Source organism: Accipiter gentilis, chromosome 13 (genome assembly GCF_929443795.1).
Source record: "Accipiter gentilis chromosome 13, bAccGen1.1, whole genome shotgun sequence".
In the NCBI taxonomy this organism is placed as follows: domain Eukaryota; kingdom Metazoa; phylum Chordata; class Aves; order Accipitriformes; family Accipitridae; genus Astur; species Astur gentilis.
In genome coordinates this window covers 33,578,569-33,650,657 of record NC_064892.1, presented here as the reverse complement: position 1 = coordinate 33,650,657, position 72,089 = coordinate 33,578,569, and the positions used below count along the sequence as shown (strand labels likewise).

Sequence of the window (72,089 nt, the reverse complement as noted above, 5' to 3'; positions counted from 1 at the left end):
TTCAGATGATACCCCCCAAATGCTTACCTAACTGACTATCACAGTCTCCTACAGTGCCAAATAAATGATGCCAAGTAAATGACATTGGAAGAGGTCCTCATATGAGCGTGCTGCCAACTGCAGTTTCTGCTGCTGATCTGGCTGAAGCGACAGGGAACCAAACAGAAGACAAAAACATGAAGATGTTTATGAAGTTGTAGAGCTGACTTCCCATAAGAAGCCCAGTTTTCAGAAAAGGATTTGGTTGAATAGGCGAGAGAGGTGAGATCAAATGGGAACTTCCAGAGTGAATAATGTGGAAGAATGTTATTTACAGGGCAGCTCTGCATGGGTCAGGTCATCAGCTGCGGTTTTGCCTCTCCTAAACTGACCAGGTGGATCCATGTTGAAAGCCACGTTGCCAAACTAGCTTGGTACCGAGCCACAACTTTTATGTGCCGCTTGTCATCGCCCAGATACCCTCCCTTCAGCCTGAGGATCAGGTCAGAAAACCAACTGGACCCAAGTGAGCAACATTTGACCGACCTCAGGGGTTGCTGGAACAGGGTCATCTGCAACGTGTCCCGCTGCGGCTTTCGCATGTGCCTCCCTGTGCTCGCTGCAGTTCCGCGGTGAGCTGTTGTCCTACCCTCTCACCCCAGCTTGTGATGTGCCCCTGAGCTGGGCAGAGAAGCAAGGTTGTACGTATTTGCGCATGTTGCACGTATTTTCTCCCGCACCCTCTTTGGCGCACCAAAGCTAACCAAACCCTGCTGACCAGCCAGCCCCAATCCTCCTCCCTAGAGGAGTCTCCTCCCTGCCATTCAACGCTCCTTCACCGGAGTGCCCCACGCATTAACAGCGGTGGGAAAGTTCAGCTGTAGCTCACGGGTGTCCCCGGATGATGTCGGGCATTTCTCCTGACAATGTTGGCCGTCTCTTTCCTAAGCAGATTTCTGCATTTGTGCCATCGCGACACTGGCACAGCAGCGACGAAGAGCAGCGGTGCGGGGTGGGGGGTCCCAGCTCTGGAGGGCCCGAGCCGGCTCCACCAGAGCTGACGGCACAGCCACGGTGTGTTCCGCTGGCAGCGGCGAGGGTTCCTTCCACTACCGGCCAGCGTGGCGTGGAAAAATGGTCCTGCCCCACCATGACAGGCAGAGGAGAAAGGGCGGGTGGGGTGCTTCCCTCTCCCTCTGCTAGCAGGGCAAAACAAAACCTTTATTCTTCAGGAGCTGATCTGCTCTTGCGGCTTACTCCCCGCTTCAGGTCATAATCCCTTTCGGTGACATCACAGGTACTGCTGCGGCCGCTGAGGTGATGTCACGATGAGAAGCTTATGACTGTAAATGGGGAATAAGTCACAAGAACAGATGACCTCAAAAGGAGCCAATATCCTGTTATTATATAAATGTCCCTAATACTTATATAAATGTGCCAGTAAGAAAAAATAAGAAACAAAAAAGGCCTGATGGTCTCTCAGCGTATGCGAAGATGTGTGTAAATTTGACATTTTGTCACAGAGCTGTAGACCCTTTATTAGTCTGTCTTGCCTCTAAAAATCTTTCTGCTATTATCTCCATTTATATAGCTGCTCAGCGTTTTTAACCAACCTCAAGGTCCTTCCTCATTTAAAAATACTATTACATTTAAAATTAAGAGGAAAGCACAGAAGTTCTCCATATTTTGACATGTCCAACAACCACTTACATGCTTAGGAATAGCTAAGCATCTCAGCAAGATATAATCTACATTTTGGTGTCAGGAATGCGGTAAGTAATTTCAACATATAAGAGCAAGGAAATGTGTCTTTTCTGTGAAGCCCCCTGGGCTCCATGGGGAGTGCCACAGACTGACTGGGTGTATATATGAAGCTATCTAATTATTAGCTGTTGTATTTTTAAGATAAATAGGAACTAATAAAATGGAAAACTAGGTACAATTGTGTCCCAGAAAAAGCTTTACTGCAGCTATAAAAATTACACTTCATATGCTGGACTAAATTCTTAGAAGTTGGAAATGATGTTCAGAATCTCTAAGGCCTTTTTTTTGTAGATGTCTTGTCTCCATTGTGCTGCTGGTTTATTATTTTCCATGGCCGAATATTTGTTACATTTCCTCCTGGAAATTTTTTAATGGATTTTCTTGCTTTGATAGGATAAGATCATGTTTAAATGCCTCTAGGGGTAAATAATTTCACATCCACACTTTCAAGCACAAAGGCTGGATCTTCAGTAGGTTTTTACATTATGCAAGTAGACGTTTAAGGTACTTAATACTTTCCAACCTCTAGTGCCCTTTTTACACAGAGACAGGCAGTCAGCAGGGATTAATCTGATCCTAATTAACCACAAACTCTTCTGATATTTGGTCACTGCACAGTAGCGTGCTGCCAGGTACACAGAGGTAAACTGATCTGGATTATCTGCTGGTGCATGTGGTTCGCGGAGGGAGGTCTGGTGCTCCGTGCCGTGGGTGAGTTACAGGCAGATACGGCTTTAAGCCCGGAGCGGGGAGACCGCTGTACGAAGCTGGAGTTATAAGGAAAGGGGAAAGCACTAACTGGAAGACCTCTTCCTAACGGCTTTCTCTTGAGGTTTCCTTTTTACAGATAGCATTTGTCAGTGCTGCACTGCAACAGGGCAGAAAGCAAAAAAGCATGAAAAATCCAAAGAGCAGAACAGTTTCTTCTTCCTTTTCAGCCGTAAAGGAGCGTGACTTTGTGGATATGAGTCCTCTCTCTTTTTCTGGCCCGTGTAGAAGCACCATGTCTGATGGAGCCTTGGGAAGGCGCGAGCGAGCGTGCGTGTGTCTTCACTGGTGCGCAGCCCACCATGGCTCTCGTCTTTCTTCCCTTACTGAGCAGCTGAGCTCTGCCCTCCTCTCACAACACAGAAAGCAGAGTGCTGAAGGTCTTCCCCGGCCTCATGGCAGCCCATAAAGCAAACGACAAGCAGCAGCGGTGAGCAAGGTGGGTACGAGCAGAGCCTTAGGCTGGCGGTGGGGAGAAGCGGCTGTGAAAGCCTTGTGTGCTGTGGCATCGCAGGCAGTGAGAGCACCCAGGAGGAGAGGGACGTGTCTGCTGCAGGCACAGAGGAGACCTGGGTGAAGCACAGAGACCACAGCAAAGCTCTCAGGCTACCGCAGCCCAGGTGTCCTGGGTGCAACCCAAAAGCCCAAATCTGCCTCCCTGAGACCAGAATCCTGCTCTCCCCTCCCTCCTGATGTGGGATCAGTGGTAGCCCACAGTGTCCTGCATCAGGAAAGGTAAAGCCTTTGGCTTACTGTCTCCATAGAGGAACTGTGACGTCCAGTATTTCTGCCAAGAGGTCTGGGTGATGGGCTCAGTCTGTCCTTGTGAGTGACAGCTGAGCAGACTTGAAGGGACAGCCAGGCACAGGGATGAAGAACCATGCTGGAGGAAAACCAAGGTTAGTTTACAGCCGTAAGTATAAGACTGGGGGAAAGCAGAAGATCCAAAGGTGGATCAATAAATACTTTCACAATGGGATTGGGATCCTTTTTCAAGTGGAAATATCCCTCTGGTAACTGAAGTTAGTCAAAGTCAGTGCAAAAGAGAGTATTGAGGGGTTGATTTACAGCAGGGTGGACGGGTTGCACCTCCTCCTGGTGTCCAGTTTAATGTGGCCTGGCTGATGTAGCTGAGAAATGAACCATCACACTCCTTGTGAGTATGTGTTGTCGTCCCGTCCCCCCCGTCCCCCCCCCCCCCGCCCCGAGTAATACACCACTGGTTTCCTGCTGACAGTTTTCTACAAAAGATTTATGCATTTGTAGCAGTTCTTTTCTTCTTTTCCCAGCAAGGCAGCTGCCCTAGCACACATCCTTTACAGGCCTGAGCAGGTCTCTACCAACTCAAACCTGGACCTGGCATTCGGTTCCTGAACAAGGAGATGCAGCAGCTGAGGCTAGAGCATCCTTTCTCTCCCAATGGAGTATCTGAGGGTACCTGGAAAGAAGGGTCCCATCTCTTTCGACTATGCTTGAGAGAGAGCTAGCGACTAAGAATAAGCCAGGGGCTTTTCTCACTAGGAGGTAAAGCAGATTTCTCCCTCTGCTTTTCAGGGAAGAGCTCAGGAAATCATCCACCTGACTCCCCTGTGAGCAGCTGGCCCCATGCCACCAGTTTCCCCTCTCCTGCGACAGCCTGGCACTGTTTGGTGTCCGTTCCCCAGCCCCCTCCCTCCCACCCCCACCACAAACTGGGGCTTTGGGCAGCTCTCTTGGGGTCTGGCACATGGGTCTTACCCATGGCAGCTGCATTTCTCTCCTCCTATAGGTATGAAAGAGCGTCCAAGGATCGAGGAGCAATGCGGTGTTAGAGCTGAAGGTGATTCATGGATTTAATTTCCCCAGGAACAAGGGGTAATTTGCAGTTGCACCCTTCTACCCACTGGTGTCGGGAGGTGATGGTGCTCAGCTCTACCAGGGCTGGTCTACTATTTGCTAAGGCAACAGAGAAAACTTGGTACAGAAGGTGGCAAGAAAAGCTTGTTACAGAGCCAAAATACCCCTATCCAGTGTTAATGCTGGACATTAGCAGCTCTGGCTCTTGATCTTCATGACAGTGGCAATGGCCAGACCAGCACTTGAATAGGGAGCTAATATGTTGATATAAAACTTTTCTCAGAAGGGTGGGTTCTGGACAAAATGGAATCCTGTTGCCCTGCTCCCTCCAGGCTCTTCACAGACCCTCAGCCCTGCTGGACCGTTGCCTCCGTTATGTTGCCTCATTTGTGATGGTCGCTCAAGACTTCTGCATCATCTCAAGGCAGGCTGACAGGATCACCCTTATGTCTCAGGGAAACAACTTTAAAATTGATTTTTTTTTCTCTATATTGTTGCAGGTGTTCCTGCAGATGGAAAAAGGGAGGAAGCAGCAGAACAAAGGTCAAGAGAGACAAATCTCCCAGAAATGGGATCCTGAAAAGTAATTTGCCGCCCTGAAGTGGCTAACATTAGGCAAATTTGTCGGAGAGCTAGGTGGTAGTTCTTCAGATACCGTGGTGACCACGGCACCTCCGATCCCCTGAGAACAGCTTGATTCACTGCATGGGCTTTACCTTTCTTCAGAAGGCCCCAAACAGGAGAGGCAAAAAACACCTCAAGCCATAGAAGTAGGCGAACAGGTACTCGCATGAACAAGTGCTGGTTTCCAGCATGAAGTTTGTTTGCTTGCTATCCCCTTCCTTTTTTTGCCCCCTTAACTCTGAAGCATTGTCCCTGAGCCATAGTGGTTCTTGGAGATCAAGAGAGTAAAAATAATCTCCAGAGTAGCAGTGATTTTGGGAAGCTGCCCTCTCTTGTATCAGTGTGCAGCCTGCTTCATATCCAGCCATGAGCTTTTGCCGACACAGCTGGAGTCTGGTGGGAGCAGAGCACTGGCTGCAAGCTGAGCTTTCATGGCTCAAATGTGGGCTCAGCTCGTACAGAAAACATGCGCTGCCTTCCCCTCCTTTAAAGTGAAGTTGGCTGGAATATACATCTAACAGAATAATATCGTTTTGTTTAGGTTTCTCTCTAGTAAGCAGCTCTGTATTAGACCTAGTTTCGGTAACACAGTGTTACTCATTTTTTCTCTGGGGAGACCGAGGCAGCACATGGCTGAGGGTCTTGTGCGAAGCCAGGCAGAAGGCACGTGCCATTACCTACAGGATGGCTGCTGGTGGTTCATCTGGAGTTGTTCCCTGTGCACTTTTGTTCCGAGATGCCTTTCAAGCCGGGACCCTCAGCGCTGTTATATTCCTCACCCCTGAGGTTGTACAAACATGGCAAATCTGTGTTCTGCAAGAAGACAAAATTAAACTGTTAAACTATCTATCTTGTTTTATCAGAAACATTACTAGTAATAGAAAAGAAAGTGTTACAAAGCTAATTGCTCTTTCTGAAGGTGACTTTAGGGACACGATGATGTGCTGATTCTGCTTGAGATGTGGCATAGCACATATGCTCACTGCATGACTGTTGTAATTAAATATAAAACATTTATTTCTCAATGGATTTTTTTTCTCCTTGCTTAATGTGTCTCTCTTGCTGCTTTGTCTCATAACATCTCTATTAATTAAGAAAAAGCATCGAAGGACCAGCTGATGAATGAATGAATCATGAAATTAAGAAATTGCTGTTTTTCAATAATTTTTTTCTTTTACAGATAGAACAGCTACATCTGTCTCTAAATGTTCATATTAAATATGGGGGCATTTAATGTTGCAGTTCCTTGGAAAACAAGACCCTCCTTTTACTTCAGTGTTTCAAGAAGAGAAAAAATATCCATCGTTTGTTTAGGGGGAAAAAAAAAGAGCTAGCAGTTGTCACAGTGTCAAAATGAATTATCCTGGATTGATCCATATGCCTTGATCTTTATGACCCTCAAGAATTCCAAATACTTATCAGTCAATCATTTAAATTCCTCAGCTAACCCCCATACCTCATTAAATAAAGAAATAAGGAGGGACTTGATATGCTTTTCTTTAGGCCTGTCACTCCACAGTCTGAAAATACAGATCATGACATCTTAAACTATTCTCAGGAGTTTCCTTTTTAAATAGCGGAAGAGCCTTATGTTCCTCTATGCATTTCATCACATTCTCATCAGTGACAGTTTCTCACTGGTCCCTCTTAAGATTAACTTCAAACACCACATTCAGTGGTGGAAGGAGACCATGGGACATTAAATTTCCTGATGACTGTGCTCATGTCACCAAGCAACAAAAGATTGTTGGGTGTTGCAATGGCCTAATGAAAGGCAAGGGGAAAAAGAGAAAGGGTGTACTTAGGAGACACATCTGGAAAAATTTAAGATACATGTGAACCTTTCTGTGTGTGTACTGACTTCTTAAAGACATTGGGATCTAACAGGAATATTGCAGAATGGAGAGAGTGACCCAAAATATGAGACTACAGGACTGTGTATGTCCCAGACTCTGTGCTTTCTTCATTCTGGGTGCAAAGCAAAACAGAGGTAGGCAATTCTGGAGCATGTACCCTGCTGAGATACAAACCACACTGGAGAAAAGCAGAAAACGCCTTTAGGCATTATGGGTGAGGGGGAAATGGCCAAAAAAAGTAAAGATATTCCCTCTGAAACCTTGTTACCGGTGCTGTTTGTGGAACAGCCGGTCCCGGTGCCTTGGTGAGCCGCAGTAACACACAGTACAGGATCCACAGGTAACATCATCTTCCTCTTTTCAAACCACGGTAACTTCACAGCCAAAGTTCTGCTGATGTATCAGAGCCAATATCCAAATTATGCCAACAGCTCCACTCCACACACATCATACATTTCATTCCATCATACATCTCTATTGCTACGTGAAAGCCAGCTTTTGCCCTGATCTGTGTTTTCTCATGATAGATCATTCAGCTTACTTTTGTTCCTGCTTCTTTTAGGATGGCACAGCTGGTTTGTTTTCCACTTCCAGTTTTTCACCTTTCATCCACTTTTCCCATTCTCTCATGGTGTGATGAGCATTACAAACCAGTATCTGGACCTGGGCTGCTGCCAAAGGAGAAGCTTAAATCAGAGGCAAATCAGAGCCATTCATAAATCAAACCTGAATAGATTTTTGCTGCAGTTTGTGTCTCACAGTATTGTGCACTGTGATAACTTGAAGGGGAAAGGCATCAAACACCCAGGGTGTAGAGAGGCTCAGAGCGGCCCTTAGTGCCCCAGACAGAGTCCAGGGTTCTCCAAGTTTCTCTCCTCCTCGCAGGTATGACCTCACACAGCGTGGTGCAGCCGTGTCCCCACCTGATGAGTTATCCCTGCCAAAAACTCCCGTTTCCCCAAGACAGCAGAGCAGCAATTAACTCCTTTCCCAGTGTGTGGGTGACTTCGTATCACGCACCTTCCTCTCTCAGGCCCTGTGGCCCACCGAGATGTCCCCACCGTCGTATGGTGCATATGGAGATGTTCTACACCAGAGTTACAAAATTTGCAAATCTGCTTTCTTGTCCTCCTACTTGCCTCTCAGGGGCAATGCCGGCACCTCCCAAGCTCTGGGATAAGAAGTGATGATGTTCACTCTTTTGGTCAACATCAGGGGACAAAGCTGGCACTGTCACACTAGTTACTGAACTCAGTGGAAACAGCACGGTGCCCTTCAGGAGGACCTGCTCTATTATACCTCTAGTTTTTGCCCTGTGCAAAATCCAGATTGCATGTGGCATCTTCAGTGAAGCTTCCTAGGAAAACAATGATTATTTTCACAGAAAAGTTCTTGCTCAGTCCCTGAGACTGCAGTTCCCTAAAGAGGAGGTTCTAAGAACCAGCAATAAGAAACAGGGCTGACCTATTCCTATCATCACCTTTGGGAGAATTCTCCTATGTAACTTCATTTAATTGAAATGAATTTAATTTATATACTTTTTTCTATATAGCATTCTTTTCTTGTACCCAGAATCTTAACTCCTGTATCACAGATTGCAGTCCCCTCTCTGTACTTCTCATCCATCCACATCGCAAGTCTTTTATTTCATGCCAGTCTTTACAAGATTACATATCATTTTCAGAAGATTTCACACTTCTGAAAGTCCATATGGTTGTCAAATTCTTTTCTGATGCCACTTGTTTATGGCTTCAAAATAATCAACATGGATTCACACATCCTCCCCCCCCCCCACCACCACCTTTTGTACCCAACTCCAATAAGATTAATTCACTTCTTCTCCAAATGATGCTGCCAAACTTAACACATCAGCACAGAAGGCCTGAGGCAAAAATCTGTTCCACCTTGCTATGCTATTCATTTTTGTGGCAGGCTGCAAGCTAGCTGTCACTCCAGAGAGCAGCCAGGTTCTCTTTGGACCACCTACCGAAAACTGCAGCATCAGAAAAGGCACGTCCCGGTGAGCTGGTATGTCTGACAGACAAGGAGCCTCCCCGCACGGAGAAGAGCTGGATGGGAAGACAAAGAATAGAGAAGGGAAGATTAAGGGAAGGACAGGGAAGGACAGGGAAGAGGAGGGTCTGTGGGGACAGGCATCCGAGGGAACTCATCTGTGACGGAAGGTGTTGAAACAGCAATCCAGCCCCCCAGCTCAGAGCAAAGGTTGTCCTGGAAACCTGGAAAACACTCTCTGCGCTCGGGCTCTGTTGGCAATCTGACTGCTTCAGCACCCTTAGTCCCTGGGGCTGGCGGCTGCCCTCCACCACCCCCACATCTCCCCCCCCCGCCCCGACGCCTTGAAGAGGGGGGTCTCGCATGGCCCTGCATGCCTGGAGCTGGTGCTCTGTCTGGGGCTAGAGAACAGGAGGGAGGTCACGGCTGGATCCCATCGTTCTGCTTCTCTCCGGCCCTTCGGCTTGTCCCAGCTCCCCCCCGATCTCACGGCCAGCTCTCGCCTCCCCATTTCCCACCCAGGCGGGCGGCAGCGGTGGCCCCAGCAGCAGCTGTGCCTATTGCTGCCATAGGCAGCCCCAAAAACGCCTTTCTTCAAAGCTTCTGTGCAGTCTTCAGAAACGTGGCAGGGTGGGAACGAGCATCCTCACCCCTCCTGTGGGAAAAACCACAGAGCTACCAGCTCTTTAAAGAAAGCAAGGCAGCAGACTGCGGGGAGAGAAACTTCAGGGCAGAGGCTGCATTTCTGTGGGTTTACATGGCACAGCAAGGGAACGCTGGCAACTAGTCAAAAGCCATGAGCAGACCCACCAAGTAATTAATTAAAGCTTTGTTTTCTTGTGACTGAAAAAAAACCAACCCAGAGTAGGAAAAAGTGGGAGTCACAGCCACGTCATGGCAAACCACGTGAAAAACCCCACCTGCTCCTAATCACAATCCAGTTAAAAAAAAATAAAAAAATCTGTCCATGCAATAGCACGTGAACTACAAAAAGATGGCTGCTAATTCACTGAAGTAGGAGGAATTACAAAATTGCTACTATGTGCTGCATTCTTAAGCTGTATCAGTTTCGGGAGGCCCTGTCACCGAGTGCATTACACCTAAGGAGCCGGAGCGCTCCGGTGGCACCGCTAACCTAACAAGAAGCATTGTCTTGGCAGGACTTGGGTCATACTTAGCAGATTATCTCTGTACCAGGAGGGCTAAAATTTCCATCGAGGTAAATAGGGGACTTTGTGACAGCCAGCCGGCTTCCCACGTTGTGCTCAAGGGCTTGTTCGCAGCAGATGCTCAGCTCCATCCTGAGCGGTCGCCCCACGGGCTGCAGCCTCTTCCTCGCCTGCAGCAAAACGCGGCGTTGCGGCGTCATCAAGCCGTTGGGTTATTCTGCTGCCCAGCTTCAGGATGGAAGGGAGGGTGATAAAGCACAGCCGTGGGGCGCGGAGGGCAGAGGGTCAGGGCCCGCAGGGTCACCCACCGGGTGCTGTGGGGTTGTCACCCACCCGGGGCTGGCAGCTCCTTGCTCTGACACTCGTGTGCATGAAAACCACGAGATGGCACTAGCAACTCTTGCAGGCCAGTGGCTTCCCAGAGAGTACACACACACAAAAAAAAAAAAAAAAAAAAAAAAAAAAAAAAAAAAAAAAAAGCATACTGCATTGCTTTGCTCCCCGTCACGAAATACAGGTACTCTGCAGTCACTGAGATGTGAATGGGGTATTTCTCTTACTGACTGGTCAGCTTTGGCTAAATCCATTTCCATTGCCATTTAATTATGTACTAATGGTCAGCAGTTTTTATTTACGACGGGTGGATCGGACTAATGGCCTCCACCTACCAAGCTATTTTGCATTTTATGCCTTGTATATTTAGGAGAAAAGTGACTAAAAAGAACGACTGATTTCAAAGTGAACTATGCTTAATGCAAAAGCCTGAGTCAAAGCAGAGGCAGGGTATGCCTCTTCTGTTGTGAAGCTCTCTAGGACTCCAGAGATGCCCTTTCAGTGCCCAAACGGAAGCAACACCGTCTCTCTGCTAAATAAAAGCAGGCTGAATACTGATCTCCAGCTCCAAGGCCAGCCCAGCAGTGCCTGACTCGTGCCCACACCTTTCAGAGCTGTCCCATCGGTCACAGACGCACCACACGGGAGCTAGCCTGGGTCCCCTCCTGGACCGCGGCAGGATCCTTACGGCTCTAGGACACACCTCTCCCATTTTGCAGGGGAGGTTGTTATCCGAAATAAAGCGAGGACTGCATTGCAGCCCAGCTGAGAGGTGTTTTTACAGCATGTCCCTGAGGGGCTGAGTTTCCTGCCCTGTGGGATGCCCAAGGGCATGTGGGAGGACGGGGAGATGCAAAGTCTGGTGGGGAGATGCAAAGTGGGGGGCAGTGCTGGAGACAGAGGGGACCAGGCTGGGTGTAGCCTCTTCCACAGTGGGAACAGTCCTTGGGGTGAAGGGAACCAGGGAGTGTCTCGGAGAAAGCTGCTTGAAAAGTTCCAAAACAGAGCCAACAAGCAACCAAATGATCCAGCGTCTGAACCTTCTCCCTGCCCCTCTTCCATTCACCACCACAGACATTTCCCACGACAGGATTTACAATGCCTTGCAGGGCTTTCCACGTCCAGCAGTTGGATTTCTTCCCCACATGCAGGACATTTCCTCCCATTTATCTCACAACCTGTTTGTTTCTGGGCGCAGGGTGGCACGATCCTTCCCAGGTACTCAAGTGACATTGCCCAGCATGGACTTCTTCTGGAACAGGGAGCGCCCAGTGAATTATCCGGGTGAAGGCTGCAAATAAACGTGACTATTCTCATGCAAAGCATGAATTCAGTGCCGTTCACTGCCATGAACGGCTGCGGAAACCCGAGGAATGAAAAGAGATTCAATAGGAAATTTGACAAATTGAGGGGGGATAAATCCATTGGTAGCACAATGTAGCAGTTGGTCACACAGTGATCTGAACACAGGTTTTGGCTCAGGAAGTCTGTATTCTGTGTACATTTAGCGATTTACACTATGCTGAGTCCTGGAAGCTGGGAAAGGATGCCACAGGGAGGATTGCTCTGTTCTCAAATGACACTTAGGCTCAGATGAGAGACAATTCATTATCTGAACAGAAATAATTTTGAGTTAGTTTGGGGAAGAGTCAATATGGTTTTATAAAGGGAAAATCACACCTCATAAATCTATTAGAGGTTTCAGAAGGCATCAACAAATAGGTGTACAGCCAAGAACCGTTTTCCAAAGTCCTTCATCAAAGCCTCTTAAAGAAACCATGCTGTGATGGTTTAAGAGGTAAGGTTATGTGAATAAAGGACTGATTAAAAGGCAGGAAACAGAAGGTAGAAATAAATAGCCAGTTCTGACAGTGGAAGGAGGTTGGCAGTGGAGTCATGCAGGGATTTGTACTCAAGCTTATATTGTTCAGCATGACCTAAACCTGGAAAAAAGGGGGGGCTTCGTGAGATGGGAGTTTGTTGAGGTTATTAAGCATCCAAGATAGTAAAGATGATGGACAACTAGGGAAGTTGCAGAATCTCACAATACACAGCAACTGGGCAATAAAAAGGCAGATGAAATTCAATGTAGCTAATTCTAAAATTAATTACATAAAAAAAATAAATATCTAATTTTACATACATGATAGTAGGCTCCGAATTGACTTTTACTGCTTGGGAATTGGACCTTGGGGCTATATAAAGATCTGTGAAAAGGGTAGCTCAGTGCTCAGCTGTCATCAAAGCAGCAAGTCACATTAGTAGGAAAGGAACAGAGAATAAAATGGAAAACACCTTCAAGCCATTCTGTAAATCCACGGTGGATCTACATCTCCAAAACTGTGTGTGGTTATGGCTCCCCTACCGCAAAAAGCACATAGCAGCATAGAAAAAAATACAGAAGGGTAACAAGAATGAACAACAGCATGGAATGGTTTTCCTGTGAAGAATAACTAACTAGATTAGGACTTCTCAGCTTGAAAGGAGAAAACAGAACAGAGGGAGGTTTTATAGAAATCTATAAGACAACGAGTGGTCTGAAGATAGTAAAGAAGAAATGGTTATTGACTGTCTCTCCCTAAAGCAAACCCAGGGGGTATCAAATGGAGTTAGCAGGTGGCAGGTTTGGCAGATAACCCCTCCTGTACGACGTGTAGTAGGTCCTCATGCAGCAGTGGAACTCCCTGCCACAGGACGCTGCAGATGATAAATGGGCTCGGAAAGCAATTGGACACATTCAGGAGAGGAAACCAGTTACAAAAATGCCATCTGTGGCACCTCAGGCCTTCCTGAGCCACACAATCATTTGCGTAGCCTTTCGATGTGTTCTTATGAAGGCAACTCAGGTGTCCAGGCTAGGCCACTGCAGTGCTTGCTACTTAGGCATGAAACTGCAGGCCTCAAAAAGCTTCTGTACAGGATCACAAGAGCTCATCTCCTTGCTGATACCAGCCACTGAAAACACCAATGTGTTCCAATATTCTGATTTCTTCAATAGTTAATGCATCCATGGTTTTACTTTGCTCCAAAGCCCTTCCTTCTGCTTTCAGCAGACGCTTTGGACTAGACAACCTCCAGGGGCTTCTTCCAACTCCTGATGTTTCTACGGCTCTATAACTGCCATATAAATATATATAAAACCCACAATGTTAAACCATAAACCCATAAAAACTAAACAAAGCCAAACCTACACAGCTTTGCACACCCTAATGTTGACATGCAGACATGTCCCATGAGGGCAATGAAGAAATGCGTAATAAATAGATAACACCACACACTGATGGAAATAAGAGAAAAGGATATTATGAAGACCAACGCACATGAAACAAAGCAAGATGGGATTTAAGCACGCAAGATTACCAATATGTGTCACAGCTCTTATTTTATCATTCAGCTTTACTGGAGCAAATGATTTACAACACTGCAGTAAGAATCAAAAGATCCGGTCTGCAGAGGCAAAGCTGAGTCCAATACAAAAATATTTTTGCTATGTTTATTTTGTAATTATCCCACCGACACACACTGCCAAGAGCTGGAGAGCTTGTGTCACTGCAGTCATTCTGAAGCCTAGTTAAGATAGTCTGTGAGTCTGCAATACTTCATAAATGGTTAAGCACAACTGAGTTTTCATCTCTATTTTATTTCACAGAAACAATGCATTCTGGGGTGAGAAGGAGAGAAAGTTCAGGGAAAACCTGCAGTTCTCAAAAGACATTGTCCATAATTTGGACAATGTGGCAAAACGATAAGTAAATGACATGAAACTTGTGCATATTCAACTCTCTGAAGAGATCAGCCCCTTCTTGAATAATACGAAGAGAATTAATGAAGCCTACCTTCAGTGAAACACTCTTCAAAAACCTGTCTGTCTCTATTATAGACACAAAGTTTTCTGTACACTATCATCACCTCTGTTTTTCCTGACAGCAGGACACTCAGTTATTCCAACATTTGGTTACAAGCACCATGAATGTAAACAATTAAACCTTTCATTTCTATTTAAGTATCAGTAAACAGAACCGAAAGACTTGGAGACAGAACCAGTGGAAACAGCATCAACTCAGAGCCCATGGAAGCTCATTTGGCTTTCTTCCCATTAGGATTAACGTGGTAAAACCTGGAGCCGAGATGTTTGCAGAGCTGCCGGTTAATGCCACGCGTGAGCCTCACGATTGACACTGGAGCTCTCCTGTGCTTGTTTGCAGATCTCCAGGACCAGTGCGTCCCACTGCGCCAGGAGATGGCTCCCAGACCTGCTGAACTCCTTCTTGCAGAGGCACACTCCAGGCAGAAAGATGTTTCAAAGCCTCCTCTTCGTTAAAAGCCCCAATCAGCTTTTGTCAGGAGCCTGGATGTTGGCGTGATTCCAGGATCAGACAGACACATCAGCTCAAACTAGTTTTTGATCTCATGTTCAGATCAAATGTTATCTATATTATTAAAATATTGTGAAAAGGCTTTTTTTTTCCTGTTCCAAATAATGAATACTAAAGTCTTTCACAGACTTGAACCAAATTTATCCTGTTGGTTGTCCTATCTGCAAGTGTCTAGTGTGATAAAATGGCTGTCCCATAAATATACAATGCTATTCCATCATTTATTTTTGTACTACCATGAATATGACAGAAAATATTGAATCATAAGTTTAAACTTGCAGAGCCTGACTGTCCTAGGCATTGCTGTTTGTATGGTGAATTGCAAGCTGATGGAAAAAAAAGCTGCTGGTCTGGCCTCACAGTGTTTCACAAGGATTTTGACCAGGTACAAGCAATAACATGGACCACAATTTTGGATAAATCGGGTCTGCTGTGTTCAGAGGGGCCTTGATCCAGAGGCCACGAAAGTCAGAGGAAAGACTACGTGGACTCTGAAGGAGTGTAGAGCAGGTAAACACATGCATGCCATGACAAATCCTCCATTGGTGCTATTTCTGGTCCCAGACATTTCTTAAGAGAACAGTTTACCCAAAACTGCAGTAAGCCCGAACAGTTTGGAGGGCAGGAGGAGGCCGATACCCTCCTGTGCTCTTATAGCTTGAAAAGATTTTCCTATTTATACATTGTTTTTAGCACAAAAGACAAGGTCTGCCTCGGGTACGTGCTATGATAGCATCTGACAAAGAGGAGACTGGGACTTCAGCCTGATGCCTCTTTCCCTGTGTGCAGAAAATGACAGCAAAAGGAAGAAGCCTTGAGGAGAAGCATCCTGACTCTTGACTATCCCTCTGGCCTCTTCTGGGTTGGGGGTGCAGGTTTAATGGGATCCCCCCTCCTCAAGGATAAACCCGTACTCAATTTCCCCCAAGCTTTCTTCCAGAATTGTTTGTACAAACTGTGCAGTTACTTAAATGGGCCAGGAGAGCTGTTCCACTTTTTGTAACTATTATTTAGAGTTTGTGTGTGCTTTTTTTGGTGTTTTTGTTTGTTTGTTTGTTTGTTTTTTGTTGTTTTATTTTTTTTCAAAGCAGCAATTCTTCTGAGTAAAACTACCTGGTAATATAGCAAACATTTTTCTCCACAAATGCACTTTTATTCCATCCACCACAATGCCATCATGGTAGGTCTTCAGCATCTGTACCTGTATATAGCTTACATACAGCATTATACATAACACCTTTGAACATGGTCATTGTCTCACTGGCTAGACCAGAGCTGCAGTCAGCACCACTTCTCTGCCCAAAATGTAACTTTTCAGAATATGCATGATGCAATCTGTATATACAACTTAAATCCTGGTGATGGTACTCAGCTGTCATCTTAACAGCTTTTTGCTTACTTTTTTTTTTTTTTAAATACCAAATTAATTGGAGCAAAACAAGTTATCAAGAATGTGTATTTTAAAAACGTCACTTGAAAAACCAGTAAAATTTGACTTGTTCTCCCTTTGGAGAGAGGTATTTGACAAAAATTGTGTTTTACTCAGAAAGAAGTATGCTTGCACTGGAAACATGAAAGATAAGTTTCTGCATTAATTATTTTTAACAGAAAAATAATAACCCCTTAAAAACAGGGAGCTGCCATATATTTGGGACTAGTGGTGTAGCAATATATAAAAACGCTGGGTTGTCTTCCTTGTTTTGTATTCCAAAAAGGTAAGCCCTGCATTGCCTGAGTTAGAAGTAGCAAACATTGTTCACTTGGGTTACCACTGTCTACGCAAGCAGTTCAGACAACAGCCCACAAGGCTCCTGTCCAGCTGGAAAGGATGGGCTTTTTGAGGGGATGGGTTGAAAATGTTGGGTAAGGTTTCCCTTTTGGCACTTTCTGCATCCGGGACTGTCAAAGTAAGAGACGTAGCAGAGCTTCCTCTTCCCCTGGGATGAGTAAAGCTTTTTCCTGCCTCAGCACTGCCAGCTCTCCGAGGTTAGAAGGATCTGTGTGTGTCCTCGCAGGAAATGTCTTGCCTGACTCTCCTGGAGATGTGCTACTGGGACCTGCTGTGCTTTGAGCTGCCTTTGGAACTTGCGAAAGGGAAAGAAGACCCCTTTCTCCTCCCATCTTTCCTGATTAAGGGAATTTCTCAGGAATGTTAAAGGAGTTTGGTGTCACAAATTACTCTTCATTTTCTGCCAGAGAAAACTGGATTGTTATTTGCCTTTTCTGGTATTTCCTTCACCACCAGTCCAAGGGTCAGTCATAGAGACCATCCACCTTGCACGGCCATGGACGAGCCTCTGTGCTGATCATCTCCTCCAATAGAAAGGTACAGGGCACCAGCTCAGACTGCTTTACTGCACATAGTTTGGGGACACCCATCTCTGAGCGATCTGAGTGCTTTCTTCAAATACTTAGCATGCTCTGCTGCATCACCTCTCCTCAGCGAGGAACCTTCTGCAAGCTCAAGGTGGGCCCACTGCTGTCATTCACAAGTAGAATATGTTTGCCCTGGAAGGTGTAAGATAAACCTCAGATGTAAAACTCTTCTTCATTCGCTGGTGAAGCTGGGCAAACACTACCATGACCATCCAGAGAACAAGGAGCTGCTCTTGAGGACTGTTTGGGCTGCTTGGAGAGAGATGCTGACACAAATGAGCTGGAAGACCTATCAGAAAGAGAAGGCAGTGAACCATCAGCTGACTCAAAGGTATTGCACGTGGCTGATGCAGGCCTTCCACCGGTGGCTGCCTCTTTAGCCTTACTGAGAGCCCGTTTCTGTGGGGGAAGAGAGGCTTCCAAGTCATTGCAAAATCCATTAAGGGCAGAGTATGCAGAGACCACGGACAGGTCTGAGAAGGAAAGCTTCATCCCTGTGTCTACATCAGTCTCCTGCGCACCCTCCAAGTCGTCAATGTTAAGCCTGGGGCTGCATCTCCATGTTTTTAACCTGCTTGCAGGTGAGCCAGTATTTAAAAACTGGAATGGTTCACTGAAATGAAAAATCTCTGAGGCTGAGGAGCAGTTCACTGTGGGCAAGCAGAACAGAGACTTGCTTCGCTGAAATGACCACGAAATGCTGGAGGCACTGCTAGATCTGCGTGTGAAGTCTCCTCGATCACTGCGTCTCAGGTCCTGCTGGGAGAAACCAAGATAATGACCAAGGCTGTTTGCGTGATGTACCTTGTTTTGATCCATTTCTTTTGGTTGTTCAGGGACAGATCGGTGGCTCTGAGGAAGAAAGGCTGGCAGAGTGGTGAAGTGGGAATCTGTTGACACAGATGGATATGGTTGCTTATTCTGCTTTGCAGTCTTCCTACACCAACTGCGTGTTTGCTGCAGCCGGGAGAGGGAGAAAAGAAGATCATATTAATACAGAGTTGGCAGTCTTACAACCGTAAGTCTCCGTTGCTGAGTTGTTACTGCAAATAATTATGAAGCAGACTTCATTCACTATGCTTGCAGCAAATGTTTCACTTCAATAACAAAGAGAAAGCACCCTGCCAAAATCCCAAATATTTACATAAGAAGCCTTGAAGACAACAAGAATAAATGGTAGAGGAGCCCTGCCTTGCGGGCTGAATTACACTAGCTCAAAATTCTCACTTCCTATTGACTTGTTCAGATGCATTCATATTCTGTCTTCCAACATTACTGCCTTAGTGGACAGCTGAAGAAAAAAAATGAAGAAATGAGAGATGTATGTTACCATCATTATTATTTCTCATTTCTTCCTTACTGTCTTATAAATGTCTTTACTTTTTCCTCTGAAACACCAAAAACCCTTCAGCAAACAGCCTCATACTCTGTCATCTCAATGGGAATTTACTACTTCTTTCAACTCTCTCACATTTTCTCTTTCACATCTGGTTAGCTGAGCAGTGCGCTCTAGAACCCACTTGCTCTACTAACTAGCTCCCAATGACTTCAAGCACAGCTTTAAACATCAAATTTGCCTGTAGACACCTCGACTGAAGACCTAACCTGATGGTTATGATCTGAGTCAGGACCTGAGTCTCACCCCTAGGGCAGGATTCAGTTGTCTGCCTGCCGGATACTTGAGCGTTTGCACAGGGACAGCAGCTGTGACAAATGGGGAGCCAATGTCCTTCCCAAGAAGCAGCTGGGGGCCAGGTGGTCTTCCTATGGGTTAGACACTGATGTGTGGCTAGCTGAACTGAGGCCCTACTGTCCGAGCAATCGTAAGGTTTTCCATCATCCCACTTGTCTCGGTAATGCCTATATTTTAAAAATATAATTAATTTAATTCAAAATCTTCTTACTGGAATTTCTCACATAATGCAAAATGCTAAATTTCTGTCCCCAAAGGGACAGGAACTAGGGAAAAAGTGCAGGATTATACCCTTGAGAATAAACAACAATTTCAGCTACGGGACTTGTCAGCTGGAAACAACAGAGGAGAAAGAACCAGGTATCTTGTTCACTATGTGCTATTAAAGTGACAAGCACGATTCCAGGCAGTCTCAAGTGAGTTAAAAAAGTATTAATGTACTGTGGACAACACTGCTAAGGCCTCATCCAGAATGCTGCGCGTGGCTCTAATCATGCCTATGTGAAAAAGAAAAAACTGAAACGGGAAAAGATGCAGGCACAAGAAGAAAAAAAAAAAAAAGATGAACTATCCATTAAAAAACCTGAATCGCAAACTAATAAAAGGTTTCTAATCACAACAGAAGTAGAAGAGTCTTCTGAGGCGAGTAATGGATAAAGATGGAGCTTGATCATTTTACCAAAGAGATTATACGACATGACAGAAAGAGATGAGACCTGGCAGCCAAGGAGGTCCTTTGTATCCCCTGCCTCTAAAAGAATTCCATACATTGCTGCTTCTGACATCTTGCTAGTGCACATCACATTGTCTTAGTGACCCAGATCTGTCATAACCATCTTCTGGTTTTTATTGCCAGGATTTTATAGGCAAAAAAGGATTTTCACATCTGCAAAAAATGTTTTGCTTATTCGTGATTGCCTAGCTAGAGGTGATTTATAGGACAGCCAAACCATAGGAGTTCACTTAGGTGTTGTAGCTATATATATATACCAATGTATCTGTAATGACGTATATTAATTCATAACCTATTTCTGTATAATATAATATAAAAAAGCTTGTTTTCCTTAATGCCATAAAGAATTAAATTAATTAATGGGGAAATTAACCACAGTAGTATACCAGTTTCATTAACTGATAAGAAACAGAGTACAAAAGACTCAAATAAAATGAGTCAAATGGTCAACAAAACATTAACCAGAAATCACTTTAGACCTCTACACTCAGCATTATTTTATTTGTGCAATACATGGATTAATTTGTTTAAAAAATTACTCGGCAAGATAAAAGGCTTGTGTCCATGAAGAAATTACCAGCTGTTTCTTAACTGAAGACATTTCCGGATACCCCAGCAATAACAATATGACATGCTGAAAGTACACAACCAAATCACCACATTCTTTTGATGGGTTTGTCGAAGAAAACACTCCTCATTATATTTTGTTTGCATTAACCAAAGGTGCTATTTTTTTTCTCTTCAGCAGCTCTGATGTCAGATACACTACATGGACTCAACCACCACGCTTGGTGAATCAACAGAAGCACCTCCAGAACACTTCTCCTACCTCTCAAAGTCACGGATTGCCTGACCATGGCTTGTTTTTATGCTACATTCTTGTGCTTTTGCAGACTTAGTTGATAACCGGCAGATCAACCAATCAAAGAAACCAAGGATACAAGCAAGTGCAGTCTTCTTGTAGGTGAAAAAGTAAGGAGGCCTTTGAGACCACTGGGAACACTCGGTAACAACTCGGACAAAACCGCACTTGAAAACAGAAGGCTTTTGGGGACAGACCTGGCGCTTGCACTGGGGAGAGTTCTGCGGGCAGTACGAGAGCCTTGCCTTTACCTTGCACAGACCAGATATCTGTCTGCATGTATATGACAGAGCCCACAGACACCGCGGGTAGGATTTAGTTGTCTAGTTAATACAACCAATGGAGTCCAGAGAGCAGTTCAGCCTTCCCTGAAGAAAATTCCTGCGGCTGAATTGCTTTCTAGGTCCTTGGGCTGTACTGAGTACATACCCATGTGAGAACACAGACTGTAGCTCACACAAAAATACCTGCAGTTGGACATCAGTTTTAGGTGTCTACAACCTGGAGCTGAACCAAATCCTGCAGAGAGAACTCCCGTGTGTTCATTTTGCTTTGGGGTATAGAGGAGGTATTTTGCACACTGGTAAAAGTCTCATGTATTTAGATGATGGTAACAATTTGTTATTCTTATTTGTTGACATAACTTTTGACACATGTTCCAAAGAAAAAGTAATTTAATTTGGTCTCTCAGGCCACCATTAGTGAGAGATACTGGGTCTCATTCAGTCTTCTGATTGGAGGCATCTACTGTACCCTGCCTGGCCTGCAAGCACACGCACGGGCCGCTCCACGTCAGGGATTTCAGTGCCTGGGAATGCTCCTGGGCACGTTTAATTTCTTAATACAGGTAAAGTCTTAAGCATTTGGGGAATAAAGCACAGACAAAAGAATAGCTGTTTGAGCCCTTTCTAATATTTATGAACCCTCCAGTTTAAATCAGCTCGCGTTAGCTTTGCACTGTAGGTATGCAACACAGTGCCTACAGGTGCGACCAAATTACCAGTACTCAGGAGGATGCTTACCCGAGGCATCGCCTACAGGGGTGTGGAGCAGAGGGCAACACCAGGATAAATGGATGAGGTGAGATGAAGCACTCCTGCTAGAAACCCTGGGGGCTCTCATGGAGGAACTTTCTAACCAAAATGCAGGTACAAAGTAGAGACTCAAAGAAAGGGGAAATGCACTTCTAAGAGGGAGCACTTGGAAGGGGCAACCTGCCCTGTGCAGCTGAATAGCTGTAAGTACCTGCCTAACTGAAACATGCTTACACTAACAAGAAAAATCTACTTTAGGTAAGACATTAGTTTTAGGGTTTTGTTATTTTAAACTTTTTTCCTAGCTCTTCTAATGTTCCTGTGGAGAGGTAAGAGCATTTCATTTTATACAAGGTATTTGCTGTTATTCCTGCTACTGGGTCACAGCTCCTGGTCAAGCCCCGTTGGCCTGGCAGGAGGTTAACAGTGGATCAGTAAGGAGAAGGGGACAAGTACAGCCTGACCTTAGGCTGGCTGCCTGCAGGGCAGCCAAGAGACATCACTAACACAGCTTATATCTGAACAGCTCTGTTTATAGGAGGAATTGTTTACCTCAATCTTTTTTGTTTAGATGTGTTACGATTTACAAGACCTATTTTCCAGTGCTGCTCTTCATGATATGGGGAGAAAGGGGAAATAATAGGAGGAGATTTTTTTAATACTTTAATCTTAAAACAACATAACTGAAGAGTTTTCTGACTGTGAGAATATCAGACTGTACAACTGTTCTACAGGTGGAGTGTCAGAAGCTCCATCTCATGAAATACTAGTGAATAAAGATTACAGGCTAATTCTATATTGTAGAGAACTGGATTATGTGGACTAATAAGACTTTTCTATATCTACATTCTGTAGCTTGTCAGAGATCACAGAGAGGATTCAATGGTTTAGCCAGGATTAAAACTCGGGCAAAATTAGCTCCTAGTCCTGTGCCAAGGCCACTGACCGTACTCCCTCGTACCACCCTGGCATGGCATACGGAGAACTGCATGCAGCCTGTGCATTTGTGAGATCGCTCCTCTTTGTTTTAACCTTACAGTGCCTGACAGTCCCACCAAGTTCAAACTGGATTTCCAGGTGTGACCGCTCGCAGGAGAAACCACGACAAGCAAGCAGGAGATCCCCATCTTCCACTTCCCTTTGTGCTGTGGGATGCTGAAAACAGCAAGAACTATTTTTGTGCCTTGAGAACAGTGTGATGCACAGGCAGCTACTCTTTTCAGCAGAACAGCCTTCTCTCACCTCCTCAGTTCTGCCCTTGGCTTTGGAAGCAGTTGCATCTGCTTTAATTTTCTGAATTCTTTTCTTTTTTAAGTCCTTATCTTCAGCCCTCTCACAGCTTGCTTTCTGCATCGCCTGTTACCTCGCTGCAGCCTGGCAGAGCCCTGCCTGCTATAGCCATGCTGCCCGCATCAGGCACAAGCGCGGCAGAGATGCTGGAGAGGGGGTCAGCCATCTGAGCTGACAAAGACTCGATCCAAACCAACACATTGATTCGGACTGAAATTCCAAATACTGGGAGAGAGATTTGTCAGACCTCGCCACAAAGACGCACAACAAACCCGGCCATTGACTGAACAGATTAGCTCTCTAACAGAGCAGATTTTTTCATCTGGTGCTAATCTGCTGCTCATTTATAATCTCTGCACAAATCTTTGTGAAGCCTGGAGGGATTTAGACTCTGTGTGTATTACAATGGCCTGCAGAAGAATTTCATGACGAATATCCGGGAACGCCATAAACAACTTGGGGCGAACCTCGCAGAAATGCACTTTTGACTTCACTTGGGCTGCCTATACCTGACACAAAAAATCCCTCAGTGCTCCTGCAGTCTATTTTAAGTTATCTGCTTTTTAAGCAAGCAGATAGTGATCTCATTACGCATTATCTGTATTAAGCATGGCCAGCAAGGCTCCACTGAGGTCAGAACCCAGCCAAACAGTGAGCATGGCAATGACATCACCAGCTCGAGCCCAGATTTTGCCTGCCTTGCTCAACAGGAGTGCGATGGTGTTTGTTTAATTGTATTAAAACCAGTGGGATTGATCCAGGCAAAAAAAAAAAAAAATCAACACAAGAAAAATTGGCAGAGGTTACAGTATCACTATAATAAGTCTTACTTGAAAGGTAAAATGTATTCAGAAGGGCAGCATATCAAAAGGCAAAATGTATAAATTTGATTTAAAATTGAATTGAACATATTTGAAAAGTGGCATGTACCATGTTTACAAAATTATAACAGGTGGGTGCCTTGTAATGCTAAATATATTCACGCTCAAGAGTTTTTGCTGCGTGTATAGAGTCATCAGCAATCTTACTATGCCATGAAACATAACTGCATTAACAGCAAAGAGAGAAAGTACCTTAGGATGAAGAAAAACAACTGAAAAATCTCTTCCTATTTGAGTTACTGACTGATTCGCTGTGTGCCCCCCAAAACCAATCAATCATTAGCACTCAGAAGAACCAAACACCTATGGCACTAAAAGGAAAGGAAAAATACAGTAGAAGATTTTTAAAAACAGGAGGCTAGTATTAGACTTACAGATTAATTAAATCAGCTTAAGACACCTCCCTTGATTGAGTCAATTTTTACTCCAAAAGTCTGTCCTTTTCACCAGTTTCAACAGAAACTAAAAGTAATTTTTGTAAAGGTGCCCTGTATACATCCTTGCTTGTCCTTCATGCTTTTCTTGCCTTTCTTCCTCTTTGCGTTCACATCTGCTCTATCTGCACTATTAATTCAAGCAAGCTCGAAGCTCTTTTCTCACCTCTATTGTTCTTCTTGCAGACCAAACTGTTCTCTGAAAAAGTGCCCTCTCTTTGCCTGTTTTTGTCTTTTCTTTTTACCTTCTCTGCTTCCTGGTTTACTTGCTCACCTTTCTCTCTTCTACTTGTACTTAACTATAGTGACTCAAGACTGCAGCAGTGGGACTGCGCTTTCTTTCCCTTATTTCCCAGAGTTTGTAGTTGGTAATGCTTTGAGTAACAGGGACAAAATGATTTAACTGCATTTAAGACTACAGGGGTACATTATATCATCCAGCCTGACCTTGTGTTCATCATTTTACAAATCATTAAGCCATTTCTTTACTGAGCCTGCTGACACTTTAGGCAGATGAAAGCATTTCAGTTTTCAGGAGACTAAACTGCTGTATGCTTTACGCAGGGGCATAAGACAGAGGTGCCACAAAGCCCAGGGCCCCTAAAATGGCAGCAGACTAGTGCTCCGAGACAATTTACATGTTCATCAAGATCATATGAATGCTGGATTACCATCAAAGCACCCAAACTGGAAACTAAGGGAAGGAAAAGAAACACTGCTTTGTGTTGGAGAGAGGAAATGCAGAGCCAGGTGAGGTCTGCAAGGGTTTGCTGGGTCAGCTGAAGTAAATGCAATAGTGACCACACTGATATGTGTCCTAAACCTCTCAACAGAAACGGGAGTGGACCCTGAGCCTCCAAGATTTGCCTCTCCTGCGCCAATATAAGCTCAAGAGACAAACCATTCCTCGAGCTGCAAATGTTTCCTTTAGTCTCAGCTGGGGCTGGGAGAGGAAAAGGAAAAGCTTTGTCCTAACCTCAGATCTGGTAATTATTTTGACCTCAGCAGCTCAGTAATACCCACCCTTGCAGCCCATATATCTACGGTGGGGTATTTTCTGCATTGTCCGAGTCCTCTTGTCCCAGCTCCTCGCTCCAGTTACGGCCAGTCTCCCAGCACTCTGTACGAGGGCACTGCCTCCTCTCCCTAAAACACATTGGGTCAGTTGTGCAACACGGAAAAATCTCTCTCCCTGATTACTGTGTTCAGGTATCTTGAGCATGAGGTTTGACTACAACCAGACTTTTCACACAGATACGTACATGTTTTAAATAAGCTGAGGCAAATAAAGGCACTTTTGTTCTCCTTGTGGCCCCAGATAAAAGGGGATGAAGAGAAGAGTTCACGAGTCTCACAGACACTTGTATATAACACACTGAATAAACAAAAAGGTTTTTAGCTATAAGCTTTTGATTCTGTTTTCTGTATAACATATTTGCCGATGTCCGTGTAGGCATGTAACCTTCATGCTGCTTCCCATCTTCAGGCATTTTGCACTGCAAGTGCCTAGCACAGAATGCCTTTATGCATGCAGCTGGCAGACATCTGCACCCCCCAGACTGACTTCTGGCAACTCCAAGGATGTATGCAACAGTAACATACTCATCTTGTACATAAATGACTGCAGCTGACCTCATGAAACCATTAGGGGATGACTACTGCCTGACCATAGATCTACAGTACTCACTTTGAACACCAAGCAATGGAGAAAACTCCAAGGTAGCAAAGACCTGAGCTTGCAGGTAGCGCAGCAGCAGGTTAACCATTCTCAATGGCTGAGTCTACAAGCAATCTTCTCTCAGAACCAAAGCTTCAGATAATAAACCATGTTTCCTAAATATAATTATACCACTTCTGAACTCAAGATTATGGTTGCCCAGTATAGGTAAGAAGAACATTGGCCGATTAACTCAGCAAATCAGCTAAAAAAATTCCTCTAACTAAAAGCTGTGATCAGTTAACATTTGCACTGTTATTTCAAGGATGCTCTATAAAGCAACACGAGGCAAAAAATAGCCACCCCATAAACAGTATAGGTTCGTCAGCACAACAACTGGCATAAAAGCCTTACAATGCCAGATCTGACTACCTTGTTTCAAGCAGGATTAGCATAGACTGGTAACAAACCACACGTTTCTTGGGATTTTTATTTGTCTTGGCTTTCTGGTAACGTTATTTGCTTCTTGGTGCTGAAGATGGTGGAGGGATTTCAGCAAGAAATTGGTTATTACAGCATGAATCAGGTGCCTGAACAGAAGTGTTTTGCCCATCCTGGTATCTCCTAGGGTCCCTGCCTGGCATTCCAGGAGGGCACAGCCCTCCCGTAGGTCCTGAGTCTAACCTGCCAGGACACCTCTTCTGGGTGGCTCAGGTACCCTTTGGCATGTAAAATGGCAGTAGGTCTTGTGCTTAAGCACCAAGTCACTGCCTAGGCGAGATACTCATTTGCTGTTGCCGACCTTCCTCCCAGGTATGCCTGTATGTCCCCCCTCATGCAGAGTAGCTAGAGAATTCTGCCAAAATGTTGTTTTACCTTTCCTACCTTATTCAAAGACATTCCCATAATTTAAAGAAACCATCTGTGCACTTTCTTCCCTCTGCTCACTAGCTCTGCTTCCCAAACATGCGTGGCCGAGCCAGCCCCATCAGTTATTAACCTTTCCCGCTTCCCACGTTGCACTGCCAGGAGTGAAAGTTCATTAGCACTTCAGCTGTCTCTGTGCGGATTATGCCCAGAGGCAGCCCGGAATTTGGACAAGACCTATAAAACTGGCAGTACATTCAGTATACCAGTATATGGTATATTCTTAGCTACATTATTTACATATTCTTCCCACTGCTCTGACAAGAGCTCCCCAGAGCTCCTGCTTCTGGGCTTAGCACTGGTGAAGCAGTGTGGGTGTCTTCCCACCGGATGAAAACATGCTCTTAAGCCTTGCTCCTGCTCCTGCTAAAGCCAACTGAGGCTTAGCCTTTGCCTCAGCTGGTATATCGCTGCACCCTTGGAGCTAACTTGCCAATGTGGAAAAGCTACTGTGACAAAATAATTTTGAAGGGCTTCCTTGCAAATGAAGGAATAGTTTGTGTGGTATTAAACAGACTTATCCTGCCCATGAATAACTTTATTTTCTCTTGCACTGACTTTATCTAAGCCCCTTGGTAATTGCATTTGCAAAATGGGTTAAGAACATGGATCAATCTGCCTGGCAAGTATCCAAGTCCCTGTAAGCACACCAAGAAAAACACAGAGGTCACATCTCGTTAGTCTAATCATGGAGGTATATTCAAACTTCAAACATTAAACACTGCCTGTAATTTAACAGGGATGTCAATCTACCATTTTGGGTATAACTGGTAATTTTAATCTGTAAAAAGGTGCGGTATCCATAGGAAGTAAATAAAAATATTCTGATGATTAAACTCAGTACCAACTGATGTGCAGGCTGAAAAATACTAGGAGGTCATTGTTTGGGTTCATATAACTGGGAAGAAGTGAAAGTTATAACCAGTGCTGTGGCATTGATAATATTAATAGCAGCACTCCATGAGAAGTCAAAAGATAGTCCTGTTACTTTAAAAGGTAGATACTATAATTGTTTTGAACTCGGTACGAGTTAAAAGAATGTAAGGAGTCCATGGATCACCAAATCCAGTGTTTCCTACAACCCATGCTCCATCCTATAATCCGTTTTCCTTAACTGACCGTCCTGTCTTCAATTAGAGTATTAACCTGTTTGCACCTGCTGGGTGGCTGTTATGTAGCTGGCCATCAATATGTACAACTGTGAACTTAAATCTATTTATCGACAGGTTTTTGTTCCTGTGCCAGAAGAGTCATTTAGTGAAACAGCCTTTTCCTGCTCCTGCCATTTACCTTCTGGTACATTTTCTGAGTGCAGTCAGAGCTCCCTTCAGACTTACTTTGGCTAGGCTCAGATGACCCTACTCTTCCAGTTTCCGTTTCTAAGACAGTCTCTCCATTCCTCTGCATGGGGTGAGAGCCCTTACCTGTCCCCACACCTCTCTGAAGTCACCTTTCTGGAGCCCAGGGCTGAAGACTGGTGAGGCCTGTGGGACCTTGTGCAATGGCATAAGCACTTCCCACACTCCTTAGGGGATACTAAAGCTGTTACACACCACAAACTGCACTTTTCTTTTCATGGCCGTGTTCCACTGGTGGCTTGTAGTCATCTGAGTACAAACAGGGCATTTTCCCTTTAGTTTAGTTATAAAGTTCCACTTCTGATTGTACAGAGTTGTTTAAAGCCTGTATACCAGGAACTAGTCTCATGACTTTACCATCATGTAAATTAGATCCAAAGTCTCTGTTTTCCCCCCGTTTTGCATATATTCAACTTCTTTTGCTTCACCACACTCCCAGTGTGATAATTTCCATTTCAGTAACCTCATTCCCATTTGCCATTTTGCCCTCCTATTCAGCATCATCATCCTCACTGAAAACAGAAATGAAGATTAATTGCACTCGGAGGCCATGCTTAGCAGGCTTTTGCTCTTCTCTTTTGGTGCATATGGCTAAAATCTTGTTCTAATTTTTTTTGCAGGGTTTACCTCAGCCTGCTGTTTGGCAAGTCTTGCTTTACCTCTGTACCGCTGGGCATCTGTTATTTCTAAAAATTTGCTGTTTTGAAATCAAAAGCCTTATTTAGAAACCCTATTTTTTTTTTTTACCCTTCCCTTCAATTTACTTGAAACCAGTGCAAGATCCTATAAACCAAAGTTATATCACACAATAGAAACCTCCTGAAAGAGAACAGGGAAAAGGGGATGTAGGTGAGTGTGGTTGCTGTGTAAAAGTTTCCTGACGGCTCTTGTAAGCTTAAGTTTACAAGTTATCTCAGGCTAACACAGATATGCCTACAGTGGAAGCAGTAACTCTGACAAATCAGTGACTGTCTCGGCAGATGGGCAGGGAAGCTGAATTGCCTCCTGAGCCCTACACGTGTACTGTTCAGCTCTGGCACGAGGTGTCTCTGTGGGTGGCATCTGCAAAGCGGCATTGAAAAGTTTCACCACCACCTGGATGTGACTCACCAGAGCACAGATGCCCCATGTATCTGGATTTTCAGTCCCAGGAGCTATAAACCCAGAGGCACTGTGCTGCAGGGGGGTGTAGCCACCTCTCTGCATGCTGGGAGGTCCGTACAGTGGATGGAAGGATGGCACCCACAATGCCTCTTCCACAGAAACAAGGTCGGACAATTTGACAGGCTTCATGAATGCAATTTGCCCTAAAAAAATGCCCTGCTTTGAAATCTGAACAACAGTCTTCCAAAGGTGATGGTCTGTGCTCCTAGATTCGAATGCTAAGCAGCAATAAATACCTCTGCAGTGCAGGAACGCACATTAACCTGGTTCTGGATTGCCACAGACACCCCCTCTGCAGGGCAGGCAGCTATTAAAAGCTGATGCTTGTTATTCCCTTTATCTCCCCCAGACGTGGTGTAGTGAAGCAGAGCATGCTGATACATTGCCCAGATATGGTGCCTACAGATGTCCTAACAAATAAACTCTCTTTCAGGACTTGGTTACGAGCACTTGAGATTAGGTCAAAAAGAGAGTCTGTGGGAATGTCCCTCTTAGGCTGCTCTTCAGGGTGCATTTCTTTTCCTTCACCACCTCTCTCCCTGTCCTGATAATCTGTGCAAAAGAGAGATGCAGTTTGTCACCCTGGGATGCTAGAAAATAATGAGTACCATCAGGAATTCTGCTTGTCTTCCATAAAAATCTCATAACTGAGAGCTATTTTATAAACCCCTGTCAGTTCTGTGCCCATATTTCTTATAAAACTACACCCATCAGCCATAATTTCTCCACTTGGGCTCATAATTCCTTCTCTCCTCATTCTTTTAAACAGCTACCTCATCTCACATCACTCTTTGCATAAACTGACGCTGACTGATATCTGGATAGTATCACCCACTGCTTTCCTGATTAGTTACACACACAGCAAGAGGCTTCAATGTCTTTCTTTAGCGGTACTGTCCTGGCTCTTTCTCCTAGGACAGAGCAAAAAAAAAAAAAAGCCTCCTTTTCTGGCTGCCACTGCAGGTTAAGCTTTCCTGCACAAAACCAATAAATGTGCTTCTGTTTCCCTGTGTACTGAACTTACCTGCAAAAGGATCCTATTTCCATCATGGTCTTCTGTCTGCCACCTGCCTTCACTGATAGGGCTGCAAGGGTTGGGCAAGAGAGGCACAAGCTGCCCCACATCTTTTACTCTGAACTCCAGCACTGCTGACTCTGTCGGGATTGGTGCCTGGCCCTTTGGAAGTTTTTTTAAAGAAAACTGAATGTCTATTTCCATGTTAGAATAGACAGGAAAAACACAAAAGTCTGTTTTTTTCTGACATACTGGTCTTTTCAGTATTAACTCGTACAACTTCAAAATGTCAACAAAGTTTTCACTCCTGCAATATATAGTGAAGCGGATAATTTCTTTCCCGTAGTGCACCGGGCGAATGGCCCACAGAGGAGTCTCTGGAGCCAAAGTGTAAAAGTCCTGGCTGCATGGCATGTAAGGGAGGAACTTCCCATGCACTCGCTCTGTGTGGTGGTAATGCCAAGGTGGCCGCTGAAAAGTCTCATGGAGCTGCAAGATTGGTTCTTCTCCATATTCCTCCTGCAGAAACAGAATGACGGCAAGGGCTGGCTGGGAAACACCAGCCTTACCTGGCTTCCTGCGCTTCTTGGGCACTCGTCTTTCTGAGACTCGAAATAGCTGGAGGTCTGGATGGATCCAGGCTAGAAGCTTATCGATGGCTTGCTGAAGAGTCTTGGATTCACCTGGGTCTGTGATAATATGTACACTAACAAGGAATGGGTCTTGTATGCCTTCCACAGAAAGTTCACCTGAGAGTTTAAAAAGAAAAATATCCTTTAAGATTTGTAACAAAGTTGTCAACATTTAAGTGATCCTTAAAGGAGAAGCAGTCTACTCAGTCACACCGGGCTTTTTTTTCCACCTGCCACAAGCTCACCTGCAGTAAACTAAAAATAATGTACAGAGATACAGCAACCCAGAAAAAAATCAGAAGACAGAGAAGTTTCATCAGGCATATTGTAAGAGTTGCTGTTTCTACTGAGGTAGCATCCAAAAAACGTTACCCAGTGTGTGTTTCTGTGTTAGAAAAGAGCTGCCCCATACAGCTGAGAGTTAGGAAAGACAAAAATACTGACGTAGAGTGGGGCTGAAAAGGACACTAACAATGTGCAGAATGATCAGGGTGGACAGTGTTCATCCCACCTTGTTTTAATTTGTGCCAATTGGCTTGGGGCATGGAAATCACACCACTCTATCACCTTGACGTTGTAGTTTTCCACCCAGTTAAGAGTGTTCTGTGTCCTGGAGGCAACTGTTTTAATAAGTAAGGCAAAGTTTGTAGGGAGAGGTAATATCTTTTATTAGACCAACTGATACAGTTGGGAAAAAAAACAGACAAGCCTTCAGGCACACAAGTCCTTCTGCAGGAAAAGATATTACTTGTTCCTACAAATCCTGAGCTGTTTATATCTTCAGACCATCAAGACTATAATACTACTGCTTCAAGGTTTTTATAAGATTAGGGAAGACGGTAAAAGCAGGAAGCACAAAAAATTACACTTACTCAGGGGAGAAACAAAACCTCTAGTTAGCCTTGGGAATGCTCACAGGGGCTCTATCTGTTCTTGTCCCTGAAACCTCAGAAGCAGAGCAATGGCTGGTTGGAGGGCAGGGCAGAAATTGTCCCTTCTGTTCTGCTGGAGTTGCATGCCAATAAAGATGCATGTGAATGGAGATCCAAGACAGTTTAATAAATTATCCAGGTAATCTGGATATTTTTGCTGAAATGGTTCCCCCTGTGCAGTGTTCTGAAACCACCTCCATGTCTGAGACCCCAAGCCTAGGCACAAAGCCTAAACGTGTGAAGTCTTAGAAAGGCTTCCCAAGCTTTTCATTCTGCAGACCACATTTAATAGGGGGATTGTCTCACAGGCTGTTTCCCCTCCTATTGGCAATCAGTACGGACCTCTCCGTCCTCCCTCCTGGCATCAGAATAACATTCCTGTGATACTTCAGCAATCGCTTTAATGGAAAAGCAGTATTAGACAAGCAGTGTATTTTAGTTGTCTTTCAATACAGAATAGCTGCAAGACCCAGAGAAAAGCTAGATGCAACGGCATAGCTTTCCAGAGATGACCGGTAAACATACTATCAGCCTCAACTTAAAAGCTGCAGAAAGATATGGTATGCAGAGCAAATAGCAAGCATGCATTTTGCCTAGGGGAGATATAAAAAAATCAAGTAAATAATTGAAAAAACAAATAATACAGAGAGTTCTTGTATCTCTGCATGAAATGGGTGATGTGGAATGACTTTGTCAGATGGTTAACAGAAGAAAAAAGTTGAAGCAAAAAAAAATAAAAATCTGTGTCAGTATATGGCAAGAGGCTTTCCTGTGGCAATTGTTACTGGTAGGTAATTCTTTGAGATATCCCCTGTGGATAGCCACAGTGTGGGAGAAAGACAAAGGGGGTGCGGGGGGAGGTCCTCTCGTGGTCCTTTACATGGGACCGCAGGACAGGAAGGAAAACAAATTGCAGAGGACAGTGATCTAATAAAACCAGAAAGAAAGTAATTGCCATAGCTACACAGTCATTCATTTTCTAAGACTGGAATAGAAGATGTTCAGGGCTTTTCTCTCTCCGTTTCCTTTGTTACACAAATGCTATCAAAGCCTGCAACAAGTGACAGGCTTGATATTTATGCATATAAATGACTGCAGCTCTGAAAGAAGCCTGGGCACAACAATGTGAAGCAAAGAGCCATCGTTCCTGTCTGCTTCTTGCTCTGCATTGAAAAAAAAATCCCTGAGCATGGCTTTTCTGCCCTCCTGTTGCTCAGCATGGTGCACGGACAGTGAATGGCTAAAGCATTTTTCAGAAGTGGAGCCTTGTGGGAGCCAGTCCCACCATTAGTATTCTGCAGCCATCGCTGCCTGTGCCCATCAGCACCAGATGCTCGCAGAGCCAGCCTCAGAAGACCACCAAACATGGCACAAAACCATCATTAGGAGCTAGGGTTATACATACAGCAGCGCAAATCATCTTTTTTTGAGCCAGAAGCAACTGTGCTGAAGAGGGAAAAGCATAACAGAGCAGTACAGAAAGAGCTTCAGTATCTATTTTATGCTAGCAAAGGTGATTTTACTGCAACACCTTCACACCTTTCACTATGTGACTTCTGTGCTTTTAAAATGGCAGCCCCTTCTGTTTTGGTAAGAAAAACAGAAACATAAGAAAAGCAGAAATATGAGGCAAGGAGCTAAAAGAAACTTCCCCCGAACTGATGATAAGTTGCAAATTGTTTCTATGTTACTAACAAGTCTTTTTGCTTCAACTGACAAGGAAGGGGAGGAAACAACACCATTTCTCATGACACAGTTCAATTTGCCCCTGGCAAATTGTCACAGAAGCAAATGAAAGCTCTGCATATGTATTAGCCTTCCTGTGTTACTAGTTAATCCCACAGAAAATATCAAAATGCTGAGGCATCTATTTGGAAATAAGCTCCACAGTTCTCACAGCTATTACATTTTTTTCTCTCCTATGACAGAAGGGGATTAGTTCTCTTTGAGTTGGCAAAGCACTAACATTGCTAAGAGGTAATTACTACCAGGATGGAAAGAGTATTTCACAATTCTAAACTTTTTACTCCTCTGTTAGGTAGTATTAACCACCCATGAGAGGCTAAAGGAAACAGCCCAAATGCTGTGGGGCTGTCACACTTGATGTCCTAAAGCTGGGAGCTGAAGGTGGCCTGATATTTTATGACTGAGCTTTGGATGGGTCCTTCTCTACCTCTTATTTTTATTTTGTTGCTTATGCAATATCACTGAGCAGAAAAAAAAGAAAGTCCTGCAAAGCAGAATGGCATTCTGTCCCTGCAGTTCTTCCCCCCCTCCTTCCCCTGCCCAGAAACCACGATCTTTTCATCGGAAAGACAATCTGACAGAAAGCAGTGGGTGCTGTCAAGCCTGTCTGTGCCAGCTGCCGCATTTCGGTACGACTTTGCTGAAATTCAAGCTGCCTTGTCTTGGGGACAGGCACAACAGGTACCTGGCTGTCCAGTCCAGTTGGCTACATCCCCCACTGAGTGCATGGAGAGAGGCTGCCACCTCTGAAAAACCTGCGGAGGATGAGTCTTGCCTTCCTCATCCCTTTCCCCGCTCCTCGCTCTGTAGGGAAGAGCGGTGCCTGCAGAGAGGACGACCCCCTTGGCATCCAGAGCTGCCCAGCTCTCCCCTGCCCAGCCGGACGGCTACGACAACGGTGCCGACCCAGTGACACAAACACCCGTGGGTGAAGCCGGGAGCGATGGGTTACCTGCTCTGCTCCCTTGGGGTGTGTAGGGGGGGGCAGCCACCCCCCCGAGAGATGCCATAAAGACCAGGGTCTCTGGTAACGCCGGCATTGCTGCAGCCGGCCAGGAGGGCCAGGCTCCTGGGCCAAAGCAGGCGCAAGTGGGTGTAACGGCAGGGCAGCAACCCCGGGAGCTGGGAGGCAGCTGGACTCATCCAGAGGATGAGCTACAACTCCTCCTCCCTGGAGTACGTATGCATTTTGCATTAAAACCCCCACAAGAGGCAAAGCGTCCCTAGAAGAAACGAGCAGAGTTTTCTCCTGTGCCACCTGAACAAGCCTAGGTTAGAGAAGTCTCCCTGTTGCATTTGTTTTTTGTCCCCGGGACGCTGGCACACGTGGCTCCAGCAGAAGAATTAACTGGGTTAATCTGGCCATGACCCGGCAGCCTGGTCCCTCTTTCATGCTGTGAGAGGCCCAGGGTCCATTCCTCCTTGAGCTGCCCTGCACAGAGACCTGTCCCTTCTCGGGGCAGTGCTCCAACCACTTCCATTTCAGGAGAAGTCACCGCCTTCAGCAGCCTTGATGACATCGGATCTTCCAGGCTTCTCCAGCAGACCTGGCTGGAAATCCACTGACTGCCTAAAACCAGGCCACAGCAGAGCTTAGGACGGAGAAAAGTACCCATCTCCCTGAAACGTCTCTCCTAACCCTGTATTGGTGAATCAAGATATGGACCTAAAGATGTCTCAGACTCACCAGGAGATATTTAATGAAGAGTTACCTACAGGGTTAGGCAAACCTGGTGAGTGTGTGAGCTAGGATGGAGTCTATGGCAAAGAGAGATTTTAGGCAGACTGGATCCTGCCCCAGTTTGTGCATGGGAAAGAAAGTGCATTTCCAAACTGTGGCAGGTATTTTTAATATACGTTACATTATATTATATTTTCAACCTACATTTTCCATCTTCTATCCAGGAAACTCAGAGAAAGTATTCAACCTATAAATACTTAATATAAATATTTTTTTTAGCTGACCCACAATATTGCATTGAGCATCTGAACACTGGAACACAAACTTCTATTTTCCCGCTGCGACATGCTGCTTCATGGGAACCAGCGCCTGAACCTCTCTTACACAGTACAGATAGATTACCTTATCACTACATCAAACACTAAGATTTCACATTTCATTCTGACCAAATTGAATGATGCATTACAGGAGATGTAAATCAGGCAATGGGAGAGGGTCAGAGTGAATGCTCCCAGCCTCTGAACTCCAACTCCCATCGAGCAGTACTTCATTATCAGGAAATAATTACTGTCAGGAAGTAATGAAATAATTCAAAACTGAACATTAAAGATCAGCATATTTTGTTCATTGTTAATAAATAAAAATATTTCAACTGTGGGAATGTAAAAAAAAAAAATCACTATATAAATAATGTCAGAAAAAAAGCACTATAATATTTTCTGATTGAAACTTCTGTTGCATGGAAAAATGTCAGTATTTCCCTATTTCAATCCCATTCCAAAACACAAAGAAATGTCAAAATGGTAGCGCTTCTTACTGAAAAGGACCTTCACATTTTATCTGACTCCAAGGTGAGACTGACCATTTTAGGTGTATTAATTGAAAGGCTCATGGGCAGACACAAAGACAGAGGCTATTTTCATAAACAAGGAGCATCACTTTACGGGCAGCTGCAACAGAAGCAGTTACTGGACACCTCTGGCAGCAGAACCCACTGCTAGGTCATGCTTTGATGAATTATGCAGCATCAATAATCTTTTGAACAAGCAGGATGTGACAGATTCAGCAGCTCCTCCATTCTCTTTCCCTGCTGTTTAATAGCATCTGACAAACGCAGGGCTGCAGGATAATGTGCTTCTCAGCATGCCCTGCTTTGCACACCACCTCGAACTCACGAAGGATGTTCAGAAGCAGTAAGAAAGGGGATATTCTGCACAGCACAGTGACAAGAAGAGAAACCTCTTTCACGTTCCCATCAGAGCAGCATTTTCCTGCGGAGCTGCAGTTGAATGTTCTCTAATGGAGATAATGGTGCCAGGATGCTCACTTCTCCATCCATACTAAGGTAGTATAGACAACGCAGAGCAAACCAGCATACTGACAAGCATGGCAAAATGGTCAATCTGCTGCTCCAGATGGGCACATGATATAGGCTCTCTGTGCTGTTATCCAGTTGCTATAGAAAAAAAAAAAAAAAAAAAAAAAAAAAGAAAGGATTGAGCAAAAATAAAGCTGGAAAATTAAGCCCATTATCTGTCTGATGGAGATAAAAAGCTTTCTCTGGTACATTAATATGAAGTCTTACGAGGTGTCATTGCCCTTAGTGTACAGCAGGCAGCCAACCCCATGGGAATGAATCTTACCAAAAAGCAGTGTTTAATGCCCACAGAGGCCCTGCATGATCAGGCAAAGGCAATGACAGATCTCATCGTGCAGTACTTTTGCCGTTAGACGGTGCAGCAATTGCTGAACTGCCCACTGTGCTACAGTCCTTAGTGAATTCTCATCCCTCCACCCCCAGCTACGCTCCCCTGACCTGTCTAAGGGCAGTAACCTTTCATGATCAACTTAAGCTGCTGTTGAAAGGGGCCATCTCACTCGATCTCACATCCTTCACCTCTCCAGGCGCTCCTGCCCACTCCCTTCTGTTGGCCTGGGTATCTGTGTAGCTACACAGCTTGAGCTGATCACGCAACTGCACCCTGACGCTCGCTCTCCTGTTTGCAGTCATACGGTCTGTGGTGCCAAGACCACCATCTCGGCTTGCCTTCAGAACCACAGGACCCTCATCTTCTTCACAGGAAACGCAACCATGGTGGCCCAGTCATCCCATGGAAGGTTAGGTACCTGACAGATACCCCTCCAGCAGGAGACTGGCTGTTCCAGGCTCCTTTTGTAGTCCATACTGAGAGACAGAATCAAACCTCAGATAAGGCCCATCACTCTCTGCTGTCCACACATGCAGTGGGAACCAAGTAACTCCACTTCCACCTTGGGCACCTCAGCTATGGAACCAAAATTGGAGGGAAAATTTGTGGGCCTATGTGCTTATCTTGAAGATCATTCTTATTCTAGTATCTTACCTTGCTGTACTGCTTTGTCAACAAATGAGACGTGCTTTTGTGATGAGTGTTATGGAAGAAATGCTCTTCAACTATGTGATTGTCATGTCTTCCATTACATCCTCCAAAACCAACTTCTCTGACTCCTTTAGTCAGGCTGCTGACTGCCTATAGCAAGGCTGACTCAGGGACTCCTTAGGTCACAGATATGCTCTCAGTCCCCATTTTCCTCAGCTCCTCATTCACAGCACTGCAGCTTTCTCACTTACCCCCTAACTACCTGGCAGACAAGCAGCTCACGCTTGGCATAAAGGCACCTGTGCGCTGCCTGTGGGCTGACTGTCCAGCTGTAGGTTAGGAGAAGAGTTAACTTGAACTCACATTCCAGCCTTTTTTCTCTATGGAGACAAAAGTTTGTCCCACTGCCTTTCATCCTGTTCCGATGAAACCTGTGGGAAGTGAGTGTCTCTGTGAAGAAAGAAGGCACATGTTCGCATGATGTTTTCCTTCAAAAACAGGCTAAAAAGGGATGGGAGCACCACATTGTGCTTCTGGCTGCATAATCCCATGTCCCTGACACTACAGCCTTCTCCTTGCTGTGTCCGTGTGTTCTACCTAGGCTTTATGGAGCCCGTAGGCATGTCAAAGCAGAGGCTGTACTTTGCTGTATATTAAGCACCCAGCAAAAAAAGACCCCCAACTCTGAAAAGTTGTATGGGATCTTCATGTAGACAAACTGCAGGAACACACAGTGGGTGCTTTCACACCATGGTTACAAGCAAGCAAACTGCTTGGCAATTCCTCGCAAACACCCCCCAAGATAAGGATTTTTCCGCCAATGCTGTGGTCTTCTCCATGAGGTTTTTACTTTTGCTGCATGGTGCTCTTGCAACCTGGTGTTCTCCTCCCTCAAAATATGCTGCTGACACCATATGTTACATTGGCAACAGCAGTGTTCGAAATAATCAGAATTTCAATTTAAAATAAAAATACTTATCATCTACTTATCCTCTGGAGAGCACTGAAGTCTTACTTCAGTACTGTCCTCAACCACAGATTTAGCTACTAACTTGCTGAAAATCAAGAACCCCAAAAGGCTGGTGTACTTGTACACCTTCAGGGATATTCTCTTGCATGTCAAGTGTTGTCATTTCCCCTCTTCCCACCCACACAGTTCACCACAATTTGAGAGCTGTCTTGGTGTCTCAGTCTGCACAAGTGTCCACACCACAAAACAGATTCACCTGATTTGGCATCTTCAAACTGCCTTCACTGTCTTAGCTGCCTTCACTCAAAAGCCACAATCTACCTCTATTTGCCCATCTAGGGGCTCCAATGGCTCCATCACAGAGATTAATTCTCACAAGACACCCAATACCCATAAAAGAAAGAGTAAGGATTTTTTTTTTTTTTCTGATACCCTGCAGGTATTCCTATCTGTAGAAAACAGCCGGCAATTGTCATTCTGTGTCCTTCCAAAACACATAAGAAGAAAGAGTAATCGGACACCCCTGACTGGGGAACTGAAGCACAGTGGTGAGCTGCTGCTCACAGGATTTTTGCCCCACTGAGTTTGGTGATGCTATGGGCACAAACAAGCCTGGGCCATCAGGATAAGACGCAGGACTTCATGTAAGAGCCTATACGCTGCTAAATTCAGTCCAGTGGAAAAATACAGGGAAGGTGCATTAATTATTAATACTTAACTATTACATTAATTTGTTTTATCATTATTTTGTATTGTACATAGACTCAAAAAGTCACCTCACTTTTTAGGGGAAGTAGGGAAGGGAAGAGGGCCTGAAATTGAAACACAGAGAGAGCAGTATTTCAAATGGCTGCAGATTTCCACTTTAGAAGAGTTAAGCTTTGCAAAGATGCATGTCCTTCCCAATCATAATTTTTTTTTTAAGCAAGATATGCATCCTTGTACTTGGCAAGAACTCAGACACCAATCTTTGGTATTATTATCAGATTCTATACAGAGTTGCAATGTGTAGTAATTCAGTAAAACTCCCATCACCTATCACCAGTAAATCAAAAGCTGTATGCTCTGGTTTTGACTGGGATAAAGTTAATTTTTTCCATAGCAGCTAGTATGGGGCTATGTTCTGGATTTGTGCTGAAAACAGTTTTGGTAACACAGGGATGTTTTCATTATTGGTGAGCAGTGCTTACACAGAGTCAAGGGCTGTTCTGCTTCTCACCCCGTCCCACCAGTGAGCAGGCTGGGGGGCACAAGGAGTTGGGGGGGACACAGCCGGGACAGCTGACCCCAGCTGACCCAAGGGATATCCCACACCATACAATGTCATGCTCAGCATGTAAAGCTGGGGGAAGAAGAAGGAAGGGGGGGACATTCAGAGTGATGGAGTTCATCTTTCCAAGTCATTGTCATGCGTGACGGAGCCCTGCTTTCCTGGAGATGGCTGAGCACCTGCCTGCCCATGGGAAGTGGGGAATGAATTCCTTGTTTTGCTTTGCTTGCGTCTGCAGCTTTTGCTTTACCTGTTAAACTGCCTTTATCTCAGCCCATGAGTTTTCCCACTTTTACCCTTCCAGTTCTCTCCCCCATCCCAACCGGGGGCAGCGAGCGAGCGGCTGTGTGGGGCTGAGTTCCCACGACACAGGGTTAAACCATGACACTGTATGATGCATGTCAGCATTCAAACTGTGTCCAACACCATACTGTTCGAAGTCCTCTGATTGCAAGCATTGTATTTTCTTAAAGTCTGACTTGTATGCAAAGCTGAGATTCTCAAAAATCTGGTTTTTATAAAAGGGCAGAAAGAACATTGCCTTCAAAAACCCCAAGAGATGCTGTACACTTGAGCAGCTGGCAAATTTGGTCCAGCAATGAGCTCCATACCTCACACAATGTACTCTAGTTAACTGAGAGTGTGATTTTACTATGGACTTAAGACAATTTAAGACTTCACTGCTGGCACTCTTCCCCTAACTATTCCCAGCTAAGTGTTTCCAGTGCCTCCCATGTGTCAGGTCTAGGCGCAAGTTGAAACAGCTTGCGGAACAGACTGAAAAAGAAGCCCTCAGACAAGGAGCAATCAGGATTGTGCCTTCTGGTAGCAGTCAGAGAACTGATCTGGCTAAAAATGTTAATTTTCAGGCAGACCTCCTTCTTTTAATCAGTTTGCACAAACCTTTCTGGTATCACAAAGAGGTGGCAGGGCAACTCAGACAGAGAGAAGGCAGAAGCCACAACAAACCATCTACATTCAAGACACATCTAAAGAATATATGGGATCAAACCCTGAGTTGTGGTCAAGCATTGCCATGTTTGTGTCTCTGTAGACAATCAACAATATTAGCATGACAAGCAAAGAAGCCATTTGGGCTTGGCAGTAGTGAAAAACTATTTTGAATCTCATAATCCTTTCAGCTGACAGCAGTGTGCAGTTCAAAAGGTCTACCCCATACCAGCTGATGGAAAAGGGGAAGCAGTAATACAAAGCATGCTTTGTCATCGGAGCTTCATCCTGACCCCATATGGTGGCAGCCAGGAGTCACCTGGTAAACATTAACCTTTTAGAAATTACAGAGACAAGATTTTTATCCAAAACTATTAATCAACAAATATATGGTACCAACAAAAATGAGGCAGGCAGTGGACATCTACTGCTCTAGAATGGGTCACACACCGATTACCAAATGTTCCAGTTCCCCGCTGAGCTTGCATAAATAAGTTTTATTTATTTATTTTTAAAAGTTCAAATTAAAAAAAAAAATACACCTTGATCATGTACTGCAGCCATAAGCTGAGGAAACTAATTGTTGGCATTATCAAAACAGCACGCATTTAGTAGAAGCTGCCTTAATAGCTTCAGCCTTCAACAAGTGTTTTGTCATTTGACTCAGTGGGTCAGATGGCTTTTCCCATTCTACTACAACTAGTGCTTCCGAGTCAGGAGTTGCCACGGGACAGATTTTTTTTTTTTTAGCTTCCCTCTTTGGGCTTTAAAAAATTCCAGCAGACATCTCAACAATTTCCAGATCATTTGCGTCACTGTACCAGCTGAACCTGGAATGCCAAGATCTTTCACACAACACGTTGCTCAGGATAAAAAATCCACTAAATGGGTGCCTAGCTCCTTGTGATTTTCTGGGACAGCAGCAGTAACACTTCCACAGAGGGAAATAATAATTAGTCCAGTTTTTATCTGTTATATCTATATGACAGGAAAAAAGCCTGACTAGATGTGGTCAGAAAACGATATACAAACCAAAAAAACCAGAGTTTTGATAGCTCTGGTCCAGTAACTGTTCAGGGTACACTTACACCCCTCAGTACAGAAATCCCAAGGTAAGCAAGTAGGAAGTAATTTAACCACGGGACACACCGTTTGGTGCGTACTAAATGATCCCAAAGAGTGCAACTCTGATTTTAATAAAGAACAAAGATACATGGGCTAGTCCAAGCTAAATAGGAACAGGAACTTCACTCTCTACAAGGGGAAGGGCATGCTTGTGGTAAATGCAACACACTTGGCATGCAAAAATCAAATCTAGATTTGATTTCAAGCACGGTTACGCATTCGTTTGTGCATGTCCTTACACGTGGCTGTGCCTTATTTCTTTTTTATCTTCTCTTTCTGGCCACTGGCCATCTTTAGTCATGTCTTTAAGGGCACATTTCCTCTCTACTCCTCATGCTTCTAAATAACCACACACAGTAAGACCAACCTCAACATGCTATCTCCCTACTAGAACAGCATCCTAGACCGCAACTTCTCAAAAGGTAAAAGTGCAAATAACAATATTAACTCAATATCAACATCTCCAGCATGGTTTCCAGGCAATGGTGCTCAGCAGGAGTGACAATTCTGTGCTGTTCCTGGCATAGGCAAGGGTCCATTTGCAGCTCCTGAAAATCAGGATGCATCATCTGTGGATGCTTGTGGATGAGACTGGGATGCTGGAGGGGCTGGGAGGGGAGGATGGTGCTGTGTGATCAAATATCATCACAAAACAGGAAGACGTTGATTAAAAAATATGCAACTGAGAGGGAAAATTAGGGACTGGAGAGCAACAGGGCCTGCTGATGTTGCTCTGGGCTGATGACTCAAACCAAATTACAGGAAATTCTGTTTAAACATAAGAAAAACCTTTTTTTACTGTGAGGGTGGTCACTCACTGAAAGACGTTGCCCAGAGAGGCTGTGGGGATATTCAAAACATGCTGGGACATTGCCCTGAGGAACCCGCTCTCACTGCCCCTGCTTTCAGCAGAGGGCTTGGACTAGACGATCTCCAGAGGTGCCTTCCAACCTCAACTTTCTGTGGTTCAGTACTATACTCTTCTATCCTGTACACGAGCCTTTGCTCCTTCACCGTGGTGAAATTTGATGACAAGCAGCTACATAAACATGTTTCACACAAAGACTGCTAGGTGGCATGTAGCAATGGCATTTTCCTTCTTCACACAGCCACAGTGGGAAACAGCATTGCTCTTTACCTCTAGCAGCATAACACGGGCCAGACAAGATATGCAGGAGATGCTCACTATATTTTCCACAGGAGCTGACACTTCAGATCTCAGTACTATATAAAACACCTGAATTTGCAACATTGACAGATGCTGCAGGCTAAGAGCTCTATGTGATTTGGGTCCAATTTCCTCTTCCACGTTTTCTCATACTTTAATTAGTCTTCCTTTTATAATAACACCTTCTGGAAATGCAGCATGATGCTGGCAAGCCCACTGTAAACTGTTTTTACAATTGTATTTAATACAGCTTGTTGCCAGCCATTGTAAAAGCATCTCAGTTCTACACAGAAATAAGAAACAATATACTACAGTATATCTTCATATTGCAGTAAAAGACTATAATTGTATCCTTACGCTTATTAAATTACATTGTTTGAAGAAATATACTTAGAAGATAGCCAGTCCAGCAGTGCCTGGGTCAGAACCAGTTTGAACGAACCTAACTTAAAGTAGGCAACTATATTACAGAATCTTAGCTTTGTGACAGATTTTTAAGGGCCTAAATCAAGCCCAGCCCCCTTCCTGCTCCTGGTTAGTTTTCATCATCTTTAACAGTTAAGTGAAGGCAGACAGATTTTGAAATGACACAAGTAACAGGAAGCCATTTCTCTATATGCTATTGTTACAAGGCATCTATACTATAGATCTTTACGCTCCTGTAGCTCCCGTTATCTCTGCAATCCAGAAGGCTACATCTTTTGTTTTTTGTCAAAAGCTCCATTAGTGCCTGTTTTGACAGATGCGATCCCTTGGTCTCTGGAGTGTTTGATAACAAAAATTCTTAAGAATTAGAAATGGGAGAACTTCTGAAGACACTGACTTTACTCTCCTCTGTAAAGGACCTAGTGCTCAGGCTGGATCTGACTCTCTTTTATTCAGGGATACGTTTTCCTCTTCACGTTTCCTTCCAACAATGCTAACAGTCTAATAACTCAGAGAGGGAAGAGGAAGTTTCTTGCCAGGTAACATTAAGAAGCAGATGCCATGGTGGGGAAAAAGAGGGCGCGGGGGGGGGGGGGGTGGGGGTGCGGAGAAGAGAGAGAAAGAAACAAACCAGAAAGAGCAAAAGAGAGAGGCAGTACGGTATGGAAGTGGTGTGAGAACTGCCCTGTAACTGTGCCTTGGCAAGCTCCAAGCACAGATGGGAGAGGTGGTCTAACACTGACCCCTCACAACCTACCTGATGGGCCACATCAGCACCAGAGTGATGGGTCTGCAGAATGACAGTGCATACAAATACGTAATTTCTACTTCTAATGAGGCCCTAACCTCACAGCTGGCTTCAAAGTAAACACAGTTACTCAAAATACATCACTGAATCAGGAAAGAAAGGTTAAGGCAGCTTCAGGAAAACAAAGGTTCACCTCAAATTCAGGGCAGCACTATCTTTGGGGCAACCTTTTTTTTCTTATTTGATTATTGTCCCTTGGCTACATGCCATTAACTTACCCTAATTGTCTTTAATGAGAATTGCTAGGTGTCTAAAGAAGACTGGGAATAAGCCTGAAAGAAAAAGGACGTCGATTAGGGTATGTTCAGGGTGCATACAGAAACACGAGGTTTCAAGGGGCTTTTCATAAACAGCAAGTACTGTAGTGCTGGCGATTTCCCATTCCCCATAGCCAGATCCAGCACAAAGAGCAAACACCATGCAGGAAATAAAATCTACCACCCAAAGTGATGTTAGGGCAGCCCATTTCAGCACACAGCCGGCACATAGAGGTAAGACGCAGCCTTAGCACCTCACCCTGCCTCTGGAATCAAGAATAAGAGAAACCTTGCCCTTACTAGCCCTCCATAAAGACTGCAAGTTTTGCACATGAGGATTCCTGCCACTTGTAGAAAATAGAGTCCAAAACCAGCCCAGGGAGCTGATGCAGATGACACTGACAGAACACTGAACAAATCCCAAAACAAAGATCTGAATTTATAATAGCATAGGAACAGAACACCAAACAGAAAAAAAATTTATTAAAAAGAAACACCTTCAGTAACCCACGTATTTGTAAATCTGCCAAAATAAACTGTCTTGTGCTTAATTTTTAGAACCAGAAAGTGGGTGAAATTCCATGGGTTAGGAAGTATGCGCAACATGGAAATCAAATTTTAATACCCCAGCTCTCAGGTTTACCATGGAAGAATACTAACAACCTAAAACCACCCCAGAAGGATTCAGTCATTTCTCAGCTGCTAAATGAAAGGCAGGGGATCAGGGGAAGGCGAATTACCAGCTTTTGTACTGCAAAGCAGGTGAGTGACAAGCCCTTTACCTCATTGAGACGCACAACACAAACCACCGTGTGCTACAGGGTTTTATTATCTCAAATGCTCTAAAATCTGCCACAAACTTGCATCTTATCCCATAGGGCCAGTTTTATGTTTCATTTACTGACTTAGCTGGAATGGTACAAACGTGTATCCAGGCAGCTCCCTATTGATTGCCTAGCTGAAACATGTGGGGGTAAAAAACAAACAAACAAACCTCACTTCCACAATTATTTCTAAGACAACCTGGTTAAATTGGCTCCAGAGCTGACTAGGTATGGAATATTTCAAATGTGACAAATCACAAAAGTCTTGCTTCAAAATTCCCACTTCTGGTTTGAGTCTTTCTGAAGAGCCATTATCATAAATGCAAAGATTATGCAGAGGAGGAAATAAGCAGCTCCCATCAAAACTCCTCCTCCCTGGTCGAAAATCATCCCTGAAACACATAGCTCAAAGCAATTTAAAGGTAATTAAAATGATGATGTGCAGAGACTGTTGCTTATTGTGCTGACCAACACTAATAAATTATTTCTTTGTGATTCTAACTGTCTATATCCATATGCCACCTATGGTCTTTATATTGTGGTATTATGTACTTTGGGTAAAGGTTTCTCCTGTGTGTGTAAAGTGCCTAGCATGATTCCCTCTCGTATATGATTAGGGTTCCCTAATGATAACTGAAAACCGTAATTGAAAAGGTAATTGAAAATATGAACAAAAAGAAGCTAAATACATTTTCTAGATTAATGAAGAGCACACCAATGGGCAAAACATCCTAATAAGACAAAGTATACCTCCTGCTACAGAACAAAGGGAAAAGTGGCTATACACACCAGAATTCAGGAGAAAAAAAAAGTCAACATTAATTTAGCACTTCTCTTCCTTGAAATCACACTGCTGAACCTTTCAAAGCTGTAATAACTCAAAATGCCACATTCAGCACACAGGTTTGCGTGGCCTATTTACTCTGCTCCGTAAGACAAGGCAAAGTGGCACACAGTCACCCTGACAACAGCCAGAGCCCACACAGCAGATAACTGCTGCCTTTTCTTGCAGAAGTAGACACGCCCTGCAAACTTTGGTACTCCTTTCCAAAGCACTTGGTGTACAAACCCACAAATGTTAGATGAATGCTGCCAGTAAAATGCATTGTTGGGTTACCCGAAGCTGGGACACAAGGGCAAAGAAGAAAAGAACTGAGATGCTGCGTAAGACCCAAGGTCCAACCAACTCACCAGGCAGGGCTCTGAACTGCTGAAGTAGTACGTTGCCCAAGATAACTGCTGCCATGTGCCTAGGCAAAAGAAGTACTAGAAATAATGTATGTACAGAATGATCCTTCCATTGCCATATAGCAGCTGACGAGGCTTTACTTCTGACTGGAGGGATCCAGGGTTCCTCTATACTTTTGCATTGGTGCAAAGTCCAGCAGTTTGTTCAGCTGCTGTCATCGTAGGAAGTGATGTAGGCAGCCGTAGTTAATTCACCTGCTAAATCTTTCTTATCCTTTTCTTGGCATGTCTGTGGAAAACCATTGTCCAGTGGAGTTCATCCAGAAATTCAAAAGATTTTTCATTTATTAAACACTGAAATCAGAGCCTCATTGGTACCACCAAATAAGACCCCTGTAAAACCAAATTAGCCTGTAATCCTTCTGGTTTAGATAAACTCCACCTCATTAGAACAGGAGCTTCAGATGAAGGAGCTGTAGGTAATGAGGATTCTTTGCTTTTTAATTTACAGCAGCTTACTTTGTATTATGTTAGGGCGTAACAGTATCATTGATTAGACTGCTTTCTGTACTGTGAATGATAACATTTGCTGAATCTTTCCTCCAAAGAAAATAAAATGGCCAAATCACCTTTTTTTCCTAATATATTTTCCCCAGTAATCTTTTCTTCAAATGCAATATGCACCTCCTGACTGCCAGCCTCCAACATGAAAGCGTTTCTATTTTATTGAAATTCTTTTACATAGCTGTTTCTGTTACTCTTGCACTGTCTGACCAAACTGACCACACAAGCCCCACGAAATGTGAAGTTAAATACTACTACTTGTGAAGCTGTATCAATATAATTTGCCTTGGAAGCAGAAAAGAGAAAGGAGGAGACTGTCCTTTCTCCTGAACTTTTGTGTCTTTGCTGGAATGATAATACCTCCTTGTACCGACTAATTACTGGTGTTGAAATACAGCTGTAATCCCCACATACTCTGGACAGCTGTGGCCAGCAAGCACTGAGGAGACCACAGTTAACAGGACACACTCTAGCTGCCACACAACCAAAAATTACCCTTACAAACAGCTCATTTAATAAAACCAAAAGACCTACAAATGTAATTTGTTACCTTTATTTGTAAAAAGTGCAGCAGTCATGCACAGCTGGTATGGGATCAAAACCAAATTTTTAGATGAGAAATACTTCACTTACACCTTGCCTTCTGAACTTATCCGCCAAATAAGCACTTCTGCTAAGCAAATAATTATGAGTCACTGCCCAAAAAATGAAGGAAGCTGGCAGCCTATTCCCCAAGCCATCACCCAAAATTGTGAGCTGAGGGGGTGGTGGGGCACACATCTGGTGTAACCAGTCATGTCCAATATGCTTTTACTATCACAGAAAAGCTGATTGCCTGAATTTTGCCTCCCAATCATTTAAAAAAATATGTCTGACAGCAGGAATCCAGAAATCTACTTAAACAACAGAATTTAGGAAAAAGCTGCACTAAATTCTCTCTCTCAGGCACACACACACACACACACTGAGCAGATGGAGGAAAGACAGCGAGCTCCCTGCTAGTCACATCAGCTCAGGAGCCAGACATTACGAACACTGTCTGATCCAGCTCTTTTTGAAATCAATAAAAGCCCTCTGCTGAAGACCATGGGAGATGGAAAATAACCCTCTCCACGCTTCAGCCAGAATGTGTGAAAGAGAAAAAACTGACAGCTTTCTTCCCCTCTGATTTTCATGGCGCTTAAAGATCCAGATTATAAAACACAATTTGTCATCTGTGAATTTTTGATCTGCTTGCTTGGCATAAATAAAGCTCGTCTATGTGTGAATCAGGGAGACAGGCATCACCTTGCACTTTGACAAGAGAGAGATACTAGTAGCTGTACATGCATAAGCATTATTGCATTTCCAAGTGCTGTGGATACAGTATATCCTACAGCTAAGGAAATGGTTGGAGTGGGTGGACAGAGGACTGAAAAAGCGGTCCTTGTTCCTTAAAAAAAAAATGGCCTTTTTGCACTGGTGAAAAAGAAGGAGAAAATAATCCAGACACCAGGATTCATCTTTTATCAGTTGGATAACCTGAAATTCAACTGGCTATTGTAAACATCTAGGAAGACTGTGACACTTACCAGAGCATCTATCATCTTTGAAATCAAAGAAACGCTTCACAGAATTTACTCTCAAGTGCTTCTTTGGCATCAGCTTGCAATAAGCATTCAATTATTCCTGCATCCTCCAGCTCTAATGACATTCATCACTACAAACTCATTTGGCTGGAGGACCCATTCGCACTGGCCACACTGCCTCTACAGATTTTGTTCTCATTTTGACTTTTGCTGTTGTGAGCTCCAATATTCATGACTACACATGGCTCATATTTTGGTCATATGCATCCAATCAATTTAATTTTCTATACTGTTTCAAGACATAGATCCAAGAAGAGGAGGAGTGGGGGCTTTACTGTGTCAAAGTGAACTCCATCATAACACTAGGCAACCCGAAAAAAAGAAAACATGAGAATCCATTTTAAAAAAAAATTCTCAAAGTTATACTCACTGCTGGTAGAGGACATACGGCTGTACTCAGACCTGCAAGACAAAGATTTCAGTTAGACCATATTAAATCTAAAAGAGATAATGAAAAACGTACCAAATCTAACTCACACTGCATATTAAAATGGTTTAATGCCCATTTAGCTTTTTTTTTTTTCTAAGATAATAACTGGAACAGGTTTTGAACACGGCCTCGGAAAAACTGGCATCTTGCATGAATTTTGAAAACACCTATGTAGAGTGAGTAAAGCAACTAGGGTTTTATCTAGGGGCTATTCATGCTACCTAACTTTAGGCATAAAAATTAAAGCTTGGAAGGCTCTCTACAAGTTAAAAATAGGCTGCTTCAGACACAGGTTAGGAGTAGAACTCTACTAGATTTTGATGCTGCTCCTCATCTTCCTCACCTCATGTCATCTAAATGCTGCTTTGCAGATCACCTCATGTCATCTAAATGCTGCTTTGCAGATTTTTTTTTTTGTTTTTTTTAAGAGAACTCTATTCAAAGAGCAGAATTTTTATTGTTGTTTGGTCACCACTGGCAGGGAAGACACAAAATAAGTACTAAAATATAAACATTTACATGACAAAGTTTTTGCTTTAGTTTTTGCTTTTCCTCTTCAAGATATCTCTCAGTAAAACCATACACCTGTTGGTTCTACTTCAGTGACCTGTGAGAAAGTCAGAGCCGTTAAGTATTTTAAGCAACAATGCAATTAATTTTGCAGCTGCATACAACCCCAAACTCCTGAAAACCCCATTCTGGGCTGCTTAAAACATGGCACATTTATGTCCTAAAGATTCAGAAATACTAAGGTAAACCAAATATGCCATCACTGAATATTAAAAAAAAAATTCATTTCCACTTCTGAGGCCCTGCTTATGACTTCTGACTGCTTGGTTTTGGAGTTCACAGTCACACAGCCTCCACTCCTCCACTTGCCGGGTCCCCAAACCAGACGCCACTCACCAGAGCTCTCTGCCACAATTAACATCTGTCTCGCATGCATGCCCTGCAGTGCCCTGACCATAACAGGCAAACTGCTCGGGGAGCCCTAACACAGTTCTTGGATCCAAACCTAAATGCTTGTTCTATATAAATACTTGCAAAAAGTTTGCAGTATTGCTTTAAATTAAAAAAAAAAACACGTGAGCCTCGACTCCTAAGATATTTGTCTGGAAATAGATACCACATAAGCATATTCTCAGGCTACCTTCATAGTCTAGGCTCTCAGGCATCAAAGGGAATAAAGCACATCAACCCCACGTAATACGGTGGCCGCTTTTTAGTATGGACATATCTCTGCAGCAGAAACAAAGCAATTAGTCATCCCCATATCTCATAGCCCCATGCTTAGCACTCAGTATTCTGCAGATCAGATGCCAAGACTGCTGGTTTAGGTGAGAAAGACCACAAGGAACTACCCCCAACTCTTCTTGCCAATCCTGCTGGACCGGTGAAAGATGACACAATCTGAATTTTTCACAATACTCATTAAAGAAAATAATCCACTAATACCGTCAAGTACCACGAGGTTATCATATAATTTTCAAAGGTCTGTGCAATGCTGGGAAGAGAGTTGCTGCTGGGGGCTTGCAACCCTTTCTCCCTCCCTCTCCTTTACTAAATCTCACACCCCCAGCCACTTTGGTAACGCCAGGGAGCAAGGGACCATCTTTGCCAGAGACCACAGGACTAGGTCATCAGTGGACCCTCTCCGTCGCCCCAGATATACCTGCTGCACCGCACACGGACACACCGCCGGTCCGGGAAGCGATCCCAGGGGCTGGCTGAGTAGTGCCGTGCGGGCCATAAAGCTGCACGGTATTTTCAGCAGCAAGTCACGTTGGTATCATTTGGCACCGTGTGTATTTGGAAGGGTGTGAAAACTGTGTAACACGTCACTCTTCACAAGCCCAGAGGCAAGCAATATACATCCAGCTGCCTCCAAGCATCCCAAGCAAGGATTCATTTAGTCTGCCCTCCTGTTTGAAAACAGCCCGGGGCTGTCCTTCAGTGTATCCGTGTTCAGCAGTTGGCAGCTAATTCCATATGAATCTGCACTGCTTGTATTTCAGATAGAAGCGAGACAGCATTTTGTCTTTTGCTTACTGCAAGTAGAAGCAGCTTTCTATTACTTTGCGCTGTTATTTTATTATCCCAAAATGCTGCAGGCACATTATAGGACATGGAGAATTAATGAGTCCTGAACCGAGGAAGTGGCAGTCCACGTACAGGCAGGACATGAAAAATGAGACAAGAGGAAAAATAAAAAGATGGGGAGTGAGAAAGGAGGAGACAACAGTGCGCTCGGAGACTAATTGCACAGACACATTTTAATAGGCTTTAGAATTGTATTGGGGGTTTTTTGTAATTCTAATATGGTTCAAGCTAATATTTAATTCACGTTTGTTGCATAACTGACATACACAGAATTAAAAAAAAAGGATAATTAAGCTCACAGGCTTATGTCAACCTCTGATGCTGAAATAAGGACTGTACCCTCCCTAAGCTCCCTCTATAGTAAATAAAAAGAGAGGTCTGAAGCGTGTGTCTCCCTAGCTGCCATCTAGAGATGAAGCCCACAGAAACCACATTCCTAATGTAGGACCCTCACTGACATGCCTAAAAGCAAATTCAATGAATTCGAGTCTCTCTATGTGCTCTCAGGGCCAAAATGAATCACCTTTTGTCTTCCCCCCCGACTCCTTTCTTTCTTAGAATTTCTCTTTCTTGAATCTAGTCCTTAAGAACAAAAATAACAGTGTTAGTAAAGTCCTTAATATTTTCAAAACATTAGCACATACCATTCAGATTCCCAACAGGTGCTAGTAAGTGGCTTACTAAATGCCTCCCTCCCCCCCTCCCCCCCCTTATAGTCAGCTATTTAGGTTACTAAATTCTGAAGTTTCTATAAGCCTTTTAAGCTTTTTAGATGAGTATACACAACAAACATTTCCTTTGACAAGATCATGCATTAGAAAAATTAAGCACTGAAATAAACATCTCCTGGGTCACGTAGACTCTCTGGACATCAAGCAACTTCGTTCCTTCCCATTCTTTCCATCCTTGTTTTAAACATCCTGAGTATCAGCTTCTGTCAGTTCCCTTGGATTTTCCCATTAGGATAATTCAAGAGTAAAGCACTCATGGGCTTTAATGGTGACAGACTGGGGCCATACTGGGGCTCAGAGGTTCCAGGCCAATTACATGGTCTTGCAGCAAGCTATTTCCTCTGATAGACATTACATTATAGATTAAAAAGGAAAGAGACATTCAGGACAGAAACTGAACAAATGTAGGACTGTTCCCTTTATAGGCACATAATGAGGAAAAAAATGATCAGAAAGGGTATTGAAGCAGTGGGAGGCACTGAAAAGGAGGGCTTATCGCTCAGTCAAAAGACACATCAAGCTGCAAAGAGTCTGTGCTCAACGGTCAGCCTGCCAGCAAAGAGGAGCTGTAAGGATGTCAAGAGACATTAAAATAGGAACACAGAAACTCAAGATAAATGTAGGACCTTGATTTCTATTAGTGCTGTTGAAGGATCAGGACTGTGCGTTATCAGAGAGTCCAAGACCATCAGGAGCACAAAAGATCCTGAGCAATCTGCTGAGATCAGTGTGCCCTACTCATCGCTGCTTAGGAAAACAGACCCTCAAAATACCCAAGAAAGGGAAATAGCCCACTGAATACCAGCAAGTAGCTGCTAGCACAACTTGCATTTACTGACTATGGTATATAAAAACACTCTAAACCTGTTTCTTTGGGTAAGAAGCACGGCTGCACTGTATCTCTGGATCACGCAAGCAATGTAGCTACACCAGCATCACACTGTGCTTGGGTTACTTTGGCCCGCTGATCAGCCGTGGCACAGCATCACATTAACAGAGCTACAGCAGTGACACCTATGGTAATAAACAAATACACTCAGGAGAACTGCCTGGGACTGAGGCCAACCGCCATGAAACAGTCTGCACCTGTACCATTAAAACCTCTCGCCTTCCAAAACAGACTGGCAAGTGGTCTGCTGGGAACGGTCCCTGGGTCGTGGTAACGTGGTAAAACAGGTCCCCGGCCCACAGTAAAACACACCCAAGAGTCACACGGGACAGAGCTAGATGGCCCCATGCAAACTGATGCCATCAACCATGTTAAGTATTCAACAATATGGACAGCTCTGTCCTGGTGCTCAGGGACCAGCCCCCATGCTGTTCCATGCACTGGCACAGCTGTAACTAGGGCTTCTGAGCCAGGCAGCATCTCCACAAGGCAGTCTGCTGCGTAAAACGAGCACGTTTATTCTAACACAATACTACACCACGATATGCCCAAGGTCTCCATCGCCAGGACCCCCCCTCAAGTGAAATCATGGAAAGTTTCCTAGCTCTTCTGCTGTCTGCGTCCTTCACTTGCCTTGGACTGACGGAACGGCACCTGCTGGGTTCGCATTCCCCTGCCTTTTCTACCTAGAGTTGTTTCAGATTTCACCGTCTCGCATTAAGAGCTGTATTTAACAGCTTCTTTGCCTTTCCTCCCCCAGAAAGTGCTCCACGGGGCACACGGGAGGATTTTGTAGCAGTTAAAGCACGCTGTGCAAGTCAGAAGATTTAGCTTTGTAGCTCTGTCTTGGGTTTCTTCTCACCAAATTCCTGCGGTTCACATTACAATCTGCTTCGCTAAGATCAGACCAATGCAAATCCATTACCTTCATCGTACTTCCACCTGTGTAATCAAGATGACTGCAATGGAATAACTTGGAGCCACTTGCCTCAAAATGCCTTGCTCTGGATTTCTAGGAGAGTGATGAAGTCAGATGATGGATTCCCATCACTCGGCTCTAACTCAGGAGCTTATCACCAACAGCAGTGTTTGAGATTTTTATATTATTTGAATGTCGAATCTGAGACAAGTTGTCTACCTTGACACATCTGGAATGATGGATATACAGGAAGTGAAAGTCAGCAAAAGAAAAAACACATGACACCCCAAGGTAAAAATAGGCCTTAAAATAGGTCTCAGCAGCAGTGATTTGTATTCCCGAGTTTCTCATTGATGGATGAAATATGTGACAAGAGACCGACATGTCATATTGAAGGACTACCATCCAGATGACAAAGTGATAAGTGTTGAATCCCTTTAAGCTAGAAACATGTGACATGAAAGCAACCTCTCACCCCAGTAAACCATTCAAGTCTTCATTTGATAACTTAAGCGACCCATTCTGAGGACACACATGAATTACGATATTCTTAATACTTCTACCCTTAAGTGGGGTATACTGTCTTTTTTTGTAGGCTGCCTTGTCTCCTATTAACAATTGTATTTTCAGACATTTTACAGAACTGCAACAAATAAAGGATTTTTTAACTGCTTAACAGATAAGGTAACGGGCTGAAATGATTTCTGATTTGGCTAGGATCACACAAGCAGCTAGTGACAGCCACAAGGAAAACCAACAAACAAGTATATCACAGTCAAAAAATGAACATAATCTCTGCAAAATTAATTTGAGGGACAGAACCATAGGAGAAAATGGAGGGAACAACCCCTCTGAATAATAACCGTAACCAAACAATAACGGATTTTGCTAAACGTACGTTAAAGATAGCTGTCGCATGGTGCAGTGTCCTAAGCTTCAAACATCTTTTGTTTCTCTGTTTTGCAATGGATTTCTCTGTATATTGTTGAACTGTTCCTTCGCAGTTGCCTACTACCAAAGAAATGGTATCATTTCCCTTCCTCCTAAAATTTGTCAAATACTCAGCAATTAACTACTAAGTAATTCAGTTTGCATCTTCAATATTTAGGATTTAAACTTATTAGACAGAACCTCCCCTGCCTTGTACTTCAATAATGTCTCCCCACTTCCTCTAAAAAGCTTAATAAATTATTTGAAATGTAAGTTGAAAAGATGCAAATTCAAATAATTTAAGTTAAAAGCTATAACTTCTCAAAACTTTAAATGACTTCAAAGTAAGGAAGGAGAAAACTAAGGGTTTAGGCAAACTTTGATGCTATTAGTAAGCTAACGATTAAAGTGTGAGCCCTTTAATACATGGGCTCTTACAGCTGTCTAAGGGAATGAGTGAAGTTCTGCTGTGAATTGTCACATATATTGAAATCTTCACTAATGCCAGCTATCTCACTGAAATCTTATGGTCAGTTAAGGGATATACGCTTGATAAATAGGAGAGACCGTTCCTATAGAAGTAATCCCTGAACACAGCTAACATGACCAAATAAAAGTTTAGGAATAAAAAATTTAAGACTTTAGGTCCGAGAAACTACCTGTATTCTACTTTCACTATGTGTCACTCGGGATATCAGTCCCAAATACAATGAACTCAGCTGATGCCTTGCCCTTGACATCAGTGGTAGCAGGAATCCGCCTCATTACTTCAAAATTACACGCCTAACAAGTTCTGAAATTGTCTTAGTTTCTCATCTTCGGTGTTTTAGCCCCCAAAAACTTTGCTTTGCTATTCAGAGTAAAGATAGTGAAATTATGGCATTTCCATGGCCTGTAAAGCCAAGAAAATTTGAAAGTGAATGTTTCTACAACTCATTTTCAGTAACAGTGTTGATGTTTCTAGCTTTTTTTGTGTTTTCCTTTACAATTTGTCTACAGTTCTTGAAACATACATATTTCTCCTCCCTTCAATTTCTTTCTTCCTCTTGTTTTTCCCTCTGCTTTCTAATCAAAGACCAAAGAAAGACCATTTTCTTCTTCCTAGAATGTAAGGTTTTTTAGTATAAGTCCACTACTAAAATTATTACCACAGAAAGGTCTCTGTCTCCCATACTTCTGGGCTAAAAGATTTCAGTAGCATATAAAATAAGTTTTTTATACTAAAAAGACCAAAAACCACATTTCCCAAGATGATACAATTTGTAGGGGCAAAGTCTTTCAGACCAAGGATGGTCAAACTCTTTCAAATCTCATTAATAAATAGCCAATATAAACTAATTGGCTTATATGTTCTTCTCCCTTTATTTAGGTACTTGACACCACCAGCTCAATCCATTCTTATTGGATTCAGGAACTCAAAATACACTATTTTTCTTCAGCAGCCTTTTTGCCAACCCTATTTACTGAGGCAAAGGCAGTAAGAGGAGCATATTTTCCAACAGATTAGGAAAATGAAGGCTTCAAACTGTAACCGCTCTTGCCTGTAGCACAGAGTTTTAAAACCTTAAGGAACATATGCCCCACAGAGTACTTGATGTATTCGATTGGGTAGCTCCTATAAGCAGCTCCAGCAGTACAGGCTCCGTGTAAGAGCTCACACATCGTTACATATGATCATCAAGATGACAAGAGCTTGCAGCGCCTGGATTTACTATAGTCACTCTCCACTATTGTTCCCCGAGTGACAGAAAGGGACCACTTGATGTAAAACTGTTACTGAATTACTCTGACAGTTGTCTCTCCTTATACTTTCAGAGGATGACAGCTGAACTTCAAAATAGTTAATTAATTTTTTTTTTTTTAACCATTGAGTAATTGGAGAAAAAAGGAAAACAGCTCAATTTAGCAATAGCTATGATGGGACTGAGACAAAGGGAAAAGCAGATCTTCTGGTAAGAGGGAAAAGCAAGTGCTGTGAACAGTTGGTTTGGTGAGAAAGCTGAAATATAAACATTGTGAGAGAGACATACGCAACATGTTTATCAGACTCAAATAGCTGCTAAACAGAACTAAAAATAATAATTGAAACGCAGAGACCCATTGCTTTTCAAAATAAACTTCAGTGCAAAGCACTGCTATTATTAATTGCAATATGTCATTGTTCGAATTCCGCAGACTCTTCCGCTAACCTACACTTTCCAGTGTCAAGCCTGGGACAGGGATGCTTCAGAAAATCATCAGCTTTAGCACCTCATCAACACCAGGCACAAGCAGCTGCCATGCTGGTCAATGGGGTCTAAAGGCTAATGTCACCAGCTGGGTCAAATCCTTCCAAGTGCCCCTCCCAAGGAAACCCAGGTTTTTCTATTGCAGATAGACACAGCAAATTCAGCCTGACTTTGAGCTTTGAACTAGTCGTGAATTCACTGATTATTTTGCCTTCCTTTTACCCAAAGATGAACTAAAACCCTGTTGTCCAATATCTGGAAAGGATTTTTTTCCTTTAAACTCACGTCACACAAAATATTTTAAAACTTTTACTGTTAGGTGGTCGCACAATACAAGGTGATGGAAAAAGTCCTTAACTTCTCAGACCTCAGAAGAGATTAAAAAAATGATTTGAATTAATAGCTGGATGTATGAAAAAAGATTACTGTATTCCATTTCAACCTTTTTAAAAGAAGTTTTAGTATTGTTACTTCAGTTTTGGTGCTGTGCACCTGACACCACTTTGCAAAGAAGAACTAGCTTTCCAGTTGTGCAACAGTCAGACTAGAGACCAAAGAAGATGTGCCAGACACGGAGCTGGGAGAAAAACAACTGGGAAAGCAAGGAGGGAGGAGGATGAAGACCTAGGAGAGAACAGTGTTAATGGGAGCGGGCAACCTCCTTTTGTCCTTCTGGAGCCAGAGAAGGAGCACAGGGTCACTGTCATTCCTGACAAGGTGACACGGCAGCAGCCTGTAGGACAGGCTGGAAAGGGCTTCCCTCTCCCTCCCACAGCGATGGGCTGAAGGTGGGAGCTGAATGGGGGATCCCATGGATCATCCTTGCAGCTCCACGATCTAGGAGAAGTCATCCAGCTAACGAACATAGCACACCTCTAGCAGCAGGGTCACAAAGCCAGAAAAAAACCAGTTTTTCTCCTTGACTCTGACGTGACGCTTACAGGTTGGACAACTACCGGCAAAGTTTCCTGCACTTCACAGGCCAGTATGACGGGTGTCCGGACAACCAATTTTGGGGTGCCTGCAAATCTACCCTGCTCTTACGGGGTGCCTCTCTGATGGCCCTTCTAAGGATGGTCAGCTCTGCCTGCCTGCTGTTGTCCGGACGAGGACAGCGCAGGTAGCTGGGCACGCTTCCAGGCTCTCCCCAGCACCAGTTATCCCAGGATACTGGGACGCTGCGGCACCAAGCCCCCCACCGAGGTGCCCACAGCCCCGGGCCCCACCGCTGAGGCGGCACAAGGTGCCCTGCAGCTCGAACTCGAAGCCCACGGCCTCTTAGGACCTTCCTCCCCCTGTGGAGGAGGAGGATGGGGAGCCTTCCCCCTACTCAGCCGGAGGAGAAGATAAACTCCCCGGGGCTTTCCAAGCAGGCCGATTCCCGGCGGCACGGAGCGCTCCCCGTCTCCCCCGGCGACCTGAGGGAGACCCCCCAGCCCCGGGCTGACAGGGGGAAGGGAGAGCCGGCGCTGAGGGGACGGCTGCCCGGGGCGCGGTCCCGGCTGTCGGCGGGAAGCCCTGCCCCGGACGCGAAGCCGTGACCCTCAGCCCCGCCGCCGGCAACAAGTGCAGTCCCCCCCGCTCCGCCTCCCGCCCGGGGCCCAGGAGGGAGCTTCGCCTCCACAGCCCGGCCCGGGGAGGAGAAGGTAAGACCCCCCCCACACCCCCCTTCACACCCCCGTCTCCCGCCACTCACCCGCCCGTCTCGGCTCCCGAGTCCACGCAGTCGTCCTCGCCGCCGGGCTGCTTCTCCATGGCGGCGGCGGGTGAGGTGAGGGGGACTGAGGGAGGCGGGGGCGGGGGGGGAGCTCCGTGCCCGCCCTCCCGCTGCCTCTTTGCCGCTCCGCCGGGTACGAGAGGCAGCGCCGGCCGCCGCCCGCCCCGGCCCGGAGGCCGGACCCGTTCCTCCGGCCCGGCCTCCCCTCCCTGTCCCCGGGCGGGGCGGGCGCCGAGCCCCCCCCTTCCCCTCTGCCGCCGCGGCGGGAGTCCGCTCTGGAGGGGAAGGGGCCGGGGAACCGCCTGCCTCCCCCGGCCCCCTCCAAATACCCGCTCCCCCGTCCCGCAGGGGAAAAAAAAAAAAAACCAACCCGATGCCTTTCGGCCACGGGTGCCGACAGGCCACCGCGTCCAGGTGCTCGTATTTTAGGAACTACCTCAGCACCTCCGTTATAAATCGCTTTTTTTCCCAGCGGGAAGAAGGGCCGAAAGGCGCGGCACCCGGCGTCCCGTGGAAGTTAAGCGACGGGCGGCCTCGGAATCCACCTGGTTTTGGAGCATCCGCGGTCAGAGCCTCTCCTGTGAGGGGTCTTCCCCAGGCTCCCTCAGCGCTGCCTGCCGCTTGCTCATGGCAGCGAACGCGGCCGCTTTGAAATTGCTCGCAGGAGCGGGCAGGGGATGGTTGTCCAACCCTGTGAGAATTTCTGTCATGACGACGAAGAACGGTGGGATGCGAGAGGCGAATATCGAACGCTGCCCGTGAAGAGCTGCTGGTGTCGGAAAGCCTGCCGGGTAGCGGGGCGGTCGGACTCGATAACGTGAGGGTGCGGGGAAAAGTTGTGGGTGAGCTCCGACGCTGTCTGTTTCTCCATCGCTCACGTAAATACCACTGTTCACCCATGTAGGTCTTGCTCAGCCAAAAAAAAAAAAAAAAAAAAAAAATCAGTCTTTCCTTAATCCACTCGGTCATTCAGGCTGTAGTAGGTTCCAAGAGGAGAGGGCAGAATGGATTTGCTAGCTTGTGGGTCCAAGCTGGGAGACCGGCACCCACGTCTCTCCTGAATGAGGCTCAAAGCGCAAAACTGGGACGTTCTGTGTTCCCCGCAATCTAGACGTTAGGGGACAGTTAAAAAAAATAAATCTACCCCAGACCTGGGAAACCTTTTCCATTAATGTTTTAGGGAAAATGTCAGCTCTGATGAATTGGGAATTCTCTTCAAAAATCTCGAACAACTACCAAATTTCTGTCAGCCGTAGGAGATGGCCACTTGCAGAAAGTCATCAGAAGTAAAAAAAAAAATAAAAAGAAAAATCTTTTTTTCTACCTTTTTTTATTTGTGCCTTACAAGAAAGAAGAAAAATAGTGAAAATCTCAACATTTGAGACATAAAGTAGACCAGGATATAAAAATATACTGCACAAGGCAATCTTACATTGGCATAAGAAGTGCTAAACTTGTTTAGTTTGCCACCAGTACATTTTTAGATATTTCTACATTGCATGGCAGTGATGTCCTTCATTTCAAGATACATTCATGCATGCCAGTGGTCCATCAAGCTGCACAGAGTAGCACAAGTTAATACTAGCATCTAACGTGTTTTAACAGGCTCACACTGGGTGAAGTTCATGCCACTGTTGTTTCTAATAGTGTGTGGCCCTGGTTCTCTAAAATAATCTGGATGTGGGTAGGACCGGTGTGAAATCAAAGAAAGGCGAACACCTCGGGAAGAGCTGTCAAGGTGTTGTTAGCGTATTGTAGAAGCAATGAGTGGGTGCCAAACCCAGAAATGCTTATTATGAAACTAGTGAATTCCCACTGCTCTGCTGTGGAGAGGCACTGGGCTCACGTGCAGTCCCGCGGCCTCTCAGCATCACAGAAGGTCAGTCCATGGTGTCTCCAGTGATCTTTAGAGGGAACTTTCAGCCTCTACTATTCATCAAGAATTAGAAAAAAATCATTGTATAGGAAAGTTGGTGTTTAATCTGTTTTGAATATCTGGCTAGGCTTGCATGCATGTCATTTTGAAAGCAGATAATTGATTTTTCAGTTTATGTGAAGGATTTCACATAAACATTCCCATAAATGTAAGGCTTTAGGTACGGAATAAGCTCCTTTAATTACAATCCCTCTTCTGTCTTTCCCCCAGCAAGTTGCTGAAAGCTAGTTTGGACAAAATGCTATAAAAAGTGCTCATACAGAACAGTCCTGTACAGGCACCTCCAGAGTAGCCCAGAACGTACAGGAACAAACTCTTCTATCCTTTGTCACTGGTAAACTGCCATCTAAACCAATTTACTCACAAAATTAAATGCATGTGCTTTCTTTTAGGACTGGAACCAAAATGCTGGGCCTGGCTGTGAAAGTAACCATGGCATGAGCTGGTTCTCAGCTAGCTAATCTTTGAATCATCTTATTCAGGTAAGAGGCATTAATGTGTTTTTAAACATAGGGTGTCATTAAGAGATTCGTCCAAGGCTAGAGAGAGGCAAGACTGAGACAACAATTCAGTACACCTTGATTCCCAGCTTGGCTCTCTGTTTTGGGTAAATATTTATTCTCCATCAACTGCAATGGCCATGGAGGATGCTGAGTCCCCCCAAAAGGAGGTATCAGTAGTCTGCGCTACCAGGACTGGACAGACCTTGCTGTCTCTCTGATTCTTTGTCTACACACATGCATTCATTTGTTTAGTGCAATGGTGCTTAAAAGCAGGTCACTTCCATTTGCTTTTAAGTGTGATTTCAAAGGGAAATAAATTGACTCTAGCCACTGTTGAACTGATTTAAGATGTAACCAAACCTCTTTAAATATTTAGAAATAGGTTTAGTTAAATTGATACATTTCTGTATGTAAAATTTTAGGTGGTCAGCTAATAGATCTTTTCCATCTCTGACTTTTATTATTCTAGTTAGTTATATTTAAGCACTGGCATATGAGAGGATCTGGAATAGATTTTATGCTGCGTTTAAGATTAATTTATTCCATCTGTCCCAGGGAGGGAAAAAGGAAACATTCGAAGGAAATATATAATTAAGATAGTAAGTAAAGCTACCACAAACTCTAGGCTCTCTTATTTATATATTTGCCTCATTTAACTCTGTTTTATTCTGGTCTTTCACATAATTATGGTGAACAGGAGACTTCTCTGCATTAAATTCCAAGCATTTCAGAGATTTTAATGAATGAGGTGTTAAGTCCCAGCCTTTACTTAGATTTTCTCTGTTACCTGTGCTTCACATTAGCTCCTCTGTAGGGTTTGTTGAAAAGAGAAGTTAAGTTTTAATTACTTTCTTATACTTATGAGGCTGTAATATCAGTTTAAAGATAACGGTAAAAATATTCCTAGGTTACATTTCCTCAGTTTTCAAGCCTTTCTTTAAATAGCATTTCATAGCAGTGGTCACAAAAACTCAGACACAAAAAGTATCAGGAGACATCTTCAAAGATGCCAAAAAAGTAAAGCACTTTGTTGTCAAAACCAAACACTGAGGACATGAAATTAATGCTAGTTCTGCAGAAAGTTCTCTTGCTTCTAGTTGCCTAGGGCCAGATCTAAAATAGTACTTAAGGTACTTAAAAGAGGATGTGAAGCGATGACTGTATTCATATCTGTTATCATGATAAGTCCTACACAGTGGCTAATTAGGAGCTGTCTGCCTTCCAAAGGAACCTTTCAATGTGCCTGGTGCTGCACGTCCAGGTTGTACAAGGTTAACCATTTTAGCTCCTTTCAGTAAAGTTAAGCATCACCTAACTGCAGCCTCCAGCTGCTATAACCTCTGTCCTCGCAGAAGCAAACGGAGGCAGCAGGATGACCTCCTCCTCCTCCTCCTCCTCCTCACGTAATGGTCTCAGTAACCAAAAACACGGTGCAGGAGAGCAATAGCTGCAGCCTTGAGCTGAAAAAAGGCGGAGTGGCAAGCCGAAAGATGAACACCTCAGATCATCCATGTGCTAAAACAGAGGAAGGAAGCAAAAGCATCAACTTCCCTGAGGAATCCATACCTAGATTCAAATTTCAGTCTCTTTTCTGCTCCCCAAGTTCTGCCTGCTGGGATATCATCTTTCCAACGCCAGCCATGAGGATGGAGTGTAAGCAGAAGAGTGTGAGTCTGGCTCTCCAGCCCAAAGAGAAGTGAGCGTAAAGAAGTGGCTGTTTTGTTCATTGTCCCCTGTGACTGTCCTACCCATTCTGGTATGACGAGATATTTCTAGCTTCTCCCCTCTATTTCTTTCTATACGGTGGCAGAGCTTCACTGCAGGGTGGGGAGGGAGGAGAAAAATGTGTCCCTTTTCATGTGACTGAAATTCTGGTGATAAGGGCTCTCTGCTGGGGAAAAAAGCACTCGATTCTGTTCTTTTCATGCAGCATTTTGGATCTCTCCCTTTTTCTGTGTAATTCCAAAAGAAAAGGGGACAGAGGCCACTGAACTTCCTTCTGGCATTATGCTATGAATTAGAGAGTCCTCCTAGTTTTCGAGGGGCAGACCAAGAACCTAGCTTAGCAGAGGATTCAGTACCATAGACGAAGAAATGACAAAGATGCTAAAGGATGGGATTTTTCATTCCCAGCTAAAACTTCAAAATGAACTCTAACCGTGCTGTCTCCATCTTCTGCTACCTGACTCTGGAGGCAGAATCTTGCCCCTAATAAGGGGTTCTGGCTTCCATTCCTGGCACTTTCCATCCCACTGTAGGTGTTGCAGTGATGAACTTCTCAGTTTACAGGATCTGGCATTTATAGAAAAGGTTTTTTCCTTTAGTGGTCCTGGTGGAAATTAGCACTCTGCAGGTCAAGACCTTGTTAACATTCACTACTGGACTTAAGACACTCGGTTGTGGATTAAAAAAAAATGGAGACAATTGCAATTTTGGAAGGAGGAGGAGAGTTACGGCTTGGCACGTGGTTCAGTCTTCATGCTAGGTCAGCCCTAAAAGGCTGACTTTCAGACTGGTAAATGTTGCCAAAATATTTGTGGCAGTTTCTCACATAGACTGTTGGGTTGTTGGGTTTTTTTATGGGTTATGATGAGGTCAGTTTCATTTGTGGTAGGTCTCAAGCCAGACACCCAACCTCCTAAAATTCTACAATTTTGAGGTAAAATACAACTATGCAATAAAAAGCTGTTTCTTCAAAGCACTGAGGCAAGGTTTTTCAGTTGAGTTTAAGGGAGTTTGGTTCCCAGGTCCCACTCTTTTAAGTTTCATTTGAAAACCCTAGCACGCACACTCCTACCAAAGTTCATGGTACAGTGCAGCAAATATGTATTTTATAAGCAAATTGCTCTTTTTTACTTGAATTCTAGTATATTAAAATTTTTATTGAAAACTGCTAGCACTCAGTAACAACTGCTATAAAAACTTGAGTATTTGGAGTCCTTTTCTGTATCATCCTGAAGCCCAGAACTCAATGGGAGTACAAGGAGCAGCGGAGCTGCACCCCATCTCTGGGCAAGCATCTGTTTGGAGGCTTGACTAAGCTGGGCATTGGAAAGTCCTTTTCAGGGGAAGCAAAGTTGAGGCGACTCTGTATCGTGGACTTTAAGGAATTAGTCTTGCCCTCACATTGCAAATGATCCCATTCAGCCAGATCTTTTCAGTGGATGTAATCCGTGGGTTTGCTGCATGTAGGTGCCAGGATCATCACTCAGGCTTGGATTTGAGGGCAGTGCCTCTGTGCCAAGCAATAACGAATTGGTCCCCAGGCTCTGTGAGTGGACTGATCGGTACTGACATCCTAGATAAAGCTTAAGAGGTGAGCCTTTGCTCCAAACCTTGACCTAGCCCTCACTAGCATGAGGGAACCTAGAAGAGCTTAGCACAGGTTTCGACAGCCCTGATGGGGAAAGCCTAGTGTACATAGGCTGCATGCCACAGTTACGTGAAGGGATGTGGAGGTCATGCAGGTGAATTCCCCTTTTTCTGGTCACCAGCTGCTGGTGTTAACACTGCACCTCTCCTTTGGTGCCCTGCAAGAGAGAGTGTACCAGCAAAATCCAAACAAGGCCATCTGGGACTCCGCTGGGACTGGAGAGGTGCTTTCAAGATCTCAGTGCTGGATATAAACCTACAAATTTGCACATATTTCCAGGTACTTTTAGCCTGCTTGGCCAGAGGCTACTCAGATCTGTGCTGGCCGATGGATGGAGAATGTAGTTGTCTTCTGTGGACTTGCTGAGTGAGGGAGGCAATGCTTGAGCTAGAGCCTGTGTTAGGTGATGCTCAAGTGTTTGCTTGGTTTCTCCCTTGATGGAAGTGTTAAGACTGTGCTGGCACACATCCATTAAAACACAGTGGAAATGTTTCAGTTGTCATGTTTTAAGGAGCGCTAGCAAGTGTTGTGTGGTGCCACAGGTGTGAAAAGTTTCCGGGGAAAGCAGACAACAGACTTGGTGTCACTTTTATGAGGTCAGTGAGACAGTTCTGGCTTCTGGTGAGCGTCCTGAGCCCTTCGCGTACACTCAGTGAATGATCATCATATTCACAAAAGCACTCCTATGCTGGTAACCATGGCAACTCCTATTAAATTAAGTTTTTCATGAAATGGTGTGCTTTACAAGGCAGAGGAAACATTTTCAAGGACCCATCCTGTACCCACTGGTGTTCAAAGAGGAAGGATTAAACCCCTACGGCAGCAGCAGTAAATATTATAGCAGCTTTTATATGTAGAGTCTTCTGAAGGGGAAAATGGTCTTCAGGTTTTTTTTCCTTTGCAGTTAGTCATGACAGTAAAACATTTACTCTGGAAAGCAGCTACATTTGAAACTGTTGGATCTCCAAGGGAGATTTTATTTCTTAATTGTTCTACCACATTTTAAAAAATCCAGTTTTGAATTACCTGTGATATAAATTTTTAATCGTAAGATTGACAATCAGATGGTCCTATTAGGTTTAAATTTTTTTACTAAAACTCTTCATCCAGCAGTTGTGAGTTTCAGTAACTGATTCATCAAGTGAACAGCAGGAATGCCTGTTTTATGTGTAATCTAAGCCATGGTAAACATAGTGAAGTAGATCACAGAAATAAAACTTAAATTTTGCTAGAAGATATTTGATTCTGTTTCCACTTCTGAGATCTGTAAACGAGAGTAGATTTACTGGTGTAAAGGGAGATGTTAAGGTCCCATTTTCTCTGGCTGGTGTAGGGGCTCCTGTGTCCAGTGGCTTTGTACAGCCTTCCTTTCACCTCCCTCATTAGACTGAGGCTATAACTACTCCTTTTACTGATACGGTGAGAGAAGAAATGTTAAAACATCCCTTCTCTCATGCCAGGAGCCACCTTGTATATATCATGTCTCTACCTGTGCTGAGAATATTAGGAGGCAACTAGTGCCAGTGACTTGTGAGTCAGGAATGTTTTGCTTCCGAGGTGTCATCGCTGATGATCAGCGTGGGGAGAGGCAGGTGCGAGGGAGAAATTGTACTTGATATAAATGTGTGCTTCTATGAAAAACTGGCGAGGACTGAAGGCACAGTCTTGTACAGGAACCACAGAAAGAACATCACTGGGACTTAAAAGGAGGAGAAACACTCTGCCCCAACATATGGGTCAAGGCAGTTCTTTAATGTCCTCTGACAGCAGGCAAATCGCTGAAAGCACACAAACCATCCCTGTTTTCCGGTTGATCCATTTGTACCACGGTGGCCTTTTCTGAGAGCTTACAGATCAAATTAAAGGTCTGAACTAAACCTGCAAACTGCATCATCCAATGACCTACAGAAGCAGGTTGTCTTATACTTTTGCTAGCAGCAGAGCTCCTCAGCGGCTGATACTCAGCTAAAGTGAGGCTGCAAATGCTGCCCTTCTCTCCTGTCCCTGCCCATGCCTGCCTACCTCCTCATCTCCACGCTACCTGGAGAATTTGAAAGAGCTGATCTGACTGAAAACCAGCCCAGCCAAAGAAAGAAGTGGTTCGTCTTCACCCGAATTATTTTCCCGGAGAGGCTCGCCTTCTGCTTGCACAAACACCAGCAGCAAGAGAACAAGAGAGGGGCAGAACAGCATGGCAAGCGGTGCGTGGCTCCTCCAGGGCAGAAGACGGGACCACAGCAGCCCGGTCTCAATTTAACTTCAGCTGCTGCTCTCAAACTGCACTGAAAGGGCTGCAGAAATATAATTGGGCTATATAAAAATATGAAGGGCAGAAGCTTGGCCCAAGAATCCATTAGCCAGAAAGGATTATTAGGAAAAAAATTTGGATGCTGTTTCTGTGGTCTGCAAGTTTTAACTGAAAATTACATAACTTCTTTTGGCTTGTATAAATCAACTTTAAAAAACCAGCTTTGAAGTTTAAGAAGCTCAGACATGTAATAGCTGGCTCTGGCATTTTGAAAGAAGTTCATAAAATAGCTTAAGACCATTAGTATTTGTTGCTGTAAACTCATTCTGTAGCTTGGGAGCCATCTGCTTATCTCCGGAGTTTATTGCCACCCATCTACCTTAGTGTTTTGGATGGCTGCCCATCACCGGAGCCTGTGAGTGGCTTCCCTTCAGAAAGCAGTGCCTCCCGGATTCCCTGGCTGCTCTGCAATCTTCTTTTATTAGAGACTATGAGAATAGTTGTACTAGGTCATATCCAAGATCCATCTAGCCCAGTATCTGTCTCATTCAGTAGCCAAGAGCAGATGTTTAAGAAAAGCATAAGGACAGGGCAATCTTCTAATGATACTTCCCTGATTTATCTCAAGATGCAACTTTGATATTTAAGGCAGCCAGAGATCATAAGTGTATGAAGCGGATCAGGGCGTAGATATGCTTAGCCCACCTCTGGTTGTGGTAACAATTTGACTATGAGAATATGTGGCTGATCTTGTGAATGCTACACATTCTAGTAGTGTTCTAGTAGCATCACATAGCTAGTGATGGGGGAGAAAACGAAACAGGAAAGCAGTAACACTCTGATTTCATTTCCCCTGGAAAGCTGCACTGTGCAGGTGACAGAGCATCTAATGGTTGCTGTCCTCAGCTCTGCTATGCCTCAGTCAGAGTTTTGTGATGTAGCAAAAGCTTCTTGGAGAATCTGCCAAGACCTCCACACTTGTGGCTGGCAGCGTTACTGCCTGGAGCTGTCCTCTGGTGACTCGTGGGTATCAGCCTGTACACAGAGGGGTGGTTGTGTCCTCTCTGAGTACATTGGTTTGATTTGATGGGGGAAAAGGATTGTCTGGAAGAATAAAGGTAACAATATCAACCTCCATGGAATTCGCATCAACTATCGAAGTTGCTAACTGCATCTCTTCGCTCCAAATAATTTGATGCGCAAGCCAAAGCCCAGCTGCCCCCAATTGCAAGGAAACCCAGCTGGATTTAAACATTCTGCCTTTCAGGAGCAAGAAGGTCTTGTTCATGACAATAAGATTGAAATGAAATTACGCTGCAGGATTTGGCCGGGCCCTGCACAGCCCTGCCTAGTCCCACTGGCCCTCTGCCTTGTTTTCCTTGGGCCACAGCTGGAATAACGGTATCAGTCTGGCTTCTCTGTTGTGGCAGAGGGGAGGAGGAGGTCTAAGCTCTCATTTCTCTCCTCCTGGTTAATTTTACTTCTTCCCGTAAAATTCCATGTGGCCGATCTGCTGGTTGTACAGGGGCTGTGGGACCCAGGGCGGGAGGGCTGTGCTGCAGTAGGAAGCCCTGTACCCCAGGAGAATGCAGGAGCAAGCAAGCTGTATTCAAACTTTAAAAACCCACCAACTCTTAGAGGTGAAAGGAGAAGGCCTAACTGTTATTGTAGCCACTGTTACACCTACTATAGCAGATCTCTTGGGAAAACAGTCACTGCCATAGTATAGCAGGTAAAATCTTTGTAGGGTGAACCTAGAAATATTTATGCACATAAAAGCATTTACTCTAGTAGTCAGGATCAGGTGTTGCAGTGCAGATGGAAATGAAGTAGAAAAAAGTCTTTCTAAACTTACTCTTTTTCTCTGCAGATTGTTGGATTTTCCCCCAGACTTGGGCCCATGCAGCTCACTGGCAAATAGATCCTTTCAGAGAGCCCAGATGGGCAGTAAAAGGATGACTTGAGAAAAAGGTTTCCAAAAGCTAGTCTCAAGGCACCTAACATGTAGCAGCTAAAAGAAGGACAGTAACATGTGCAAGACACTCTTAATCCAAATCCCAGTAATGGAGTTTCACGATAGGCTGCAGCCTCTTGCCTCTTAATTTATAAAGGATCAAGTGGTATTAGAGCCAGTCAGCTATGCATCATAAAGTGCTCATCACAGCATGTCAGCATGTAAAAAAATGCCACTCCACAGAGAATAGGGTATAAATTCATCATCTCTCCTTCAAGTAGCTATTCAAGGAAGCTGATCAGCATGTTCTTGTCTGTGAGTGAGGAATGTTGTTTATGCTCAAAGAAATGGTGTGTGACTTTCATGAGACGGTTTAGATATGGATTCTGGGCAAAATAGAAATGCATGAAACCAATGAAAGAGTTATGTTCATTGTCTGAAAATACACTGTTAATCTTAACTCTAAGGCAACACTATTCATTATTTTTATCTGCTCAGCAAATGGCACTAGTATGTAAAAATGTTAAAATTCATTTTGAATATACACACCCTTTATACTCTTATATGTGCGTGTGCATGTTGGCATTTCTGGGACTACTTACTATGGTCTAATACGGCCTACTATGTTATGGATCTACATAGTATTTTTGGAATATGCTCTATGGACACTATTCTGTGTTGCAGGACTGATCTCATAAATAGTTCCTTTTCAGATATTTTCCATGATAATGCTATAGATACAAGGGCCACAAAAACCCTTAAGAAAAACCTAAGAGAAAAAAAAAAAAAAGTCTAAAAACTTGTAAAAAATTTATTCCAAGGCTGTCAAAGGGAGAAGCGAAATACATGATTTTAACCACTTGCCTTTGCTCAAAGAATGTGAAAAGAAGTTTTACAAGTTACTTCTGCTTGCCCAGAAGTTGCTCCCATAACTGCTCTCCAGAAATTCTATTCAGGGAGTAATGATAGAGATGCCAAGTTTATTCACCTGGGATTTATCAAATAAAATCTCATCCTACATTTAGACAGTCACTTTCAAGCCTATCCCTTTAAAGTTAGGTACCTACATCTGTGTTCAGGTTCCCACATAAAACTGACAAGATTTTCAGCACTTAGTCCACGGGCAATGCAGATGCTTAGCATTCTTCAAAATCTACATCTCTTTTATTGCTCTGAATATAAGCCATGAGTTCAAATGTTGGTGGCAGAGGGTAAGGAAGCTCTCAAGCATGTAAGAAAGGGATGGAGTGATTAACAGAATAGCAGAGGATCATCTTATCCCATCCAAAGTTACACCATCCCTCTATTTTGCTCCAATTTTCACATAAATTGCCATCTTCTGCCCACCCTTTTTGGCTCATGGCCCTAAGGAGCTTACTTTCTTAGAAGTATCTTTTTTTTTTAACTGTCGCAGCTTGGCCTTTTTTAGCTCATCTTCCGGGTCCCTACCCTATTTGTTCATCTTCCTCAAAAATCCACTTTTTTCCTGTTTCTCTGGGGAAACCACAGCAAAAATGCCTCTTACTACGAGTTCCAGCATCTGCCTATTGTCCTCAGACAGTGAGCTGAAGTTTGGAGAATATTTAGTAGAAGGCAGTGCAGGAGTACAGGAAAATCTGTGCTGCTGTAAACAAGGGCTATGTCATCTTCTCCTTCCACTCTCAATCTACACAGTTCTGTGCTGAACATGAGAGAAACAGATTTTTGCCCAGAGAACTTAGTAGTGTTAACTTCTGGGTAAAAAAAATGCCAGAGACATTAGTCACCAGCCCAGAGTACAAGCACAGGATAGAGGAAAAGTCTCCGCTTGGGGAAAAGTTTAAAGGAAATGATTTTCTGAAAGAGGATGTGAAAGAGAAGGATAAAGATTGTCTGTGCATGAAAGCAAAGAGCAGTTCATTGAGTGAAGACCTGTGTGCTGCTCCATTTTTTATTCCAGGGGAACAGTGACCATACCAAAGAGGTATTGGACAGAATGAATTTTGCTTAATATTAGGCACTCTTCTGAGCACTGTTAGGTGAGGGTCTTAGCTGATCTGGTCATCTGCCTTCCTTAGTCAATGGAGAAAGACAGGCACCCTCAGGGTGATTCACATTGCATGGTGCCTCTCTTCCTTGTTAAAGAAGAAGCCGACACGTGGGTGGTAGGGAAACTGTGTCCAAGCTTATGATAGTATACTCCCGTATAGACAGATGCCTCCAAATTCCTCATTCTTGAAGGAGCTTTATAATACTAACCCATAAACTGCAGTTAACGTAACTGTCTTAGTGTACTGCCTATTTCTGCTAGACAAACATTTCTTGTGGGATAAGATCATTTATCTGGGGTAGAAAAGTTTCTTTTAGTAACTATTATAGTTACTGTGGTTGCTGTATCGTGAGATCACCCACATGAAGAAAATGTTTATTGGATTGTTTGAGTGATTGCTTCCTTTCTTGCATTTTTGGCAAAGCTTTTCGGCACTGGAAGAAGTAAATGGACCAAAAAAGTCTTATTCACCTCCCCACCCACATTGTCAGCCATGATTATATCAGCCATGATATAATAACACGTGTTTAAACATTCTGTAAGTAAGGAAGAATTTTAATGGGTGATAATGGTGGAAGCTTATGGTATAGCTTGTGACTAATTTTGCAATGGCTGTGGAAAGGGTATTAGATGGCTTAGGGAACTGAGTGTGGGCTCTGGATCATTTCACCAGCCAACAAAAAATAGCGGTGGTTTACATTCCAATAACTATATAGTGATTTATCTGCTGTAGGTTTCTCTTCTAGTGTGAGTGACAGAAGACCACAGCCATATCTAGGCCACCTTGCAGGGGAGGCAGTAGGCTGGACACATAGGGAAGCCAACCTTCCCACAGAGCAAGGGTCTGGTTAAAGCTTTGTCTCACTGGGGCGTTGAGAAGATACAGAGGTTTGTTGAGGTGTATGCCTAGGTAATGTTTACACAGTGCTGTGAAGATATGAAGTGCTGTAAGAGTGTTGTCTTTGTTGTTTTGCGTATGCTAGTAAATCTAACGGGCTATGAATCCTGCTGCTAAGCTGATCTCTTTATTTGCCGAGTGTAAGCTCAACTTTCGACAGCGTCCTCAGTAGCAGAATATTTACTTAGGCTGTAACAAAGACACATTGCTATTTGCTTTTCTCACTATTTGTACAGATCGGGTTATAAGAGGAAACCTTTCTGTGATATTCATCACGTTGTTTTTTGAACTAATTTTAGGGCTGCTCCTCAGTTACAACTTGGCTTTCTGTTCTTTTTCCATGCAGTGAAGAAACGTACGAGAACCAGCCCTCGCTCCTCTGCGTTGCAGGTTAGCAAAAAGCCCTTGCACAGAAAGGAGCTCCCCTGATGGTGAGTGCCCTGCCGAGGGGACAGGGGATGGGATATTGCTACGGCTCTGGCAGTAAGGCCCTTGGCCACGGGCTGCCTGTCTGCTGCCCTGCCCAGCACTG

General features: G+C 44.2%; 1 protein-coding gene across 1 annotated transcript; it reads right to left on the bottom strand.

The window, feature by feature from the left end:
• Positions 1-13,885: 13,885 nt before the first annotated feature.
• FAM124A (family with sequence similarity 124 member A) lies at positions 13,886-58,697 on the bottom strand. Its single transcript, XM_049815871.1, has 4 exons — positions 58,596-58,697; positions 49,043-49,074; positions 30,152-30,891; positions 13,886-18,051 (listed from the first exon to the last, which is right to left on the bottom strand). Exons 1-4 carry the CDS (start codon positions 58,652-58,654, stop codon positions 17,248-17,250), a joined length of 1,635 nt encoding a protein of 544 aa, XP_049671828.1. The 5' UTR covers positions 58,655-58,697; the 3' UTR covers positions 13,886-17,247.
• Between the last annotated feature and the right edge of the window lie 13,392 nt (positions 58,698-72,089).

Bases quoted from the DNA above. Each gene is read 5' to 3' on its own strand.
- FAM124A (XM_049815871.1), bottom strand. From the start codon at position 58,654: ATGGAGAAGCAGCCCGGCGGCGAGGACGACTGCGTGGACTCGGGAGCC. The intron at 30,892-49,042 runs GTGAGTATAACT...TTAAACTCTCAG, and splicing joins CCGTATGTCCTCTACCAGCA to GTGAACTTTCTGTGGAAGGC. The intron at 18,052-30,151 runs GTAAGTTCAGTA...TCCCGGCTGCAG, and splicing joins GAAATAGGATCCTTTTGCAG to CAAACACGCAGTTGGTGTAG.